The sequence below is a fragment of the Peromyscus eremicus genome, chromosome 10, assembly GCF_949786415.1.
Source record: "Peromyscus eremicus chromosome 10, PerEre_H2_v1, whole genome shotgun sequence".
Classification (NCBI taxonomy): domain Eukaryota; kingdom Metazoa; phylum Chordata; class Mammalia; order Rodentia; family Cricetidae; genus Peromyscus; species Peromyscus eremicus.
This window is the reverse complement of record NC_081426.1, coordinates 36442628-36514716: the sequence shown is the minus strand read 5'-3', so window position 1 is coordinate 36514716 and position 72089 is coordinate 36442628.

Genomic DNA, 72089 nt, shown 5'->3' with positions numbered 1-72089 from the left:
AGGAAAGCCACCATTGTTCTCCCACATGATCTTTTGCTTGCTTCAGTTCTAGGCCTGGGATGGACCTTCTGATGGGAGTGAAGGAGGTTTGGTTACAAAGAACATTAACAGCCCTGGTTGTGAACTCACTGAACCATTCCATGTTCATCATTGGAATGTTAGAGAAGATTTGGAGGTGATGGTTGGGTTAAGTAGTTGTAACTTTTATCAGTGATATGCTGAAGCCCCAGAAGCTAGTTCCACATGCTGTGGGATGGTCTGTATGTCAAATGTGTTGCTGATTGGTCAATAAATAAATCACTGATTGGCCATTGGCTAGGCAGGAAGTATAGGCGGGACAAGGAGAGAGGAGAATTGAGGAAGGAGGAAGGAAAGGGAGACGAGCTGGAGCCACCGCCAGGAGAAGAAAGATGTAAAGTACGGGTAAGCCACGAGCCACGTGGCAAAGTAAAGATTAATAGAAATGGGCTGAATATAAGAGTGAGAGCTAGACAATGATAGGCCTGAGCTAATGGCCAAGCAGTTTAAATAATGTAAGAGTCTGTGTGTTTATTTTATAAGTGGGCTCTGGGACTGGCGGGACTTGGCGGTGGGAGCTGGAGAAAAATTCTCCAGCTACACCACAGTAGCCCAGAAAATATCTCATGGTCCTAAAAGAGATGAAACCCAACAAGTAGTAGTAAAATAAACCAATGGGAAAAGGAACTTTAAATATAATGTTCTCCTTACAGGTGCTTTGAAAGCTACTGGATTCTAGAATGTGTTAACGCTGATTAGTAAAGCCTGTGCAGTTCAGTGATACTCATCATTAATCCAATTGATTTTTATTGAGAATCTGCTTTTAGCTGTCAGTGTTATAGTAAGTAGGAAAAAGCATCAATGAGAAAATCCAGTATTTTAAAAAACCTACCTCTGTGGAACGTATTGCCCATAGGCTCTGATAAAATATGAGCTTTACAAAGTTATGAACCAACCACAAGTCACTGATTGTACAGTAACCTGAGGGAAGAAGGATGTATTTTGTCTCACAGTTTCAGTGCCTTCTGTCATAGCCATATTGCTATGGGCTTTGTTTGAGCAGAATACCCTGGCAAGGAAGATGTGGACATGAAGAATATTTCTTATGGCAGCCAGGCCAGAGATTAAAAAAGGCAGGAAGGTTTTGGGACAAGAAATGCTATTTAAAGCCATTTCCTCAGTATCCTATTTTTGGCAACCTGGACCTAATAGCACATTAACTATGAGAGCCTCAATGGATTCACCCACTAACAAAGTTGGTGCCCTCATAACACAGTAACCTCCAATCCTTCAGCACATTAGCCTTCTGTGGAGACACTTCTTACCTAAACCACAACACATATCACCTGGAAGATCCTAAGCACCTATCCAAACCCACCTGAGACTTTTAATTTTGAAATTCAGCCATTAACACCAAAGTTCTAGAATTACTACATAAACTGAGAAACGGTAAAGTACTGAGAGCAATGCTGTCGTCTAGAAGTTTCTAACTACATGTGAGGTCTCTTTCCCCTTCTACCATTTAGTTCCTGAACTCCCTGTAACCTCAATTGCAGAAACAAGGAAAGAGAAGGCAACATCAGGTAGTAAATGAGTTAGAGGCAATAAATGCTTGTTGGGGAACAAGCAAAGAGTAAAATTTATGGCATCAGTTTCAACCAGCTTACCTACTGCTTCATCTTTTCCCCACTCAAACTTAAGCATGGTATGAAATAGAGGGAAATACCCCAGGCTTTATTGAGAAGACTAGACCTTAATTCTTGCTCCCCTAGTAATAGGTATATGTCTTTGGACAACTCACTTTCCTACTCCAAATTCCAGTTCCCTGAGCTGAAAATAAAAGGCTGAATTAGATCCATATTCTCCATTCTGGCTATACCATAGACTTCCCTAGGGAGCTCTGAGAACATATGAATGCCCCCAAAATTAAATTAGAATCCCTGGAGAGATTTGTAGGCACTCTTCTGATATAAAAACAATGTGCAAAACCTCTGAGCTCAGTTCTAAAATACTAGAACTGGGCTTGCAACTGCAATTCTCCTGAGACCCAGCAGATAGTATAAGTGCAGGTAATACTGCCTATTGCAAATGTACATCTTTCTTTAAAGGGTTGAAGGGGTCCTACAAAACTCTAAGTCTGGTTTGGGTCCTACATTGTCTACCATGCCTACCTTAGCCTTTAACACACATGTTTAAGGATCCGACTATGCAAGACAGGAAAGTGACAGTTTTTATTGAATATCCAAGTAATTAATGAAGACTCCTAACCTCTCTGCACCACCTCTTACCTTCTCACCAACCTCCCAGAGGCCTTTTAAATATGAACAATATCAAGCTGAGGAGAAACCAGAGGTCGGCGACATGTGATGTGTCTCCAGGTCCTCTTTCAGTTGTTAGAATACATAGTTGATGATAGTCAGCAACTATCATCCCATTGCAGCACGGCTTGCAAGGCATAGCATCACCTCACCCAAGGCCATACTCTGCTTTTGTTGCCTACTTCTTGTGACCAGTAAGGGAGAACAAATCCCTGGTCATTTCATCCCAACAATGGACACAACTTTTAAATGTCACTCTCATGGAAGTGTCTCTCTTTTTTTTTTTTCTGGTCAAAGTTGTTGCTGGGCCTGTGCTACGACTCAACTTCTCCCTCTACCCAGTGGCTTTCTTCTTCTCCTCCATAGATTCAGACTCCAAGGACACTCCTGCATAAATGTCCTATGCACATGGCTCAGCTTCTAGTCTGCTATCATATCCAAATCTCTGTTGTTTTTTTTTAATATATCCAGCTTTTTCCACTCTGTTCTGGGAATCTTGACAGACTTATAATAACTTCAAGTGCACTTCAGAGAGCTTGTGGTGATCATTGCTCAATACTACACACACACATACACACAATGTGTATATATATATATATATATATATATATATATATATATATATATATGAATGACATCATACTCTTCACTTGCCAGTGTCACCTCAAGTCATTCATGATTTCCACAGGTTTCTTACAGGACAAAAGAGTATGCTACCCTCCTGTGGCCAGTTCTACATTTAATTGGTCCATCCCAATGAGTTCTTGTGGGTAGGAACTCTAGCTAAGCCCACTGGCTGAGAGGTGGTAATGAGAGTATGAGATGAAGCCCTGGCTATATTAATACTTAGTATGTCTTGGCCAAACACCACTTTTGGCTGTGAAGTTTCTCTGACTTTAACTTTTAATTTCTAAGAAGGCACCCAGCATGTGAACATTTATTATTTTATTCCTACTGTGTCTGTCACAGATTTTTATATAAAAGCGGCATGGAAGTCCAAATAATAGGCTTAACTTAGTAAAGGGTCATGCAAATGGCTTATTGACACATCTCCCAGGAAGGCAGAGCTGGCAGCCAAGCTCCAGCAGAGCCTGAAAATGAATGTCCCAGGACTGTTTCCAGGGCTGCAAACTCGACTTCTCCCCTTGGCAACCAATCTGCTCTCTGGACCCACCGCATTCCTTCTATACCAGTCTCTCAAGTAGAATAAGGGGAGTCAGATCTCAACTCTATTCTCGTTCTGTAGATTGTAAATCAGGCTCTTGCCCTGGGTTTTATTACACATGCCAACATTTTTCACTTGCTGGAATTCAGTGCACATCACAGTGATTGGTACCTTAGTTTTGCTTTGTCCAAAGCCCTCAGAAAATGCCTCCATGTCTCAAAACTTTAACTTCCCTCTATATAGATAAATATTAACACTGTCTTTTGTGCTTTGTGTGGGTGGAGAGATTAAATTAATCAACTTAGGCTGAGTTAACTAGTTCCTATGAGTGGAGGTAATGATGCTGACATGAATAAAACACTAAACTTACGATGTCTGTGAATTTACCTCTCCTTAGGAAAGACAGAATACAAACACAAGTAATTTTATGACCCTAGAAAACTAAGACACCTAAGATGAGATCTACCCATGAACTTCCTTTTTGAATCTTGAGTTAGCCTTAAGCACCTGGTGCCTGTTCCTTTTTGCCTGGAAGGGCTTTTTAAAAGTTCCCAAGATAGAGCTGGAGAGGTGACTCAGTGATTAAGAGCATTGGCTGCTCTTCCACAGGACTTGGGTTTGATTCCCAGTACTCACATGACAGCTCACAATTGCCCGTCACACCAGTCCCTGGGGATCTGATACCCTCTTGTGGCCTCCTTGAGGCACTGGGGTTGCACAGTGTAAGCAGACATACATTTAAGCCAGATACTCATGCACATAAAAAATAAATCTTAAAGTAGTTTTAGTAAATTCACAAGAAGAGAGTACTTCAAAATCACAGCATGGATAGAGGAGGGGCTCATGAAGTCCCACATATCCTGAGAAGACACTGGCAAATGTTGAGAGAGAGTTTTCATCAGGGATGAAGTCCCTGAGAGCTACCCATGTTTCAGTAGATGGCGCTACACCATGCACATACTGGTAGCACTAAATGGACCCAGTAGATCTTAAAAAAAGCACACTTGGAATTGGTGGAGAGGAATTGGGGTGGGGGACAGGAGGGGAGGGAAGGGGAGGGGAGGGGAGGGGAGGGGAGGGGAAGGGAGGGGAAGGGGAAGGGAGGGGAAGGGAAGGAAGGTGGATTTGGTCAAAACACATTATATGCCTGCATCAAATTCTCAAACAATAAATGGATTCAACCAAAATACCAGCTACAAATACTATGAAGCCTTCCAATCTCTCCCCTCTCTCTCTCTCTCTCTCTCTCTCTCTCTCTCTCTCTCTCTCTCTCTCTCTCTCACACACACACACACACACACACACACACACACACACACACGCACACGCACACGCACACGCACACACATATACGCGCACGCATACTTGCGCAAATAATAAAACAAGTGCCCTACTTACTTCAGGCTCTAGAAAATTCTGTCCCTGCCTTGTGGTGGGGACAGAAGTTCTGGCTCTGACTCCTCTGAATACCACTGGCACATATTTGTCTTGAAACAGCACACAAACACCTCTAGAGCCTATGACTCTTAGTGCCAGCCATTCTGTCAGAGTCACACCATCCACATGAAAACCATGTGTGGTCAGAACAACTATTACTCTTACTCCAAATTCCATGTTGAAAAAATCAAGGGTCCGAGCCACAAGAAGCACTCCCTGAGTGGGTATCCAAAAGTTTGTTCCATAATTTCAAATCCAGTCTTCTTGCTGTGGTATCACATTCCTTCTCAATCTTGTTTCTCTCTAGTCTCACACTGCTTGAACAGGACTTGAGTGTGGGAAAAGAGCCCTTAGTGGCAATAGGGGCATTCTTTTTACATGATAAATAGAGAATTCAGTGTTAAAAATTCTGACAGTTACCTAAAAATAATTAGAGATTCTTAGAAATACTATGGGCACAATTTTTTTTCACAGAAAAAAAAAAGCTAGAAAGGTTAATGAAAAGTTGAACAAGGTCTATCCTGTGCCAAAATACAGCCTGACCTCTTCCAGGCCCCCGGGTTCCAGATCTTCTGCCAACACTTGATTTCCTACTTCATTGGTTTTATTGTACATCTATCTTTTCCTCCTTTTTTGAGCCTTAATTGACTTTAAATTGCATATTAGACACCCAGCTCTGAATGGTTAAAGTGAAAAAGGAATTCTATGGTTCACATGACTCAAAAGTTCAAGAACAGAGCTGTTCAGGCAGCCTCTTCCTCTCCAGATCTCAGGCCCACTTATCTTCAACCTCTAGTCCCAAATCTACCCTCGTTTCTAAATCCACATTTCCTAGTTTCATAATTCTAATGGGAAAAGAACTCTGCTCCCTTCTTCCACACATTAACTCTAGGAAAGCCCCCGGGGTTAATGTGCCAGGCTCTTATGCACCCACGCAGTCCAGAGCAGCAGGGCTAAACTCTGTCCAGTCCAAATTTCCTCTCTATCTTAGTAAGGAAAGAACAGTGTCCATATTCTACAGAGGTGATGTGGATTATAGAGGTATTCTCCAAAGGAATCAGAAAAAGGAGCATTCAAAAACATCCTGGATACACACAAATAAAATGAGATTATCACAGTCTGCTAAATAATAAAATAAAAGAGTGTTAAGATCTTCATACCCAAATTATGCCCCTAGCACTCTAAAAGGTGTTGCCACATCAGTGTTTTCTATGTAACACGAACATACCCAGATGGCATCCAGTGGCATTCTGACCCCTGTCCCTTCCAGTCTTCACTGTCGTCTGTGAATATTAGGAAGCATGAAGCTTACTGCCCTCCAAAGAAATAATAGTTAATAAAATTGCATAAGAAAGAACAATCTAGCCTATTGCTATGTATTTTGACAGCAACTTCCAACTCAAGCTTCCCTCATCCTCCAGATCTACCATGATGAAACAGGGTATCTAAGTGACAAAAAGGACAAGGAAAAGCAAGAACTTGATTGCATAGTTACAGTGATTCTTAACTTAGTTTTTCAGATTACACATTGGAAATCCCACTAAAAAGACACCGCCCCCCCTGCTCCCTTCTTTTCCTCCCTCCCTCTTTCCCTCCCCATTTCTAGCCCCAAATTCATCAAAGTAAACCAAGCAGTCCTCTGTGCTTATCTTGGCCTCATTTACCAGGATCTACATTCTGCATTCATATAGTCAGCCTTACATAAAGTACTTTTACACTCATTGTCTCAATCTAACTACAAATAGCAGGTAGTTGCTATGACCTGGCATTCATAAACGCAGAACTGTGATTCAGATTGGTGAAAATCAAACAAGGGCTGACTCACGGTTGGAACCTGGTCTGAGAGTCTCCCAACTCCATTGCCCTTTCCATGAAACTTGTGTTGTGAACCTTGGACCCTAGCCCTCCAGTTTCAAAGGAATGCTGTGTTGGACCATCACACTTGAGCAATACTAACGAGCTGACAGAGCAAAGACATTTGGAGATGTTTTAGCAACCTTAATGTATTGAGCAACCCTTCAAGTGTTGTAAATGCTCCATGCTTCAATTTACTTTAGTCTTCTGAACATTTATTGTACCTGGTCAAATAGCCTGAACTCTTTTTCTTTGAAACATAGATTTAATATTATTAATGTTGGAAGCTCAAAGGCATCTCCAAAATTAGTGCTGAAGGAAGGTCAAAAAACTGACTCTTTGGACCCTGTGCCAGTTGGATGCTCATTACCATACTAATATTGCCCGTATAAAAGCTTCAGTGACTTCCTCCAATGTATGCAAATATGCACTGGGAAAAAATGGAAATGTATGTAAATGACACAGAGGTTACACTGGCCTATTACCATCGCAAATCCCCATTTACAGCCCACTTTTAATTTAAGTGATCTTTCTATTAGGAGGCCACTTATGAAGTTAATCTGGAACAAAATCACAGCATGTCAATTAAAATGGTGTGACAGGAAGCCCACCATCAATTGGTAACTCTTAGCAGATGTCTTAATTAGGCTCCTCGGTGGCAGAATGACAGAAGACACTTGTGTGAAAGTCATTTTCAAGTTTGTATCGGAGGCCTCTCTCCAAACTTTTTCTCTTTCTTCTTCTTTCTACTTAGATCCTTGTTATTATGGGCTTCCTTTGTGCATTTTCTCCCCAAGGACATGCTTCTTTTTTTCTTTTCTTCTTTCTGTAAGAGTGTCCCAGAGATAATACTTCACCCTTAGAGGCTCTGCAAGTCTTGATTTATTTGAAGTCTTTTGTTTTATCTTTATCTTTAAAATTCCTTTGAAATTTGCATTCTCCTTCAGACAAACTGATCTTAACATAAAACACTAAAGTTGTACACCATCTAGTAAAACTGAGGCCATGTTGTCACATCTGTCTGTCCTTAGCCCATGATGAATGGAAGGTTTGAGGGAAGACACTTAGACACTTCATTCAAGAAGTCCAAGTTTGAAGAGACTTTGGAACCATGTAATTCTGAGTTCAGAACTTGACACTTGCTTACTGTGAATGACTTGGGTCAAATGAAATGACCCAAAGTCATCTCTTCAAAGAAAGGATTTTGCCATCCCTCCTTCCTTTCCATCCCATGAGGAAGGTACTCAGAAGCTGTACCCCATGTTGGTTTTATTTGATTTTTTAAAATGAAAGTGTTTTTTCCACTCCAAATGGACATAATAACCACACCACTGTATTTTAGGAACATATTTTAGATGTTTCCCTGGCCTTGAGAAAAGAAAAAAAAAGACTCTAGAGAAATAAATACAGGCTTTGTGAAAAGAAATGACTGATCAAATCCATGTTGCTGTCACATACATGCTTTACATGTGACATTATAGTTTCTCTGACAAGAGAGACTTAAAAGCTAGGTGTAGAACATGAATGAAAATGTAACATTGAAGTATCTCTTGTTGTCATCAGCCAGGTGTCAGCACATGCTGAAAAGGGTCAGAAGTAAATATTGATGGTTTGGCTGACAATTCTATCTTTGTTAATTTGACACTGTCCTTAATCAAAAAATAGGCATAAATAATGTTTCGTAATTTTTAACTTATACATGTATATACATATATGTATACATACACATACACACATACACATGCACACACACACACACACACACACACACACACACACACACACACACACACATATGCATGAATCTGCACAAGTGAGTGCTATGTCTGTGGACTCCAGAAGAGGGGGGCAGATCTCCTGGAGCTGCAGTTGCAGGTGATGGTAAGCCATCCACCATAGCTGATGAAAACTTATCTCAGGTCCTCTGCAGGGGCAGCACATGCACTCCTAAGCCATCTCTCCAGCCCAGAAACAGATGATGTTGTATGAACAGTAAATTTCAGTATTCCAATAAAACTTAAGTTAGATAAACAGTGAATGCACTGGACTTGATCCAGGGGCCTGCTAGGGCAAACTAGCATCCTCATAGAAACCAAATCAGATGTTATAAAATTGAAATTCTATTGGATATATTTCAACTTTTCAGTTTTCAAAGTAAGAGAGCAGATGAAATTATTTCAAGCTTGAAAATGTAAAACATAAAACACAATCTGTAATGCATAGTTGATGCTGCTGGATAATGGTGTAAGGAAAATGGCACTTTTCATGTACAGAACCTGTACATGAACACACATATAGAAACATACATACATACAGATAGATAGATTAGATAGATAGATAGATAGATAGATAGATAGATAGACAGATAGATAGACAGATAGATATAGGAATGTGTGTATGTATGAGCATATAAGTGAAAATGTGCATATATATGATACATGATATATGATATATCATATATATGTATATATTCAGCCTTCTCTCCTTAAAGAATTTGATCACTAAACAGTTTGAAGCACTGCAGAGCTATTTCTGCTCAGCTGTGAAAAGCTAGGGGATGTAGTATTGTCATAGTGTTTGCTCAACATGCATCAGGCCCTGGGTTCAAGCCTCAGCACCTCACACCAAAACAAAAGTGAAGGATCCTCCTAGGAACTGTTGTGTGTGCACAAGTTTTGGAAAAACATGGTCTTCATGGTGTGGATTGTACTCCAGTGTCCAGTGGTAAGGAGACACAGTTCTGGGAAGCCAAGGCTTGGCTCTCCAGGGACGTCTGTGAAGTCTACTAACAGAGGTAAACTTCTCCCAGGCCCTCATATAACAAGAGCAGAAATGTCTGGTGGAAAATTAATGTCCAGCATACACCCTAGGTTGCTGTTTGGCGGAGTAGAAATTACATAGATTTTAAAACAAAAAGTCAAACACATACCTTAGTTTTGCTCCTTAATTTGTGATGAAGGACAAAGTTCTTCAATCCCTCTGAGTATCAGCTTCTTCAGGCATGAAGCAGAGATGACAAAATCTGTCCTTAAAGAATGATTGGATGGCAGGCTTCAATGAGCTGGACCTGGGAGCTGAGGCATGATCGTAACCTCATCCAAGCTCCGTGTGCACTCTATAAATGTTCATGGCTCTGCTTTCCAGTCTCTTTTCCCCAATAGCACATAAAACAAGACCGTTTTGCTGTCTTCCAAGAGACCATCCATTTCTGCTGCTAATAAATGGGGGTTTTATTGCTCCTGCTCAGATGTGAAATTATACCATTGGTATCACACCGACTGTCTCTCCATCCTTTCTCTAATGCACCGTTTTACATAGGATTGTTACACGGTGTTCTCTACATGCTGCTCTCCTACTCCTGTCTCACCTTGCTGCAAAGTCATGAGTTAGTTCTTTTCTAGTATTTAACATTCTGATAACAAGTCCAGATAGGACTTGGTCTTTCAGCGAATTTTAACTTTCCTCCTTCATGTTTAGTCTCCCACAGGTACAAATCAATCGCCTTCATTCATCATAGTAGGGCTTCCAGTAATTGTCATGCCTACCTATGACCTGGCCCTGAGGTGGGGCCGAGTCGGGAGCCTGTAAGACCCAAGATCCGGATGTGCCAGCTCTCTTGGTTCCTGATGATCCTGGATGCTGGATGGTAGACCGAGTGGAGTTCTCCAGAGAACCCAGCTGGACTGCACCTCACCTCTCCCAGATCCTGTAACCAACCCCTTTACTAGCTGTAAGTCACCCCCCAAAATAAACCTCCTTTTTAACTACATGGAGTTGCCTTAATAAATCCCCAATATAGTACAGTGGTTGTCAGTCATCAAGCGCCTGGTTACAGCTGTTCTTTTTCTTTATCCAGTTGTAGGCATTCATCCAATTAAAAAAACTTAATGCTATATGTGTGTGTAAATATGTGGGTGTACATACTTGTGCACATATAAAATACATGTGTTTTTCTGAGCTTCTGAGACTTTAGTTTGATATGTAAGTATTCTTTGTAAATAAATGCATTACTAGCAAATATAATTTGAGATAAATACATTAATATATTTAAGAATTTGAAATGATTCAGGCATGATAAAAGCCACGCTTTGGTGACACAATTCAGCATCATCTTAGTATTTTAACTGCCAATTGCTTCTTGCCTAATCATTAAAGTTGACCAAATAGGACTTGGTCTCTTAGCAAGCTCTAACTTTCCCATTTCATTTGCAGTGGGCAAAAAAAGCTTAATACCTGAGTCCTTACCTTTAAGGTTGACATTTTATACAAGCCCATTACAGTTTGAATGCTTATTCTCTCCAAAACTCAAGGAGATATTTAATTGCCATTGAGATAGTGTTGGGAAATGAAGGTAATGTGGGCTCAGACCCTGTGGATAAACTGAGGTTGTTATTGCAGAATTAGGTTAGTTAGCTTTGGGGAAACTGGTTTGCCAGGAAAGCAAGGCCTGTAGCCCTCAATCTCTCTCTAACATGTTCTCTCTTGCCTTGAGAGAGATAATGTCATCTGCCATGGGAAGAGGCATCAGGAATGCCTTCAACAGATGCAGTACCTAATATGCTTGACTTTGCCTTGTAAGGTAAGAGTGATTCCTGATTCGGAATGTGTTCACCAGATGCAACACTATGACCTTGAACTTCCAGATCTCCACAACTATGAGAAAAAAATTATTTATTTTCTCTATAATTCTCAGTATGCAGTAGTCTAGCAGTAGAAAACTAGCTAAAACAAAGCATAAATTCGAACCTACTAGCCCAAAACTCTGACACAGAAGAACAAAATAGTAAATATTCAGATTACTTGACCAAGAATTGAACTTTGAAAGTTGAAGGATGCACATAGTTGCCCAGAAATATCAAGGGGTATATGTCAAGAGACCCACATCTAATCAAGAAACTATTAATAAATGATAACTGCTAGAAATGAGAAAATCAGTTTTTTTTCCAATAGAATGTTACTGGGTATATCAACTACACTTCAGGGCAAGCCCCCTGCCCTGGGGTAGTCAGTCAACACAAAACAGACTCCATATTTTGCTTTGTTTTGCTTTGGATTCTTGGGTTTGGGGGGGGGGGGTTGTTTTGCTGTTTTCTATCTTATTGATTTTTTGTTTGTTCTAGCTTTTGCTTTATGTTTTTTAAGCAGGAGGAAGAACATAAAGTTAAGTGGATAGGGAAATGTGGAGAATCTGGGAGGAGTTGAGAGAGAGGAGAAAATATGACCAAAATATATTCTATGTAAAAATGTTGATAAAGGTGTGAAAAGACTATTAAATTCTTGGAAATAATAATAAATAAATGAAACAGAAAGAGATGAGGTATGAGTAGTCAACAAGACAGCCTCATGTTTACCTCTAGTCCTCCTCTACAGATATCCTCTCTATAGCCACAATTAGTCTTAGAAGTTCCAAATCTTTTAGTTTTATAAGTTGCAAATCTGAGATTTTTCTTTCCTTGCAAAACACATTTCAATTGCTCCTTAAAATCAGGAGTGAAATAGGCAAATTCCTTAGGACAGTTTACAAAATGGCCAGTGAGTCAAAATTTCTCAGGATTATCTAATAGGTATTGTCTAGGGACTTAGCAAAAAAACAAGACTGAAGGATATCCAGAAAATAATGTTCTGTGTGTACACATCCATATGACATGTAGGTACACTGTATTTTGAAAAAATGCTCTTTTTATGTGAAGTTCAAATTAATCTAAGTGTTCTGCATTGAATTTGTAAATCCTACTTAAGCAGACATCACAACCTAGGAAAATCAAAGCACTTCTGGAGCTTATTGAACATGCTCCTCTGTCATACTACATAGATGCAAGAATAAGATTCAATCCTACCACCTGATTTGCATATTGTGAATATCAACACTTAATGAAAAGTGGTTCCTTTTCATTAATTGAAGAGAAGAAAGAGTGAAAGAAGTAAAGTGGAAGAACAAATCGCCATCAAACATAGTACAATTACCCTTGAAGTAAAAGCTAATGCCTGCTGTCTCATCACTTTGGTCAGCCACTAGACTACTCGATATCAAAGATCATATTTTGCTTATCACTTACTTTATTCCTGAGTACCTAGAACATTAGAAGCATATAATAACTGTTTAGTTAAATAAAAAGCTAAAGTAATGTCAAAATCCAGGAAAAAAAATTAAATAAAACCAAAACATTCTGCAGATTGTAAAAAGAACCGAGGATGACTGAGAAACCTTGCCTAAAACCTATCCTTCAAACTCAAAGCAGGGCTAAAGGTTTCTCAGTCTTATCTCATGGAAAGGCAGATGTTTTTGGATATTCATGCCAAGTTGCCTGGCAAAGCTGGTACTTCTCTTAGAGATTCTTACAAAGAAAGATTCATTCAAGGTCATCAGGAGCAGCTTTGAGGAATGTGTTTGCACCCTCAGCACCTAGGTATCTCCAGAGAAAGTGGCCTAGATGGTGAGAAAATTTCGGCTGGAAATACAGTTCTACTCTCCCCGTGAGGATCCCCTTCTGAGGCTTGTTCTCTCATGGTTACCTCTGCCACATAAAGACTATGGCCCACACAGAATCCCAAGTCTATGTCCTACAACTTGGTTAGGACCAAGGATGGGGGCGCTTTCTATATCTACTCCCTTGTAACAATGGTTCTGCCTCCCCTAAATGCACACCTCCCACGGTGATCCACCTGTTAGCCTATGTGTTCCAACATATCACATTTTGCTAAGCATTTGCCTGTGGATTTCTATCTCACCCAAAAGGAAAACCAGAGTCACTGAAACCAGGGTCAGATACTGTTCCACTTCTCCAACATCCTCTCCTCTATTCCAGCCACAGTAACCTCTGGCTATTTCAGAAAGCTTACCACACTCCTATCTCAAGACACATAAAAACTCAAACAGGCACACTCCACGCATATAAACAAAATAATATTTTTTTTTAATTAAAAGAAGGCACTTAGCCTCCTGGCTTAGGAAAATGCAAGTTACTCAGCCTTGGCCCCATGTTGGCCTTTGGCATGACCCTCTAACCCTGAGACTGAGCCTGCTAGTCTAGTCTCACTTGGATGCCCATCCTTCACCTTGCAGGGCTATTGTCTGACCCCACCAGTCCCTCTAATGTGGTTCCTGATACTTGTGGATTACTGAAATGAGGATTGGGTGAGGAATTCAGCGGCAAATGGTTAAGTACTGTTTTCCATGCTTTCTACCATAAATTTTAGATGGTACAGATAAAGTAAAAAAAGATATGATTTTCTCAGATATTAAAGACCCCCTCCATAGTCATTGTGATGCACAATTTCTTATAATTATTTCATTCTCCATGACCTCATCGACTCATTGTAGTCTCTGCATTTTAAAGATGAGGAAACCAAGTCTGAGGTCACATGCCGAGCCTGCAATGAAGCAGAATTCTAATCCAAATAGGCCTGACACTATGGACCATGCTTTCTAAACTCCACAGTGTTTCTCACCAGGGTATGCTTAATGGATTATTTCAGGCCAGCTCAGTCAGACCTGAAAGCCCATTGTGTGGCCTCTCTCTATCAATGGAAGTGATTCTTTCTCTTCTCACTGTTTAACATGGACAATTAAGGAAGGAATAGCTCATGACAATAGGAATCCTAGAACAATGCGCCATGCTTCATTTACCTGTTTAGCCGCAAAGCCATTCTCACAATAGGTGTCTACAAAATTATTGCTGAGTGAACCCTTAATATAGAGAGAATTTTAAACTATTTTCCATAATCTATAATAGAAAGGCTCTTGATAATCTGTGAAGAAAAGTTATTCCTTTCATTATCCAGACAATTACTGTTAATATTCACATATTAATATTCATGTCTGAATGGTGGATATGTTTTTAGTCACCATATCATTGTATGTTAAAATTAAACAGTTATTTTTAATACTGTCCACTTACATTTCATTAGAATAGAGCAATTTTCTTTGTGTAGAAATGAAAAAAATTTAAAATGCAAAGGATAAGATGAGCAACCTGATGTTTTAAAACCAGTGATGATCAAGTGTGTAACTAATGGTAACCAAAAATAGCCAGTTGTGTTTGCCCTACACTTTTTCTGTGTGTTTTAATGTGCTTGAAATAATGGCATAATACTGCTTTTAAGCATAAAGAACTCAGACATGTTCATAGTTCCTGTATGGAAAATAAAATAAAGAGTAGCTTAATGACAGATAATATCTGCCAGTGGGTGGTTTATTTCTTTTTTTAAAAAAATGCAGGCTCTTCCTAGGCCCAATATATGTGCTAAAGAAGCAGGAAGTCATTATTCCTGTTCCATGGCAGTGAGAATGGTCATATGTCACTCTCTACAGCTCGAATTTTATAGAGAAGAAATGGATTGTTTTGTTGTTTATTAATTTTCTCAGTGGTGTTTTAAGTGTTTTTGTATTTCAGCAATCATTTCCAAGTGCGTCAGTAAAATAATAAGAATTATTGTTCCAAATGGACATCAATCACAAAGATTCTACCTGAACTGCTGAAATTTAGGATTCTGGACACACATGTCTTGGAAAATGAGAGGAAAAGAAGAGCCAAGAAGGGCAGCTCATCAGAGCAACCAAGCAGGTGCCCCTGGGTGCACAGCTCTGCGCCTCAGCTGCCTCCTGAGTGTGGATCTAATCTGAGGAAAGGGAGGCTGCTGCACCCTCATCCTGCCCTTCTTATCCTTGGCCTCTTTGTTTGTGATTAGCTTCTGATAATGGGAAAAGACAAGTTCTTAATCCAGTCCCTTTAGTCACCTCATCAAGAATCAGAGAAGTTTACCAGAACGTGGTTTTTTGTTTTTTTTTTCATACAAAAGACTACTTGGAGGGAAATAATATCCTCTGTACACAATACTGGTTTTCCACTTGAAAATGCTGCAGATGTGAGTCTATTCACATTGTAACCTTCACTGCTTCCAAAGGAAAGCCTTGATTTCTGCTCCTTTGTAAGTAACCTACTTGGTAACTTCGTTTTATCTGCTTCATTTCATGTCTACCTGTATCATTGTAGAATTCCTTTGTTCATATCTTTAAGTAAAACTTAAATATCAGGATCAGGGTAATTCTATATTAGAGAGACTTTTCTGGATAGTTGAGCAAAGCCCATTTGTAAATAATGTGCAAAGGAAAGGATATCCACACATACTATTTGGAGTTGAAAAAGAAAGAAAAGTGCTTATTAGTAGTGGAATAGGTACAATGGGTGGAAAGAGTCTCCTCTTTGGCTTTGGATATTAAACATAGGAGTACCGTGTTCTGACAAGAGACCTCCACAATGCATTGCTCCATGAAAGGGGCAAAAGGCACAGCACAAAGGTATGTTCAGTGCAATGATCTTTTCCTTTTAAACCAACAAATATTTGCAGGTGCTGCAGATTCAGAGCAAAGGTGCTTAAGTCCACTGATCAGATCTTAGTACCCACATCCTCCTCAAAGGCATTATGCTATATTCTTCTAGGGTGTTTCAGTATTTTACAATTTGTAACTAAGACAAGGAGAAAATTGATGCAATTGTGTGTCTGAGCAATTTTTCATTTCTTTGTTGTTGTTGTTGCTAGTTTCACTGTCATTACTCGTAGTATAAAGAATCAAGTCTAAGAAATTTCTTTCTTTCTTTCTTTCTTGTTTTCTTCTTTCTTTCTTCTTTTGCTATTTTGATGGTTTCTACTTTACTTTAAGCTGAGAAGTTTTGAACATTTACCCAAAAGTCATTTTGAAACTCCTTGAACTGGACCACAAGAGTAGTAGCTCAGTGCTGGAACACTTACCCAGCAAGCAAAAGGCCCTGGGATCTATACCCATACCACACATAAACATACAAATGTATACACACATACATGTATACACAAATATGTAACACAAATTGTTAGAGGATCTTATTAATAAAATCAAACCTGGAGCCAGTTATTGGGGTGAATGCTGGAAGATCAGAGAAGCAGAACAAGCCACAGCCACCTCACCTTGCCAATTCCTCAGCTGACCCTGTTTTCTCAGACTGGAAGCCTCTGAGTCCTCATCCAGAATGAATCTCAGCAGAACTGTTGCTCAAAAGCCTAAAAGCTTAACCAGCCTAGTTCCTGGTTTTCATGTCTTATATACCTTTCTACTTTCCGCCATTACTTCCTGGGATTAAAGGCATGAGTCACCATGCCTGGCTATTTCCAGTGTGGCTTTGAACTCACAGAGATCCAAATGGATCTCTGCCTCCAGAAAGGCTAGGATTAAAGGTGTGAGTGCCACCATTTTCTGGCCTCTATGTCTGTCTAGTGGCTGTTCTGCTCTCTGATCCCAGATAAATTTATTAGGGTGGACGATACATTGGGAAACACAATATCACCACACAAATATACTAAATGATCTCATCAGTTCATTGTTTTTTGTTGGAGTAGTCTCCAATGGAGACCAAGTTACCAAGATTTTCTTCTCTGGCTCTGGGCTTGGTAGCCTGGCATGGTTAGTAAGATTTATGCTACACACAAACTGATCTTTTTTTACATTTTTAAAAAGTTTTAAAATTTTTCATACAATACATTTTGATCAAATTCTTTCCCTTCCCCAATCTTCTCCTAGATAGTCACCCTTCCCTACCCACCCATTTTCATGTATTTTTTTTCCTCTCAAGAAATGTATATAAAAAAAATGGGGTCATGTTTGTGTTAGGCAACTATTCATGAGCCTGAGGCATGCCACAGAACAAAGTTGATACGCCAAGTGTCACTCCATTGGAGAAAATGGATTTTTCCTCTTGCAGCTAGAATCAGTTGCATACAGCTTCTACAGGGATTTTTAAGCAGCAAATCTTCTTTAAATGTACCTTTTTTCTTTTCTCCTTCAAGTAGAAACAACCTATACTTAATTATTAGAGCACCTATTTAAGCCTTTTTCAGAAAACATCCCATCTCTTGACTTTTTTCATTTATTTGCCCCACTTTCTAGAAGATGCCTAACACGTATCCCATGATGTGATTCCCCTCAGCCCAATTATCTCCCTGACTGCATCTCAATGCTAATGTAATTTTGCTATTATGCTCTTAGTTTTCTCCCTCATCTTACCCGTTCCCTTTCCAGGCCATCTTCTTGTTCTTTCTTCTCACTTAATGACACCCTATTTCTTAGAGGCTTATTCCCTGTATTTCATTTTAAGACACTAAATACTTTCTAAACCAAATCAATTTCTTTCAGTAGATGATTATGGGAGGTTGAAGTTCATCTCCTTCATGTTTTACAGCTTTCCTATCCCCAAATAAAAAAGAATGTATTAAAGCCAAGAGTTTGCTGGGAGATCCTAAGGAGGAATCATTGTTTAGTTTCGTTTCTTCTCCAATGTATAACCAGCTTGTCTAGGCTTGGACAATTGCCTGTAAGAACTTTATTGAAAGGAACTGTCCTCCCCAAATACCAATACAAGAGTTTCTGTATTTCTTTCCCCCACCAAGTGTACAAGAACTTCATTTTTCTACCTCAGAACTCTGGCATTCCCATTAGGCCCTTGCCTACCTGTTTCTGCCCTCCAGACTCTGACCAAGGACCTTTGAAGAATGATAATATCTAACAGAGTAAATAACATAAGGAGAAAGAGGCCACAACTCTGTCTGTAAGCTTAGGTGGTTCTTGACATTCCTGGGCTTCTTTCTGCACCACTGCTGTCTCTGTGCTTGTATTCACATGGCCATCATTTTCTGCACATCTCAAATATTCTTTCTTGTCTCCTCTAGGGACATTCTCATTGGATGTAGGATCTGTCCCAATCCAGTACAGCCTTTCTTGATTAGCTTCAGAGAATTCGTTTCCAAGTGAGACCATCTATGAATTTCCACCAGGACCTCTAGTAAGGGATATAAATTCCAGGGGCAGCATGACCTAGTGGGAGCCCAAAGATAGAAGGTTAATGACCTTTCCTACTCACTACCTCACAGAGAGCCTTCTCATCTCACATAGAATGTACCCACCTCACCTAACCTACTCAAGCATTAATGCCTGAAAATATTTACCAAGATATAGTCATGGGTGGTTACTGGGCTGACTCTGTGGCTGTTTTCTGAGTTTACGTCTTCAGAGCCTTCATAGGTATTTTACTGTGCATTACAGGGAATCTATGCCAGGGGCTATAGCCAACTTTAACCAGCAGTGAGTGAGTTAACTTTTATCAGGTGTGACTTAAAAAACAAGTAAAGAAAGTAGAGATTTTAGTAAGTAAAGGCCTTGTTCCTTTTCAGTCTCCCTACTTTCATCAGCTCTTCCAACTCCATCAATCGCACGGGTGACTTTATAAAGATGGGGAAGGTAAGATGGAGATGCCATGTGACCACAGAACAAAAGGCTGGAAGAGAGTGAGTAGACTTTGTAATGTGATGCTGAGGTCTTTGGATTCTGTACTCAGGTGCTTCAGTGTATTAGTGTCGATTAGATAATGAAAACAATGCCAGATTATGAAAAAGCATACACAAGTACTATTGTCATTTATTTGTGCAGTTAGTAAAATAGCTGATTACTGATATTCGTTATTAAATTATGATTAACAGTCCATCCAGAATATGTCTTTAAGAAAAATAAAAATCCCCTCACACCTAAGAAACTGGAAGAAGAAATGTACAGAAGCAGAAACAAAAAATGTAAAACTTTCAACATTCAGCTTTGCAAACAGGTTTAGAGAGCCAGAACAATTCGCCTTGAGCCACACAGGTAATTGGCAATAAAATTGGACAAATAATCTGGGCACCCTGACTTTCAGATTGTTCTTTTCCATGGCAATAATGCAATAAATCATTTTAAGCAAGTTAAGAATGTATCATTTCTGTATTATTTAGCTCATTCATATATTACTTTATACTTTGCTTTGTCAACAGTTTTATGAAAGACATCACTTGATTGTCACTATCTTTGTCACCCTCTGACAAGAGAACAGGAAGTATTAGTAGTCCATTCCACTGTTAATACTACTCAGTTGTCTTGCCTTAGAACTTCAAAGGCAAAAATAGCTATAAACCAAAGGGCCATGCCATCTGGAGAAGGATCTGTAACTGTCAGGACAGTGTGGTAAGGGTCATAACAGAGCTGACACCATGGTGACTAGGATGCAGAGAATCAAGGAACCTGAAAGTACAAGTCACGGGATTCGAGACTGAGCTGAAACCAAACAGCAGATATTCGACTGGGTGGAAAAGAAAATGGTGTTTCAGCTTTAAGAAAAGAGTTATAGTGTATACAGGGCAGAGGATAGTATACAATACGGTACAAAATCCCAACATGGCTTCTGGGAAGAGTGTGGTTAGAAAGATCCATGGAGGGGACAATGAATTTACCTCAGTTGTGAAACAAGGAAGGAAGGAGGAAAGAAAGGGATGGAGGGAAGGAGGGAGCGAGGGAGGGAGGAATGAAGGAAGGAAGGAAGGAAGGAAGGAAGGAAGGAAGGAAGGAAGGAAGGAAGGAAAGAAAGAAACCATAGAGACAATGAGATAACATTATAGAGACCCTTTTAGTCCAAGGTGATAAAATTAAATTTCATCCTCCAGGCTAGAAGGCTAATAAAAAACTTTAAAAGTATGAAAGTATCATCTTAGTATCTTAGAAAAATTCAGTTCCTTCTTGGCTCAGGCACATAGGGAAAAAAAGGAAATAAAATGCTAGTAGGGAGATTACGATGGAATAAATAAAACCTGCCACTCTTGGCTTACCTTCTCATTGCTCTGTGTGAGCCAGAGTGGTCAGATCACTTGAATTTTCAAGAGAAACAGGAAATATACATTTTCATATGAAATTGTCTGATATTTTTAATTCAGAAAGTCCCAAAAAACCTCTCTCTAGGCTGTGTTTACCCAAAAGTACATTGTTTTTACACTTGACCTGTATATAAACACAAGCTACTGGAGGCGGAAATGTATTTCAAAGGTATAAACCTAAGGCAGAGCCAGTGACAAATAAAGAGATGCAACAGAGATCGGCTGGGAGGCAGGGCTTGCAGGTGTTTGGGGCTCTGTTATAGTCAGACGGTTCCTCCAGTCCTGCCTGGCCCCCCACAGTCCAGACAAATGTGGTCCTGCAGCCTCTCAGACCCAAGTAAACACACACAGGCTTATATTAATTACCAATTGCATGGCATATGGCAGGCTTCTTGCTAGCTAGCTCTTATAAATTTAAATTAACCCACTTCTATTCATCTATGTTTTGCCATGTGTTCCATGGCTTACCGGTCTGCTGGCATGCTGTTCCTTGGGTGGCAGGCTGGTGTCTCTCTGCCTCTCCTTTCTCTTCTTGTCTGTCTGCTTGGATTTCCACCTGCCTCTAAGCTACCTTACCATAGGTCAATGCAGCTTTATTTATCAACCAATCAGAGCAACACATACAGCATATATATTCACAGCATACAGAAAGAAACCCCATAGCACTCTGTCCTGTGTCACTGCTGTGACTGTGGAGGCAGGAGGCTTGATGTTTTGTTTTTCAGCATAGAGAGAGGTTTCAAAGAGTGGGTTCTGAAAAACGAGCTTTTAATGCCATCCAAACACCCCTTCCCCTGAGTCTCCAAGTCCAAAATGGTGCACTGTGTTGCTCCAGTTTGAATCCAAAGCTGAGTTCAGAAGGAAGTCTAGGGTTCTCTTCATCTCTCTGCTTCAGTCTGTGATGTACTCACATTACTTCAGTCTGCAATGTCCCCTGCCAGAAAGTGGGAGGTGGAGACCTCTTCTCCCTAACTGTGTTGTCTTTCGGATTTAAGCACTTTTCACCTGTGAATGTCCTTGGTGTCTTCTGAACCATGTTCTGTCCCATACAAGGCTCTAAATTAAAAGCCACTTTGGCTCCATGATTTGGAGAAGTGATTTTGGAAAATGCTACAAGATTGTTCCTCCCTTCACAGACCCAGTGAGATTCACCTCTAAGGTCATTTCCATTCTTTAGTCTTTCCTAAAATCTCACTCCTTTAAGGCTGAGTTCTGATGGCCTCTCTTCCATGAAGCCTCTGCTCACCATACCAATCCCCTCTACCCCCCCCCAGAAACCTCCAAAAGGGACCAGTGTGCTCTGACAATGTAAACTATCATTTGTTGTCACCTTACCCGTGTCTGCTACATGCCTGTTCCTCAGAGCAAACAAAAGTGGTATTCATGACAGGTCAGGCCTCATTGCTCTCTCCTCTACTTCTTGACTAGTTTCCTTTTGCAAACATGGTATGTTCTGAACTGCTTTAAATTACCTGCAAAACCCAACTATGGCTTCCTGTCCACAGCTGCTGCCATTCTTTCATGATTATATTCAAGCTGCCTTTGCCCTCTGAGTGACTCTCAGAAATCTCCATAGGATCTACCCCTTGCTCTCCTTCATGCTTTTCACACATTTGGGTTTTCCTTATTCTCTGGTCTTAGGTTTAATGGCACCTTCCCAGGAAACCATTCACCCTTATCATCTAAATGTCCATTCTCCTGTGTTACTTTCTCCCAGCAACTGGAAGTTGTGGCTGACTGTAAGAATGGGCTTGCAGACATTCCATTGCTGAAGTATAAGTGTCATGCTCTGTTATTGTTCTCTGTAATTCAACCACACACATAATCTAAAAGCCATACATCCCAAGGGTTACATGTGCCCAATGACTGGGTGAGAGGCAGGACAACAAGGGCTCCTTTGACTGACATGTTGGCTTGGGAACCTCAATGGACCTTGCTAACAATTTATAGCAGTTAAAGACTTTTCTGCCTTCTGTCCCTTCTCTTCTCTGTGGAGTTGTGCCAGTATTGACATTTGACGGCTAACCCAATCCCCTGCAACTCTCTTCTCATGCTCCTTCAATAGACTGTCTTACTCTACCCTCTACAGAACCCAACTAACATCACAGTATTTATATAAATCTTTTCCCATTTTTATCTACTTGATAAGTTTCCACAATAAAATAGCATCTTCTTTTAGGAAAGGCTCTTTTTAGACATACTCACTGCCACAATCAGAGTACCTAGCACCACTGTGGCACAAGGCAGATGAACCCCAGCATTTACCTCACTGAGTAACACTCTCCTGGACTTTACACATACTTATTGCCACACAGATGCATCACAGGGATGCTGTTTTTGTGTGTGTGTTTGCCTCTCATAGGATTTCTTGAAAATGTTCTTTATTGGAGTTTTATGCCCACATGTAACCTAAAACCTGGGTGTCACAGTGACTCAAATAGTGTTTATTGGATGAAGATGTAATTTCCTCCTTACTTGCTTATTTGTAAACTGTGAACTTCCCTCCCATCTTCAACAACACCAGTCACATCCTTGTCTTTGCCCATAAAGTCTTCTACTTTGCCCCAAGTACTTCCTTGTCCTGTGAATTGTATCTCTAAGCTTTCAATGCCGTCCAAACACTACCCTTTTCCCAGTTTTCATGAAACCCCATCACCCCTAGCTTTCTTTCTTTTTCCAGAATCCCAATCCATGCCAACAATCACCATTTCCTTTCTCCTTGTGCCTAAAATACTTGCTCTTAAACTTAATTCACTGTCCTGGTTCTCTATAGCTCCTATTTTTGCTCTGGTGTAAGTGTTAGCCAATAAAAAAAAGAAAGAAAAAGAACCACCTCATCACCAGTCTTCCTCCACATCAGGCTGACTTCCTTGCATTCCTGCACACCAACCAGATGGCTTTATTGAACAGCAAATCTGAAAAGGTTGTACCTGCCTAAAACCCATCATGTTTAAGTAGGCTGTTGAAGAGGGCCTTGCAGTGTCCTAGCACCCTGCTTGGTACCCCACTAACTGCACACACACACACCGTCTTCAGTCAAGTAGAAGTTAACTTGGCTGCAAACCTTTCTCTTTCCTTGAAGAGCTGTCTTCTCCTGACTCATTCCATCTCCTCCATGCTAATTCCTGTAGGAGTCACTTTTTCTGAGAAGTCCTCAGTAGCCAGGCTCAGGCTAGAAAGGGTAAGGTTTTTTTTCTCTGAATCCCTATAGCAACCCAAATCATTCTTGTGCCAATCACCTTTGTCACTGCTGAGACAAATTACCTGAAAGAACAGAGAAAGAAAGGTTTATTATGGCTCAAGGTTTGAGAGCATAAATCCTATCAAGGTAGGAAAGGCATGATGGCATCCATGGTGGCTGGAACATGTACAACAGCCTGCTCCCATCTCAGGAACTAGCAAGGAAATAGGAAATGAAGCAGCCTACCACCTTTAAGACCTACCCCTATGGCCCTAATTCTACTAGCTAAATCCTGTGTCCAAAGCTCGACATGTTCCCAAAAAAAAGTACCAGCATCCAAAACCTGATCCTGTGAGGGACATTCACTTTTCACTTTCAAACCAAAATAGGCTCAATTAATCACCTCCCCCTAACTGTGAACCTTATTTCCCAAAACATGTATTGGACCAAGGCACTCATTGCATCTGTCCTTTAAATATCCCCATTTCCTCCAGACATGGGAATATCCAGCCACCTTTTTATCCCCATTCCTCCATTCCAAGATCTGGACATTCCAGCTATAAATAGATCTTCATCGACATGGTTCACAGATATTTGCATATGTTGCTTCTTTTGTCTAAGCAATATTTCTTCTTCTGTCTGGTCAATTGGTCTTCATTTTCATTATTTATCTGTGTATTCTGTCTTCCATAAAGTCTTTCTAGGCCCTCTGTCTTCTAGGTGTCACATATTATGCCTTCTACTGAGGATATATTATCTATATGAATTTCAGTTCTTTCCCTCATAGCATTCTTGGTTTGTGATTCTGTCTTCCACTGTTGTACAAACTTTTCAAGGGTAGGGCAAGGTCTTATTCAGCTTTCTTTTTCTGGGATCTGCTACACACAGGGAAGGTGTTCAGTGCATATTCTTTGAAAGGACAATGAATAAACAACTTCATCCGTGTTTTTCAAGGCTCTATGCTTTTCATCTCTCTGGATATTATTCTTGCAGTGAACCAGAGTAAATCCAATTGCTTTATCTGGGCTCTGGACCTACACAATGTTGCAATCTTTCTTAATAGGTCTGAAGCACATGAGAGAGCAAGGACAAAACCTAACCATTTTCTAACTCTGTTTCTACCTCTGTGCTCTGCACACAGAAGGCCCTCACTATGTGTTTGTTGATTGATTGTTTTTGGTCAATCTATCATTCCCTTTTGATCCTGAAACTTACTGAAAAAAAGTTAAAAGAAAGCCTTCTCAGAAATCAAACAACTAAATCACAAAATGTTCTTTTCTAAAAATACCACATTCCCCAAACACTTGAGGCAGAGCTGTGTGTTTTCTCCTCACCCATTAATGAGAGCAAGATGCTGCTACCTCCCCTTTCATTTTGCCGGCATCATGTCTGTGTTGCCTAGAGATTTGTGGCTGTTGTTTCAAGAAGATCAAATGACAACAGGAGATGGATAGTCCCCTTGATTAAAAAGTGGCACTCAGATACATCAGCGTCTTCTGAATCCATGGAGGAGAGAGCTACTCTACAGCTGCTGCTTGCAACAGAAGCATGCATCTCTGTGATGTTCTAAGACTGGCCATCGCCACACCCTCAGTCCATACCTCCCCGTGCAGAACCTCTAGCACACAAGGTCCAATGGTAGCCTCCATAAAGGAGCTGAAGTTTGCATATGATGGATTCTAGGCCATATTTGGACGTGGAAAGCATTACCATAACATAACATAACATAACATAACATAACATAACATAACATAACATAACATAACATAACATGGATTCAAATTCCAGCTCAAACATCTACTAGCTATGTGACCCCAGAATTTTCCCTTAGCCTCTCTAGCTTCTGTGGCAGCATGTGGAGAATGGGATGATGAGGATGTACCTAGTGCTGAAGTGATAAGATGAAATAACACAGTACTAGTCATCTGTCACATAGGACTCATTAACAGCAGCCAATATCATTAGGTATCATTAGGTACCCAGACCCATGCCTGTTATTGCAGTCAACACATGACAAACAACTACACAGTGATATATATCAGGCTAGATGTTTTCATACCAATGTTCATACGAATCTCCTGATAGCTTGTTAGGTGAGTATGATGCTTGTATTTAGCTGGAGAAGCTGGAATTCTGGGAATTTACAGTCAGTGGCAAAACAGACTGATTTCTTTTGTATGTTCTTATGTCTCTGTTTTTCTAATAAAGCTGAGAGATGATTGGGACTAAGATCCCATCAAAACCCCACAACTCCTGGAAGAATCTGTGACAGAGAGGTAGGCTGGCCATGGGGATTCTCATTAATACTGTGGCTTTGTCTGAGCACTGAAACTGACCTCAGATCTTCCCACTCCAAGGAAGAAAGAACAAATCAAAAACCCTTCGCTGTCATTGTGCCAAACTAGGGAGAACTGACTTCAGCTGCCCCACTCATTCCTGTAGCCAACTGGCCTACAGATTTCTGCCTAACAAATAGGAAAGACACCACTCTCTGGCCCTTTAAAGGTGAACTGTTAACCACTCAGTTAACAAGACAACAATCCAAGCTTTCCCTTTTCTTTCCCATTAAATGTTCCCATATATCTTACATGCAGTTTTTTTCTGTATATGTCATTCAACCCTAAATCTCACAGATTGCCTCCCTCTTTGCAGAGTGGATGCAGAAGGTGGTAAAAGGCCTTGAGCTCCCTCCAGAGGCTGTAATAATGTTTTCAACACATAGCATCATTACCTAATTGCTGAACAGTTGAAGGTAAAGGCATCAGGGGTAATTTCTCATTAGTCATAAAAAGTCAAGACCCCTAAAGGAATACATTCAAGATGCCCTAGTACTCTTCTCTAGAAATAAACACAACCAACATGAAAACCCTGACAACTATCTCCAAATGAGAAGACAAACAGCTCCCTCCAATGAGAGCTTGATGGCATGATCCCTAGCCACTTTGAAGTCCTATCAGGCCTCATAAGACCAAAGTCAAACAAGACAGACAGAGTGAGAAGCACCAAGCAGGCAGCCTACCAATTGCAGAGCACTGCAGGATGACAGGAGTCAATGTAGATTGATTTTTCTTCGGGCCACCAGCTCACAAAATAAATAAATAAATAGATAGATGATAGATAGATAGATAGATAGATAGATAGATAGATAGATAGATAGATAAATAAATAAATAAATAAATAAATAAATAAATAAATAAATAAATAAATAACACGGAGATTTATTAATTATAAAATCTCACCCTATAGCTTAGTCTTGTCCCACTAGGTCTTATAATTTAAATTAACCCATTTCTATTCATCTATGTGTTGTCTTGTCCCATCTGGAGGCTGGAGCCTCCTCTTCAGTGAAGGAACAAGTCCCAAGACAGTAGCTTGCATTCCTCAAAGATCTACTTCAGACCAAGTCTTTCACCAACCATTCAAGTAGTGAGGTTCATGGAATGTTTCATTTCAAAAGTTTTTGTCATCACAACATTGCTAAGGTAGTATAAACAATGTGAGCTGAGAATTTACCTGACTGGTCCCTCAAAATTAGTGTCTTATAACGCCTAGGGTAAAGTGTCAGTGGTGGTTAAAGGAAGAGAGGGTCATGAACTGAGGAGATGGAGTAACAAAAAATATGTGGTAATAAAGGATCAGGGAAGCATTTTTTTGCAAATCAAACCATCCTGTTATGAAGAGTATACACACACACACACACACACACACACACACACACACACACACACACAAATAAAAGGAAGAGTCCCCAAGGGAGAATTAGAAACTGCATTCTCATGTCAGTATGGCATAGCCTGTACCATCAGCTGACTGTTCAGTCATTTCTGCCTACAACAGATTGTGAACGTGTGTGTGTGTGTGTGTGTGTGTGTGTGTGTGTGTGTGTGTACATATGGGGACCCACCTTAGGCTGGTGCATGCCTTCATTGGGAAAGTTTCTTTCCTCAGCATGTGCTCTGACATTCCCCAGTCCCTGCCACTCTGCAGAACACCCAGAAGGATATGAAGCGTGAAGATATCATTGTGACTCAGTGAGTAAGAGACACCCCTCGTGTAGCCATCCTGATATCCAACAAAATAGACTTCAAACTAAAATCAATCAAAAGAGATCAAGAAGGGCATTACATACTCATCACAGGAAAGATCCACCAAGATGAAGTCTCAATTCTGAACATTTATGCCCCAAACACAAGGGCACCCACATATGTAAAAGAAACATTATTAAAGCTTAAATCACATATAAAACCCCACACATTAATAGTGGGAGACCTCAACATCCCACTTTCACCACTGGACAGATCCCCCAAATCGAAACTTAACAGAGAAATAAAGGACTTAACTGATGTCATGACTCAAATGGACTTAATCGACATCTACAGAACATTCCATCCTAACAAAAAAGAATATACCTTCTTCTCAGCACCCCATGGAACCTTCTCTAAAATCGACCACATACTTGGTCACAAAACAAATCTAAACAGATACAAAACAATTGGAATAACCTCCTGTGTTCTATCAGACCACCATGGTCTAAAGTTGCATTTCAACAACAACAAAAACTACAGAAAACCTACAATCTCATGGAAACTGAACAATACCCAACTGAATCACCAATGGGTTAAGGAAGAAATAAAGAAAGAAATTAAAGACTTCCTAGAGATCAACGAAAATGAAGACACCACATATCCAAACCTATGGGACACTATGAAAGCAGTACTAAGAGGGAAATTCATAGCACTAAACGCCCACATAAATAAGCTGGAGAAATCTCACACTAGTGACTTAAAAGCACACCTGAAAGTTCTAGAACAGGAAGAAGCAAAGTCTCCCAGGAAAAATAGATGCCAGGAAATTATCAAAGTGAGAGCTGAAATCAATAAAATAGAAACAAAGAGAACAATACAAAAAATTAATGAAACAAAGAGTTGGTTCTTTGAGAAAATCAACAAGATAGACAAGCCCTTATCCAAACTAACCAAAAGACAGAGAGAGAGCATCCAAATCAACAAAATCAGAAATGAAAAGGGGGACATAACAACAGACATTGAGGAAATCCAGAGAATCATCAGGTCATACTTCAAAAACCTCTATTCCACAAAACTGGAAAACCTAAAAGAAATGGATAATTTTCTGGATAGTTACCACATACCTAAATTAAATCAAGACCAGATAAGCTATTTAAATAGTCCAATAACCCCTAACAAAATAGAAACAGTCATTAAAAGTCTCCCAACCAAAAAAAGCCCAGGACCAGATGGTTTCAGTGCAGAATTCTACCAGATCTTCAAAGAAGAGTTAATACCAATACTCTCTAAATTGTTCCATACAATAGAAACAGAAGGAACATTACCAAACTCCTTCTATGAGGCTACAATTACCCTGATTCCCAAACCAAACAAGGATACAACAAAGAAAGAGAACTACAGACCGATCTCCCTCATGAACATTGATGCAAAAATACTCAATAAAATACTGGCAAACAGACTCCAAGAACACATCAAAACAATTATCCACCATGATCAAGTAGGATTCATTCCAGGGATGCAAGGATGGTTCAACATACGAAAGTCTGTCAATGTGATACACCATATAAACAAACTCAAAGAAAAAAACCACATGATCATCTCACTAGATGCTGAAAAGGCATTTGACAAAATCCAACACCCCTTCATGATAAAGGTCTTGGAGTGATCAGGAATACAGGGAACATACCTAAACATAATAAAGGCAATTTACAGCAAGCCAACAGCCAACATCAAATTAAATGGAGAGAAACTCAAAGCAATTCCACTAAAATCAGGAACGAGGCAAGGCTGTCCGCTCTCCCCATACTTATTCAATATAGTACTTGAAGTTCTAGCCAGAGCAATAAGACAACATAAGGAGATTAAGGGGATACAAATCGGAAAAGAAGAAGTCAAGCTTTCCCTATTTGCAGATGACATGATAGTATACTTGAGCAACCCCAAAGATTCCACCAAGGAACTGATACAACTTATAAACACTTTCAGCAACATAGCAGGATACAAGATCAACTCAAAAAAATCAGTAGCCCTCCTATATACAATGGACAAAAAAGCGGAGAAGGAAATCAGAGATACATCACCATTTACTATAGCCACAAATGACATAAAATACCTTGGGGTAACACTAACCAAGCAAGTGAAGGACCTATTTGACAAGAACTTTAAGTCCCTGAAAAAAGAAATTGAAGAAGATGTCAGAAAATGGAAAGATCTCCCATGCTCATGGATAGGCAGAACTAACATAGTAAAAATGGCAATCTTACCAAAAGCAATCTACAGATTCAATGCAATCCCCATCAAAATACCAACACAATTCTTCTCAGACCTGGAAAGAATAATACTCAACTTCATATGGAAAAACAAAAAACCCAGGATAGCCAAAAGAATCCTGTACAATAAAACAACCTCTGGAGGCATCACGATCCCTGACTTCAAGCTGTACTATAGAGCTACAGTAATAAAAACAGCTTGGTACTGGCATAAAAACCGACATGTGGACCAATGGAATCGAATTGAAGACCCTGACATTAATCCGCACACCTATGAACAAATAATTTTTGACAAAGAAGCCAAAAGTGCACAATGGAAAAAAGAAAGCATCTTCAACAAATGGTGCTGGCAAAACTGGATATCAACATGTAGAAGGCTACAAATAGATCCATATCTATCACCGTGCACAAAACTTAAGTCCAAGTGGATCAAGGACCTCAACATAAATCCAGCTACTCTGAACCTGCTAGAAGAGAAAGTAGAAAGTAGTCTTGAACGCATTGGCATAGGAGACCACTTTCTAAATAGAACACCAGTAGCACAGACACTGAGAGAAACAATCAATCAATGGGACCTCTTGAAACTGAGAAGCTTTTGTAGGGCAAAGGATACGGTCAACAAAGCAAAGCGACAGCCTACAGAATGGGAAAAGATATTCACCAATCCCACATCTGACAGAGGACTGATATCCAGAATATATAAAGAACTCAAGAAATTAGACACCAAAATGCCCAACAGTCCAATTAAGAAATGGGCTATAAAACTAAACAGAGAATTCTCAACAGAGGAAACTCAAATGGCTGAAATACATTTAAGGAATTGCTCAACATCCCTAATCATCAGGGAAATGCAAATCAAAACAACTCTGAGATACCACCTTATGCCTGTCAGAATGGCTAAGATCAAAAACACTGAAGATACCTTATGCTGGAGAGGATGTGGAGCTAGGGGAACTCTCCTCCACTGCTGGTGGGAATGCAAGCTTGTACAACCACTTTGGAAATCAATATGGCGATTTCTTAGAAAATTGGGAATCCATCTCCCCCAAGATCCAGCTATACCACTCTTGGGCATATACCCAAGGAATGCTCAACCACACCACAAGAGCACTTGTTCAGCTATGTTCATATCAGCATTGTTTGTAATAGCCAGAACATGGAAACAACCTAGATGCCCTTCAACTGAAGAATGGATAAACAAAATGTGGTACATATACACAATGGAATACTACTCAGCAGAGAAAAACAATGACATCATGAGGTTTGCAGACAAATGGATGGATCTAGAAAAAATCATCCTGAGTGAGGTATCCCAGACTCAGAAAGACAAACATGGTATGTATTTACTCATAACAGGAGACTAGATGTGGAACAAGGATGACTGGACTGCTACTCACATCACCAGGCAGGCTGCCTGGAAAACAGGACCCCAAGAAAGACACAGGGATCGCCCAATGACAGAGAAATGGATTGAGATCTACATGAACAGCCTGGACATGAGTGGGGGTAATGAAGGGCGAGGGTCGAGGGAAAGAGAGCTTGGGTGAGTAGGAGATCCCAGCTGGATCAACAACAGAGAGGGAGAACAAAGAATAGGAGACTATGGTAAATGAAGACCACATGAGAATAGGAAGAAACAAAGTGCTAGAGAGGCTCACAGAAATCCACAAAGATACCCCCACAACAGACTGCTGGCAATGGTCGAGAGACAGTCCGAACTGACCTACTCTGGTGATGGGATGGCCAAACACCCTAATTGTCGTGCTAGAAACCTCATCCAACTACTGAGGGATCTGGATGCAGAGACCCATGACTAGGCCCCAGGTGGATCTCTGGGAGTCCAATTAGCGAGAATGAGGAGGGTTTATATGAGCGAGAATTGTTGTGACCAAGGTCGGATTAAGCACAGAGACAAATAGCCGAACGAACGGAAACACATGAAATATGAACCAATGGCTGAGGGGTCACCAACTGGATCAGGCCCTCTGAGTGGGTGAGACAGTTGATTGGCCTGATCTGTTTGGGAGGCATCCAGGCAGTGGCACCGGGTCCGGTGCTCATTGCATGAGTTGGCTGTTTGAAACCTGGGGCCTATGCAGGGTCCCTTGGCTCGGCCTGGGAGGAGGGGACTGGACCTGCCTGGACTGAGTCCACCAGGTTGATCTCAGTCTGTGGGGATGGCTTTGCCCTGGAGGAGATTGGAATCGGGGGCGGGCTGGGGGGGAGGGTGAGGGGGGCGGGAGGGGGGAGAACAAGGGAATCTGTGGCTGATATGTGGAACTGAATTGTATTGCAAAATAAAAATTAAAAAAAAAAAAAAGAGACACCCCTCCTACACTCTACTTCTGTGTGCTGGGCAACCTTGGGAAAGTCATTTCCCCACTCTAGAGAACATATGTACCAAACTGTAGTGAGAATTTGATAAAAGATTTTGTATGAGTTCTTTAATACAGTGCCTTGGCCTAAAAGGGGACTGAGATGATGGCATTTCAGCAACAAATAGTATTCATTTTGCTATTATCATTACTGGTGTATATCTCACAGCACCTCACTTTCTCATATCAACACAAATTCTCCAGGTTTCAGTTATGTATTTATTATCTGGACCTGTCTACTAAACGGTAAATTTAGTGAAGACAGAGCCTGTCTCATTCTTCGCTTTTCAGTCCCCTGCTGAGCGCTCATATTCACATTAAAACCCAGGGGAAGCACTAAGAAGATGGTATTGAGAGATGGGGGTCTTTGGAGAATAATTAGAATTAGACCAGACCATCAGAGTAGCATCTCATGATTGAGTAATTGACTCTTGTTGGCTCTATAAGAGAAGGAGGAGAGACCAGGGCACACTCCATGCCCTTAACATGTGACATCCTGGGCCACCTAAGGATGCTGCTATTTAGAAGCAATCGTCAAGTACCCTAAGCTGTGAACACAAACCATGATCCAAAACAGAACTCTTTTCTTTGTAACTGAACAGTCTGTGGTACCTTGTTATCAAGAGTGGACAATGAACTAAGGAACCTCGGTAATAAAAATCTTGGTGTCCAGAACCATCTACAGACACCTGCAGTGGATCTGGATCCAAGTTCTGGCATTTACACTTTCTTAAGGCTCTGAAAGACTTGAGTGGGCAGCAGGACAAGAGGCCCACTTGAAAAGCTTCAAAGATCAGCCTTGCTAGTGATTTACAAATTTGTTTTTGCATTGAAATCACCGGGGTGGGAGGTTCTATTTGTTTTTGTTTGGTTTTGCTTTGTTTTTAATATATAACAAAACCTTAGGTTCAAACCTACTGCATGAAAATGAACTAGACCACAGATCCATGGTAAAAGAAAGGGGGGGGGAGGATGCAGGCCCTCAGGCTCTCCCTATGCCAGCTTGTCCCTGAGGTGGTTCACAACAGCCCTGGAGAGACCCATGCTGGGATAAAAGTAGTAGTCCTCTCCTGAGTACTCTGCAGAGTCCACTTACTGCATCACACTGCCTGCCCTGTTGAATCCCCATGGAAAACAGCCATCCTTCCCCTGACAGTGAGTCCACAATTATCTGCAGCTTTTATTTTAGAGCCAAACCCAGGCATCCCTAGCTCTCAATGAAAATCATTCTCAGGCTTTCAGAATAGGGAAGAGAAAATAGGGACTAAAATATATAAATAATTCAAGGTTGAGGTTATTCGCGATGCTGTTTTCTGCAGGCAGTGGTTTGTATGATCTCTCTTACGCTGCCAGTTGGGCGGCCTCTGTAGCATTTATTACTGCAGACAACCATTAGAAGCTGTTTTGATTTATGCATCTATATTCTATTATAGAGGCACATTTATAGCACACCGCAGTTTCTCCTGCGACATTGTATGAAGAAGGAGAAAAAAAAATGAGTGCATAAGAGAATAGGACAAGTCGTTCCTACCAGCCAAGAACAGAGCAGAAGAAATGGGGAGACCTATTCCTGTCAAATAGTAAGTTTGTATTCTGGAACAAAGACACAAATAACATACATACACACAGGAAAGTGCACACACACTCATATGTGACAATGCATATGTCTTGTGCCATATGTCAGCCTAAGACAACAAGTACTTGCTAAGATATAGCTTTCTGTTCTAGGTCATGAAAATGCTTTGCTAAATAACATAGAAAATATCTCCTCTCTCATAGCACAATCTCGTCTCTATGCACATTTTCCTGCTGAAAAAAAAATACCATCTCCTCTTTGTACAACAATGCTTAGTACACAATAGAATAGTACATGGTATACAGCCAGTACATGTTGGGTGAGTGAGTGAATGTAAGGTGGGGAATAACATAAAATTCTATTTCCAAGGTCACTTTTCATTTATCTTTCTACACAGCAATGGGACATAAGAAAAACCACAGCAAACCTCATGTGCCATACACATTTGTTATTCTTGTGTTTAAGCTGTCACTGTGGATGACTCTGTTCCCCCTTCACTTGCCTGACTCATACAGCCTGAAGAGAGCTCAGTGTCCCAGACTTCAAGTGGAGTGACTCAGTCCTAGCCTATGTGTCTCTCATACTCAGCATAGTAACAACTGTGCATGTCCTTCTAAGTATGGCAGAAGAGTGGAGAAATAGAAGCACACAGCCCTCTTAATGTCTAGACTTGAAATGGGAAACCAGTCACAAAGCCAGCCCAGATTCAAGATGCGGATAAAAGATTCCATCTTTTGTCAGAGAATTTACAAAGTCACATAGCAAAGGGCAAAGCTAAATGGAAAAGGAACTGAAGCCACTATTCCAATATACCCTAAGAATTGAGCATATGAGTGAAGAGCTTGACTTAATACAACCTCTCAAGGGGGGTCTACTGCCTCTTCCAGCTTCTGAGCATAGCTTCTATGCAGAGCCCATACAGGGCTTCCTGGTAATCTCAAAGAGGATAGACTGAAAACAGTTCAGTGTCCTGGATATTCTCTCACCTTGGACCTTGAGCCTCTACCCAGACTGTATCTACCTACAGTTGGTATCCATCTCTGATCCCTTGCTTTGCATTCACTGATTCTTTGTGCTCCATTTTTAAACCACCACAGTGAAAATGGAATGTTCTTATAATAAAATAATGAGGCAGAATTTTAGCTACCATGTGTTTAATGCTTACAATATGTCCAGACCTGTGCTGAACAACTTTGAGTACGTTATCTGTTTAAAAGGTCAATAGTTCCCAACAATTCCATAGGTTATGGTAAGTGTCTCTCATTTTACCACTGAAATTATGATAATGGTAATAGAAGCAATAATAAGAAAGGTTGAGTCACTTGTCCAAGTTTTCAGTGATAGTAAACAAGTCAGTTTTCAGACCTAAATCATGGGGATGCAGATCTCAAATTCCTAACCTCTTCCCTACTTTTCCTCTTCTTTGAACCTGGATTTCTGCATCTCTAACCATGATACCCCACATTGGTAAGGAAGTATCACTTTCTTAAAGAAAAAACATCACAATCTTTCATTATACTTCCAAAAGGATTCTAGATGGATCCAAATTTCCAGAAGACCTTGGTTTGCTTTCCTTTGGTGACTGCTAGTAAGAATACGATGGCCAGGTTTTTATATAACCTTTACCAGCTCCCACCAAACCATTTCAAGCTTTACTCATCAGAGAATATTTGAAGTAGAGCACAGATTCCACTCTTCATTGGGCACATTGGATTCAGCACAGCACATGGTGTGATTCATTTACTCACACAGGCACCAATAAGTCTTCATATAATTCTTGTTGTTGCTCAGGAAATAATCTCACGCCAGAGCACAGAGAAAGTGTGGCATCTCATAGACACTACTGCAAAAGAACCAAGTCCCTACAGTGGTACTTTGGCATGGATCAATGGGAGAATGTGAGCAGAATAGGGACAGCTCAGTCCAAAGTCAAGGGGGAAGACAGAGAGTTTCTGTAGAAAATGTTCTGTCTAATCCCAAATCTCTATTAGGTACTGCACAGGTTCTCTCACCTTCACATTACGCTTACATTGAAGGAAACTTACCATTTAGTCCATAGGTTTTCAGACTAGAGCTGTGATGCCGGCCCAAGTCAAAGCTGTTTTAAAGTGAATCTCTTAGGTTTGAAATTCTGAGAAAAACAAATTCAAATGTACTAGAGAAGAAATAGCTCAAAGCAAGCCTACATAAGACTCTGTCTCACAAAGTCAACCAAGCTAACAAAAGCAAACATATATGCACACGCGCGCGCACACACACACACACACACACACACACACACACATTAATTGAGCAACAAGACTCTTTGTGTGTCTAATCAGACAATTACTCAAATGAGAATAACCAGCCTGCCTCACTTTATTGTCAATAGAAGTAAGCTGTAGCTCACTGTGCACTGGGTTCCCTTGAGGAAGGATAAGGTCCTCAAGGAAGAATGGTAAAAACACTGGAAAAAGAAACAAAAGAGAAAGCACTATGTTGAAGCACAAGAAGGGTACAGATTAGAACTTACCTTTCAGACACAGTGATCTCACCCACTAATAAACATATCTCAGATGGGCATTCAACTGAGACCATCAAACTAGTCATTCCTCTTTTTGACCCTGAGGGGTGGAGAGGGGATGAGGAGACTACTCTCTGTCCTTAATATTCAACATATGGGAAAAATGGCAGAAGTTGAGTAGACTCTGAAAAGAAAATTTAATATGAAGACATCAATGTGTCGTCTCTGTAGGGAGCCAAGAAGGGAGCTGATAACTTTGAGGATGAGACAAAGTACCAGTAGGGAATGTGAGAAAGCAGACAAGAAGAAACTCTGCAGATTGAAGAGTAGCCCATTCATTTTTGTCCTTAGCCCCCTGAGGAGCCAATCTGTCATTTAAGCATAACCTTGATGTGTGGGGCTACATTTGGGCTCAAGAGAGAATACAGAGGCAAAGCCAGAGAAACAGATGCTGACTAGGTCTCAGAACAAAAAAGCCATGATACAAGCCAAATGGGAAGCAGGGACCAGAACAAGGAAGGATGAGACCACCAGAGAGGACAAAGGGAAGATCTGGGGACACGATGAGAGACATCCTCCCTTGCAGGTGGATTCATGCCTCCTCCAGAGGGCTCAGGCAAGGATAAGATGGACAGTGTCCAAGGGAGGCTAACGACCTGCTCATCTGGGTTTCTTTGTTCTCTGAAGGCATGTACAACCGCATTAGTATGCTCAGCAGAAGGCCTCCCTTTGTTGTGGCAGGTGCTGCAGGAATGCAGAACAGCTGAGACTTCATAAAGCCATGAGCCTGCAGAGAGCCCCAGGAGGTCAGAAAACCCAAGACCCTGCCCCTCACATCTGGCCCATCAGTGGAATGTGCCACAGCTCAGATGTATTTTGAAAATCATGTTTATTGTACTTCATCTTTTTATTTTTAAGAGGAGTGTGCTTGCTTTGGAGGAAAGGAAAGCAATGTAGCAGAAGAAATTTTTCTAATTTTATTACCTAATGGCAGCCATTATAAACATTTCAATAAGGAAATTTCTTTCTTCCTCTTGCATTCCCCCCTCTCGTGAGATATGAATGTGGGGAAGAGTGTTTGGGCCAGGTCTGAGTAAGTGGATATGTATGATTTATTATAATCATATAGAAACTGGGGCTTAATAGTCCAGAATTAACAAAACTTTGAATAAGGAGCTATTAAGTATGATACAACCAATACCTTCCTCAAATCTTGCTAACGAGTGTATGATCCAGCAACCTTCCTTCTGAGCATTTATTAAAGGAGATGAGATCAGTATCTTAAGAAGGTTTCTTTACTCCCATGTACATTGCAGTATTATTCATTGGACAGGATACAGAAAGAGTCTCAGCATTCACCAATTGATAAATGGGTAAAAAATAATAATAATTTAGAACTCAGCATTCTTCAGCCTATGACAATGTGAATGAAACTGTAGGATACCATGCAAAGTATATCATTAAACTAAGCACAGAAAGACAAGTTCTGTAAAACCTCACTTTTATGTGGAATCTGAACTAGTGAAACATGCAAGACAGGGTTGGTTGGCCATTGCCAGGGCTCTAAGAAAGAGGAAATGGAGAGATGCTGGGTCAAATGGCATGAGGATTTAGTTATGAAAGCAAAATAAGATTTGAAGTTCTGACATATGGTTTAATACAGCCAGCACTGGAGTATTAATTACTTAAAATTTACTGAAAGGACAGCTCTTATTTAAAGAGTTTTAATACAATAAATAATAAAATAATAATAATAATATAACAATTTTCACAGTAAATGAAATGATGGAAAATGATGGGCATGTCTATGCCCTTGTCCTGGTTAGATTTAACTGTCAATTTAGCAGTTTAAAGTCATGTAAGAAGTTAGTCTCAATTGAGTGATTGCTTGGAACATATTGGCCTGTAAGCATGTTTGTGGGGGGACTGTCTTAATTGTTCATTGACATGGAAGGGCCTAACTCACTGTAGGTGGCACCATTTCCTGTGAAAGTCCTAGATACACAGGAAAGCTATCTGCGCATGAACTTGTTGGTAAGCCAGCAAGCATTATTCCTCCCTGGTTTATGCATCCAGATCTTGATTGAGTTCCTGCCCTGTCTTCACTCAATGAAGGATTGTTAACCTGTAAGTTTAAATAAACCCTTTCCTCCCCTAAGCTGCTTTTGTTCATAATATTTTATCACAGTAACAGAAATCAAGCTAGGACAGATAGAAAAACTGATAGTGGTCTCATGGATATATAATTATTTTAAAACTCATGAAGTTATTTTCATTAAATATGTATCTGTTTGTACATGTCAATCATACCTCAATCAAATATGGAATTTTAAGAATAAATAAATAAGTAAAAAAGGTAACTGGGTTTTACTGCTACCCTTAGCCATTATCCATCTATACTACCTCATATTATTTTCCTTTGTCAAAACAGATCAAAGAGAGGAGAAAACAGATGCCTATGGTTGCTGGCTAGCAATACTGATATAAGGCACATCCAAGAGCCAAATGGGTGTCTGTGACATATGAGATATGAATATCCCATACCTGTGAAATGTGTCCAAAAAATAACACATAAAAAAATAGGAAAAATTCTCAAGAATGGATGCCAGCTCCTTGTTCCCTGGCTGTGCAACTGATTAGACAGTAGCCTTGTTTATTTGCTCTGTTCCTGCCTTAGTAGCAGTTAATGTTGTAGTAGGGGATACTCCTGGGGGGGCTTCTCCTAATTGTCTTGGAAGAAATGCAGCAACCTTCTGGAGGTCCAGGTGACACTGGAAAAGATAGTCTTGACACCATTCAAGACATTATTGGCCAAAGAAGGTGATGACCTGAGTAGTAGGAGGCTGCTAACGAACCACTAAAGAGCATCTAAGAGAAGCTTGGGACTTATCAGCTGGAGAGAGAGATCCTATAGTTAGAAGACATCTTAAGAAAAGCCTTCGAAAAGTCAGTGCACCTGTGATAGGTAGTAATCACTGACACCTTGACAGACTGGACAGTCACCTGGGAGATGGGCCTCTGGACACACCTGTTAGAGGTCATCTTGATTGCATTAGTTGAGGTAGGAAGGTTTGCTGTCCTTGGGAGGTGCTATTCCATGGATGGGCTCTTGAACTCTGTAGTGGAGAAAGGGAGCTAAGCATCAGCAAGCATCATGTTCTGCCTCTTGATTGTGGCTGCAATGAGACCTGCCTCTTCAAGCTCGTGCTGCTCTGAATTCCCACCATGATGGAATGTGCCATTAACTTTGAGCCAGAATAAGCCCTTTCTCCATTTAATTGCTTTTCAGGGAGTGTGTTGTTATAACAACATGAAGGAAAACTAAGACAGCACTACAGTAAGGAAGCCCCAGAGATGACAATCGGCTGCAGAGAGATATTTGAGGTCCCATCAGTGGAACCCATAGAAGCAGTAACAGCCAACAGAGCACACTGCTGTGATGGCTACTTTAATAAGTGATTCTTGTGCCTGCCTACCCTCCTTCCTTCCCCTCCCAACATGATGCAGCATCTGACATTCATAGGAACAGGGAGAAGAAAAAGGCGGAGGGAAGAAGGGCAGAAGCTTGCGAGTTCCTTCCCCTCACAGCCCCCAAGCCCTGATAGCATTGGAGAGAGAGAAAAAGGTGAATTCCATCTCTTGAACTGGAAGAAGTTGTTTTAAGCAAAAAAAGCAATATGAAAATATGGAGCATGCTGCACCACAGGCAAAAGAAACTTAATGCAGCATTATTGAGAACAGTGGGTGGGGTGAAAATTCTTTGATGTTTGTAACCCCCGGCAACCTGATATGCTTCAATAAACCTAAACACAGAGAGGGGTGTATAATTATACACATGCAAGTATGTAATATGAACAAAATAAAAATAGGACCAAAAACATCTTTTTTGCACCTTTTCTGTTTCTGTTCCTCCCTACTCTTATGAGCCTCTCTCATCAGCATCTTTAGAAAGTCATTTCTCTACATACTTTCATTGTGGATAGCAAAGTCCAGAGTAGCCTCATCCAGTCTCTTGGCCATCTGAAGCCCCTTCTGCCTTGATAACAGAGTTTTTTTTTCACTGTGACTTGCTTCCTGTCCCTTGCTTTTCAGTGAAACTCTAACAAATATAGAATATAGAATGGCTTCGGAGTGCATCAGTTTAGATAATCAGGAACTTATCTTCCAGAGTCTCCTCTCTGTGAGACTGCAGGCTAGAGAGACTATAAAAGAACGTGTTTGAGTAGAAAAGACCAAATGAAACAGGCCACTGCCTGAGTCTACAGGTTTGGTGTAGGTGTCAAACTGTGTTGCAGTCCCTGCACATAGCTGCTGATCTTCCAGCTTGCTTCCTTGTTGGTGGGGAACAGCAACCCGGCATTCAGCTGCTCGGACCCTCTCTTTACGTTTTTTTTTTTTTTCTTTATTCCTGTCTTCATCCTTGGTCAGATGAAGATGCAGCTCTGTGATGAAGGGTACCAGTTTCCCCTGCAAGCTATCACATCATTAAGGTAGGAGGTGTCAGAGATGCTAGCAGACTGACAAAGTTCTGGGGATCTAACACATCTTCCCTCAAAAAGTTGCAGGTTCCAATTTGTCCTTGTTCTTCCCTTTTCTTGTTCCTCTCACCTCCCCACATTAACTACAGTGACCTCGGGATCACACCAGCTTTGCATGAATGTTTCTTCACTAGAAGTGATCCAAAAATCTAGCCCTTTTTCTACATCACTCTACATCATGGTGCTTCTGTTTCTTAATTCTACCTGAGTGGATACATTGGGGAAAACTATTCAGTTTCTCGTGCTTTAGTGTTCCCAGCAGATGGCCATACAATGTTTTAATATTTTCTTCTGCTTGCAACTTTCTTTACATTCACCCTCATCTTTCTAGTCAGTTTTCTTCTCTGAAAATGTTGACAAGTGACGAGGTGTTCCATGGCTTGTTCCCTTCCACTAGACCCAATTTAGCCAACCAGAGACACAAATAGATTGCAGAGCCAAATTTTGTAACTATGGTTTCTTCCTAACATATTCCTCTATAAATTTTTTGAATTCTGTGTCAGGTATTCATCTTTATGTTATCCAAATATCAAGACAAATGTGAAGTTTTGGTGATAATTTTCTTTGTAAAATTGCTATTTGAAAAATAAATTCTTTGGAAAGGTAGAACTTACTTATTTCCTCACTTCAGGTGCTAGTGGGCTTGGACATATGATTTGTTTCAGCCAATTAATTCTGAGAAGCAACATTGTACCCATTGATCAAGATCTTAAGAGACATACAATGTTGAGCCTAATTTTTGTGCCAGTATCATCACTATAAAACCATATTTTTGGTTGTCACTGGTTCCAGAATGACAAGTTTCATGGGATAAGCTTGGACTCAATCTGTAATTAGAAACAATTCTGATCAAAACAAAGCCTGAAGGGCACCTAAACAATCCCAATTTAGAGCTTTTTAACTGTAGTCAACCTGAATATCTATGAAAATAAATGTCTATTGTCATCACCTAATGAGATCATGGAATTATTTGTTGCACAGCACTAATTGTAAAAGCTCACTGACACAAATTGCTTTCACAAGGAAGGAGTATTTCGTTCCAACAATTTTCTTCAAAATACTTTTCTAAGTACCCAAACTCTGAATAATTCTTAGCATTCTTTGTGTAGAGGTGGGCAATAAGTTAAAAATGGAAGAATAAGTCGGTTATTGTTTCCTGTGCATTTAGCTGATAGTTTACCATATAATTTTAGAAAATGAAAACATCTGAATACTTATTATTCAGCGTAAGTACTGGAGTCAAATCTGAGAGGATAATCATGGTTTCTGCCTTACCTTGTATGTAGGTACACAAAAATGTAGGAGTGCTGACTATGTAGACTGTTGAGCTGTTCCTGTCACAGGGAGGTTTTAACATTTTCCACATCATTCAATTTTCATCACTTTCCATGCAATCACTTTGAAAACAACATCGGAGAGAAAAATTAAAGAATGGAGTAGGAGAAGAGGCAGAATATACACTTGGGGCTCTTCACACCTGCATCTGTTTGGTTTGCCAGCTCCTCTGAATGCTCACAGTAACATGTAGAGCCTCCTCACTACCCAATGGAGCCATGAAATCAGCAAACACTGGAGTTGTTCCTTTCATGTCCCCATTATGACTAAGATTAGAATATTTGGGCTGGTATGCATACTCCATGCATAGAGAATGAATTGAATTGGGCTACATCAAATTTCAGTGAAATAAAATATATTTAATTGAACTGTAAAGAAGATAAGGAAGATATTTTTATGAGCTTATGGGGACTCTAGCATGAAGGCCCACCCCACCCCTTCCCGAATCTACATGTGGCTAGCAATGTTTTTATACCAGACTCTTTTTTTTCTCAAAATAAAGCACAATAAGCAGTAAAGAAAATCCTCCTCCAAATCTTCAGATGTTTGTTTTTATTTTTCCTCCTATTCTAAGCCAAGCTTTCAGATCTTCAAAGGAAAAACGGGAACAAAACAATTTATGTGACATGATTTATTTTGGTAAAAGAATAAAGTGTATTTAGATTTCCAAAGAGTATTATGAATGTATCTGCAATGTTTCTATTTTCCCAAAATGCTGACTCCCTTTCCAATTCCATCACTACCTCCTAAGGAAAACACCTTAAATCTTCCCCACAAAATGGCCTGTCTCCCAAACTTTGTCCTTGGAGTTTTCTCAACATCACAGACCTCATTGTATTCAGAGCATCTACATGAAAATGCATGCCGATTCTCAAAGGATTCTTTCTAATCTTGCATATAATTGGCCATACCACAGCCCAGAAATATTTGTATTGAATGCTAACAAGCATAGTATGGGTAGAATTGACAAGCTTTCATGCTTACCTTCTTTAAAAACTGTGATGAGGATTGCACAAAGCCCTTTTCAAATTCTTCTACACAATCATGGTGACACTAATAATAACAGCATGCCTGTTGATCAATTATGTAAGCTAGAAATGGTCCTATCACATGATTCTTAAAATTAAAAACTTTCTGGAGAGATACTCTAAATCACCATGCCTCATGGATGAAAGATTAATTGACCTGCCTTAACATCCCAAGATGGTAAGGGAAGGCAAAACTAATTCTGTTCATTCTCTCACTCCAGGATTCAAAATCTGTAACTGCACCATTTTGTGGCCTAAAGTCTCCCTGGCTCACTCTGCCACTATGCACTAAACCCTTTCAATTAAGCCTTCCCTTGTGTGTTTCTTATAAACATAGTCATTATGAACCTATTTAACATTAGCACCCAAGAAATGCCACATCATTTTGTTTGTCTAAGTCAAGTGAAGTTTACAATCCTCCAATGGACAGTGTGGCAGGAAACCCCACTGATCATCAATGGTTGTGGGTGATCTCTGTCTCTTCTCCCTTGAGATGGGCAGATGGCTAGTGCCCATCTATAAACTTAATGTTTAGAATTTATCCTTTAGGGGTGAATAGTTTAAAAAGTGACATTTCAAGCTGGGAAGATGTCTCAGTGAGAAGAGTGTTGAATCACAGAAGTACAAGGACCTGATTTCAGATCCTTAAAACACACATAAAGCTATATGCAATACCTCACACATGTAATCTCAATGTCCATATGGTGAGACATCAAGTTCAGATAGGCAGCCTGGTGATTGCAATGGCTATCAATAAAAATTCCTATTCCCCCACAAGGTGGAAGGCCAGGCCTGAAATCCAACCTTGTCCTCTGACTTCCACATGCACACACACACACACACACACACACACACACACACACACGTGCACAAACATAAAGATTAAAGAAAAATAAAAAGTTATGCCTTCCACCATGAAGATCTGGGAGCACAATTAGGAGGTTGAACACATCATGGTGTCTCAGTGCACTCCAGAGAAAGAAAAGAACACATGTTAAAGCCAGCATTCCGTGCTGGTATGTTGCCACATCCTGCTCTGCTCCCTTTAAAAAGCTGCAAAGTTAAAATTTTTGAAATTGGTTTTAAAATGAATAAACAACAGAATAGAAAGAGGGTTTTTTTATTATTATCTTTAAGTCTCCAAACTGTGTATGTATTTCACTCTTTGGAAATAGCCTGAAGAAAACCTGCAGCTAATCTTAATAATAATTACCATGCCTTCATCTCTCTGTCTGTACCAACTGTGTACAAAGTACTTTATAGCCACTCGTTTCCATAACAACCTCTAACTTTTGTCATTGTTTCTACCTAAGAGATGAAAACCAGTGGGGCTCAGAGATGTTAAAGCCCTTGGCCCAAGGCTACGCATCTGGGAAATGGTGGCACCCGGATGAGGATGTCCAAATTAAAATGCAAAGTCTGATTCTTAACCACCACACAGCACAACCTCTCCTCAAGCATGGAAAAATGGGCTTGCAGCCTCGAGGAAAGGGAAGTGGAAAAGAGCAAGAGTGCCCATGGGCATCATCGCTGGTGCTCTCATGGCCTTCTCACCAAGACTTTAGAGGAGTGAGTCACAGAACAAAAGGGCAGAGGCCTTGCTTGCTTTGTTTTGCAAACTATACACTGTGGAATGAGAATAATTATTAGTCATCAGCGAGCTTCCTGATGCTCCAGCTTAGTCATCCCATAAGTATTATAGATCACGACTTTCTAAGCCTCTGGGTAGAACTTTGAGCCACCTACAGAATCCTTAAGTGACTTTTCAGGTGTCATGGAGCTAGATGTGGCAGCAGACACATTCCAGAAGCTTCACATTCTGTTTTCTAAGCGACAGACACCTTGCAGCCAGTAGCATTTGAAGGAGTTGTTCAGTACAATAAACATGAATTCTTTCCCCACTTGCTCTTCAGTTTGCCTCTCAAACAAAGCAGGATGCTCCAAGTTGGCTAAGTCTCCCTGGAGGCAAAGGAGCTTCATCTCAACTATATTGGATTCTGAAAGATGTTCTCCATGAGAAAGACAGAGAAGAACATACAAAAGGCATGCAAATACCTGCAGATACAAATTCTGTTAAAAATAACATAAATGTGCATCACTTCAGTGCCTTTATGGAAAATGGACGTTCCAATGAGCCACTGAGCCATGTGTTCAGTCTGTTTTGCATTTTGAGTTCTAAGCGTGCAGCTACGAAGATAAAAAATAGACACCAATGGCATGTATAGCTTGATGGGAAGACAGAAACATTATTCATGCAATAAAATCAAAGTGGCTATTATGAGAACTCAAGAGAGACTGCTAATTCAAATAAAGCAGAAGTGTGGGCAGAAGTCAGGATGACCTCCTTAGGGAGATGGTAGCAAAGCTAAGTTTTGTGATTTCATAAATGTGTCCAGATCGGTCATTCCACATCAGAGGCTTTCATTCATATATAAGATATCAGAAAGTCATCTGTCTATAGACATTCAGAAAAAAAATAGTGATTGCTATTATTTTGTTAACTTCTCGTCTGGATTGATTCATCCTAACAGTACAGGCAATGCAAAGCCTCACACATGGGGAAAATTGCCCCTGGTGATGGCAACAGACCTTGCAGTCCACTGCATGATTGGAGCTTTCAACACTGGAAAAACCAGTATCAGTTCATTGAAACAATGAACAAAGTTTATCTCCCATAGCAAGAAGTGCAGAAAGGCCTCAGAATTAAGTTACCAATTTAGAGACACAATCGAAGACCCATCATTCTACACCAAAATCCCTGGCAAGTTTTCATACTTTCTTTCTCAGTCGTGATGGCTGCTGTAGTTTCAAGCAATGCATGCAGACACAATAATATCCAGAAAAGAAGGCATGTCTTTCTGAGTCATTCTTTTTATGATCAGAGAAAGCATCCACAACCCTCCTCCAGCCAGTTTCCTTTTAAATCTCATTGGGCAAAATTGGAGCAATCTAATTAAATTGGTAAGACCTGAAGAGAAGAGACAGGCCCCTCCCAATAGAAGGCCTGGAATGGTGAAGCACGTGAATTGCATATGTAACTCATTTGTCTTCCAATTGAGAGTGGGAGGGATGAGAAGGAAATGAATTAAACCTTATGCAAACCATATTCTTGTTGGAGATCTTACTACAGCCTTCTGTGGATTTAGTGCCTTTGACTTTTGGGAACATGCCATTTTTCTATGGTCAGGCTGGATCATGATGTTAAGAAGACCAGCTTAAGGCAGATAGAAGTAGAGAACCCGTCTTGATAATATACAATATCTATGCTAAAAAGTGGCCAACAGGTGAGGAGTTTAGAGTTCTGGACATTGCTTTGCCAGGTGTTTTCCTAAGGGGCCTCCCAGTATTGACAGTTGTGTTTCCTTACTCATTAGTCTTAAATCATAGATAGGCAGGCACACAGACACACACACACACACACACACACACACACACACACACACAAATACAAGTTCATAATGTTTCCAGCCACTAATATTTCATAATATTTCGTAATTTTTTTAACAATCCAAGAAGAACATGGGTTCCTGAGTCAGCCCAGGATATCTTCATAAACTATATTTTTTTCAATTGGCATTTCTTTTATATTAGAATCACTGGAAAGAATGCATGTCCTTTCAACTCAGTAACTCAGAAAACATCTCTGGCAAAGCAGTCCAGCCAGAAGTTCATTCCACACAAATGTCACATGAGAGAGCTGGCTAGATGGCCCAGTGTGTTAAATGCTTGCCATGAAGCCAGATGACCTGAGTTTGACCCCTGGAGCCCACTTAAAGGTGAAAGGAGAGAAATGATTCTACAAAGCTGTCTTCTGACTGCCAAATATGTGTTGTGTCATACACACACACACACACACACACACACACAAAATCTTAAATTTAGAAAAAGAAGTCACTTTGACTTTCAAGAAAAATCTTTAAAAAAGATTCTCATGAAAACCTTACTTATCAAAATGAAAAATATCAAACATGTAGATAGCTGACTCTATGATCCTGTTCATATAAAATTTGACATATTCATTTAAGAGGCTATAAGAATTTCCACAAACATTTTTGGCTAGGGTTTTAATTCAGGGCCTTGTACATGCTAGACAGGTACTATAACCCTGTGTTACACACCAACTTAGTGTACATGTTTTTAAGGGCTTTGTAATATCTACAAAGGTTACATCACACTGCCATGAGTGAATATGAAGTCAAATTTTATATACAACATAATCATCATCCCATAAACAACCAGTGGAAAGAAGAGATACACCAATGTGGAGTGGTTGCATTGGGAAGTGACTCAAGGATCAATGTTTTTACCTTCTACTTTTTGGCACTTTCCAAAATGTTTCTAATGAGTATATATTGCCTTTATAATGTAGAAACACAATAAACTCACTGATGGATTGTTTGATTGATTATCCTTATTACCTCAGTCCTACCTATAATTAATCCATATTACAGTTGGTGACAGCAATAAACCAGGTGTTTAGAAAGAAAGCCCAATGACATAACTTTCTTCCAAGCCATCTTTATCTTCTCAAGCTTGCATGCCCATCCAACCCCTCTCAGGAGAGCCCAGAAGACAATGACGCAGAACTCTTTTTTTTTTTTTTTTTTTTTTGGTCTTTCGAGACAGGGTTTCTCTGTGTAACTTTGTGCCTTTCCTGGAACTCACTTGGTAGCCCAGGCTGGCCTCGAACTCACAGAGATCCGCCTGGCTCTGCCTCCCGAGTGCTGGGATTAAAGGCGTGCGCCACCACCGCCCGGCCGACGCAGAACTCTTTACAGAACCTGATGGGTCCTCTGTCCCCTGCCTCTCTTAAACCAATTGTTCTTCCTCAGATGTCTTTGCTTGTCAATCCCATGCATTTGGGTGTAACATGATTTTAGGCAAATTATTTCCTTTGCGCAGTTTGAGTTTCCATATTTCCAAAAATTATTATACCATGCTTTTTCCTCACAAATAGTGCACAAAAGAAGTGTGTGTGTGTGTGTGTGTGTGTGTGTGTGTGTGTGTGTGTGTAAGTGCCAGGCACAGAGCAGGCATACACAAAAAATGAATAATAGCTATTACTTTTATTAATTTTTTTTCTGAATCCCTTTCTCCTCAAAATGCAGTCAGCTCAGAGCCTGGCAGATAGGAATCATTTCATTCATGGTTAATGGACAGATAATTGCCACCAGTGCTGTTAGCAGACCCTGGCAGATAAGGAGCCCTGGCTGTGTGCTTTTTAGATGACTTATCTCCACAAGAAGGCACAAAGTATGAAGCTGGTTGTGAGAGAACTTCCTACACAGAGAGCTTTATTGATTCTGATCAAAACGAGGCTTTGGAGAACTGCCTGCAGGCATCTCTGTGAATGTTCACACACAAAGCAACGGATATCAGAAAGAAGATGGAAACTTCTCTTATCCCTCCCTCCCCACTCCCACACCAGGCCCCTATCTCCGAAGAAGGATTTGCTTCTGTTTTTAAATGGATCTCTGCACTTTTTCAAAACAACGGCCAGATATCAATGCATCCCCACAGCTGAATAAGCACAATTAAGATGAGAGATATATCCTGGGGGCAGAATAAGCTATGATCCAAGTGCCCCTCCAGCTTGTGGAACTTCTCTTGTTGGCTGAGGACAGGGGTGGGTAGGCAGGGTCCCTAGTCTGTACAGTAGAGGGATAACAGTGGAGTTGTGATGCTTGGCAGCCTGACTTAATTCTGCCTTGTCCACTCAGCTGCCACAGTGCTGGAGGAGGCTTTACTGTCAGCCAACCATCTCCATAGACCAGCAAAACAGTCTTTATTTGGCCCATAAACGCTTGAAGACGTCCCATAGCACAAGAGTCCCTATTGAATGGAAATAAAGTCTTTTATCATCTGGGTTATTTGGGGTGGGTGGTTTTAAGAGAGGAGTGTGACAGAGGGCAGGGAACTGAGAGTTGAGAAGAGCCTGAGATTTACACATGTAGATCAACTGTAAGCAGAAAGAAGTGTACTTGACCAATTTTCTCCGAATTCCTTCAATTATTCATCTGTGCATTCAACAAACACTCAACAATGAACTACTTCTCATTTGCCTTTTCATTTATTCATTCAATAAACATTTGCTGAGCACAGGATAGATTACACGGACTGGGGCCCATAATGTGAGGAGTAGAAATAGCAAGTAAATGATCCCAGTATACCATGGACTGTCTAAGATCACACAGCTGCCTGGTACAACAGCAGGAGTTGTATGCCAGAGCCTGAATCACACTTTTGACCTCATGCTGTATTGTCCTTCAGGGATGAAAGACGCTGTAATAGAAGGAGGCAAATGCTGGCTGGCCTGGGGGAGTTTTGCCTGTAGGACAGCTGATGCATGTTAAATGTCTTATGAAGGTCTCAGGAACCTGTATTATTCAAAAGTCTCGGGAAAACTGGGAAACTCACTAGCTGCCCTACACTCAGCTACCAACTGATGAAGCTGGAACCCAAACAGATGCATCATCCCCACTCTGCCTGTAAGCTACCCAGGAGACACTTCCACTAGAAAATCTCTCAAGATGCTTTTCTGTTAATTACGATGGGGAACAGCAGGAAGCAATGACAGGGAAACGAATCAACATTAGGGACTCTGCCAGACTTGACTATCTTTGGGAAGATACTCTCTAGACCAATGCCAAATGTCCCTTACAAAATCTGGAATGATCAAGCAATTCCCCTGCAGTGGCTCTCTGAAGTCAACATGACTTTTGGAGATAAGTAGAAGCCTTTCCACAAGCATTCGTGGAAACATTGACCCAGCTCCGGCCCATCTCCCCTCCTCAACTTCCACCCAGTTTACTTCACATCCTCTCTTACAGCTCCATGAAACCATCTACTATACACACCAAATGGAGGACCACATCTTAGGGCTCTACACACACCGTTTTCTCCACTTGAATTTATTAGTTGAACTTCCTATAAGCTAATACTCTTAAATTTCTTTCAGTGTTTATCATCGATAGAGAGAAGATACTTTGCCAGTCACTAGAGGGTCAAGAGCATATAATCTTCTGTAGGTTGGTAGATAATGGTTTATGACCTTACATGCTCTTCATGTTCTTTAAAACCAAAAGTCCTGGACTGGAGGGAGGGATCCATTGGAAAAAGAAAGAAAGAAAGAAAGAGAGAGAGACAGAGACAGAGACAGAGAGACAGAGAGGAAGGGAGGGAGGGAGGGAGGGAGGAAGGGAGGAAAAGAAAGAGAGAGAGGAAGGAAGAAAGGAAAGAAGGAAAGAAGAAAAGAAAGAAAGAGAAAAAACTTGCCTGGATAGACAAAACCCTGAGTTCAATCAGCAGAATCCATGTTAAAATGCTGGGCATGGCACATACATGTAATCCTGTGCTTGGGAAGGGAAACAGGGCATTACCTGGAGCTCACTGGCTAACCAATCTAGCCTAATTGATGAACTCCAGGCCAATGAAAGACCTGGTCTCAAAAGAAATGGGCAGTGTTCCTGAATATGACATCCAAGTTTATCATCTACCACCATAACACATGCAAGCATACATGTGTATGTGAGCATACACACACATAATTTTTAAATTAGAAGGCCTAGGCCAGGCAGAATGGTGCATACCTGTAATTGTAGCACTGAGCAAGCTGAGGCACGAGGATTTATAATTCCAGATGAGCATAGACAATGTAGTAAAATCTTGTCTCAAAAAAGGAAAGGAGGATAAGGGGAGAGGAGGTATATCTGGGAAAATATAGAATCTAGTCCACAATTCAGCATTTCATTGAGAAGGTGAGGAGAGGAATTTCTATTACATAATAGAGTATGTCTAGGAAATAACTCCATGCTCTGAGACCTTTTGGATACTTTCTCTCAGCCAAAGCAATTCTGGCCCTTCTCCAGCTCTTCTGTTCTCAGTCCCAAGGCCGCAGCCCCTGGTTTTCTCCCCGTTCCTGATACACAGCAATAAACTCAGCCCTCTTTCTACCCCAAATGTGCTTCCCCACACTTCTTAATGCTGTTTGCAAGGGTCAAAAACTTCTGCGTTGAGGATGAAAATGTATTAATTACTATCAAAGAGTACTTTTTCCAAATACAAAGCAAGGACTTTATTGCATATGTTAAGACAAAGACCAATTTGCATGCCTTCAAGCACAAGTGGAGACAGAAGTAGGGATGTGGGTCAACTGTCACCTCATACCTATTTCCCTGGAGATACTTTATGTGCTTCGTAGAGCAGAGCAGCTATCCCGCATCTTGTCTAGTCCTGCACAAGGCAAACTACTGCTCACATCACTCAAGCAATTGACAAGGCAGCATCCTCTGGGAAGCCTGTTCCGACTCCACCCTATTCCTGACTACCAGCCTGTCTCCCTTCCAAGTTCACTAACTGTCCTGCAGACTACCACAATGTGGGTATTTGCAGCACCTGCCCGTATCGAGGCACTTATCAATTCATCTGTTTTCCCATAAACTGGGAGTTCCAAAGGACATAAATGCTGTGTGCATCTCTTGTTGAGTAGTCATGGGATGGAGACTGTGATTGTTGTAAAAGATTGAACATGTAAGTCTTCCCCAACTACTGTTTAGATGCATTCATGCAGATACGTACATACATGCATGCATAATAATACATGCGTGAGCACTCATATATGTACTATATACTTATATATATTTTCTTACACTTTCTCAAGATCTCCATTCTAAGTCACATGGACAGCAACACTGATTTTTGAAAGCAGAGTGAGTGTAGCCTTTATTCCTCACTTTAACCTGAGAAAAGGAGCCGGTTTTAACCCAGCGCTGCAGACTGAATTTTCTGTAGATGGGAGAAGCATAGAGGCAAGAAGCCAGAGAATGATTTGTAAGGGAAAATGAAGCACACAGCAAGTTAGAATCCCCAAGGTCCCTAAACTGGTAGTTAATTGAATCCAGTGTTCCAAGACTTTAATTTCAAACAAGGTCTTTGGGAGAAACAGTCAATTGCTCTCCCTCAGGCAAAATGCAAGCCCCTTTCCTTAACTCTGACACCTAACAAAGCTCACACTTCTGTTCTAATCCTGGGGCGCTGTGGGATAGGGGATTGGTAGAGCAGCCTCTGAGGCTCACCTTCTCCAGCCAGTCCTGCCCTGGTATATCTGCAAACCTCCTGAATGCATCCTTTAATTCAAATATCTTTGCATAAAGCACCAGATTTGCCTGTTTTGAGCCCTGGTCCTGACCAACCTAAGCATTGTGAGGTTGTTTTGGAGTCTAGCCTGATGAATTTCCCCACCTCTCATGGTGTTTGTTTTTCCCTAATTACCATTTCCACATTCCTTCCTGCATTAGGGTAACTCTGTTCATTCATCCATTCATAAGGGAGTATTTACTGAATATTCACTGAATAATTGTAATGGTAGCTGAATTAAACAGTGAATTAATGAAAATCAGACAAACTGAAAACAATCTGGATCATCCTGTACCTAATTGAGCCCTCACAAAAATCCTATAGTGTGCAATCATAGAGGAAGAAACCAGGGAAAGAGCAAATGCCTTTCTGAATGAGTTAGGATAATTTTATGTGCAAATGAAAGGAAAAACAAACCAGTGTAACTTAAACAGAAGGTCAGATATATTACCTAACTGGTGAGAACAGGACTCCTAAGCTTAGTGACTGTATAGCCACCAGCCTGTCTCCATAGTCTTCACACTGGATCCTCATGGCTGCAACAAGGACAGAAAGATTTCACAAGACTCATACAGATATAACAGTCCAGAGGAAGAGACCAAGACTATATCTTTTCTTTGTGTTGCTATTATACATGTCAGGAGACAACAGCTGGCAAAGTGCCATAATTCAAGTGACATAATTCACAGCTTGGGAAGCTAGAAACCTGTGATCAGGACCATGGATCTAGAAAACAACACTTCTTTGGCTCTCCTAAGTGTCTGGTGATTGCCAGCTATCCATACTTATCACTTCAATTGCTTTCTCTGTGTGTGTGTGTGTGTGTGTGTGTGTGTGTGTGTGTGTGTATGTGTGTCCGTGTCTGTGGTTTTGTGTCTTAGTTAGGGTTTCTATTGCTGTGGTGAAACATCATAACCAAAAAGCAAGTTGAGGAGGAAAGGATTTATTTGGCTTACACTTCCATATCACTACTCATCATCAAAGGAAGTCGGGATAGGAACTCAAATAGGTCAGGATCCTATAGGCAGGAGCTAATACAGAGACCATGGAGTGGTGCTGCTAATTGGCTTGCTCAGCCTGCTTTCTTATCCTACCCAGGACCAGCAGCCCAGGATGGCACCACCCACCATGGAGTGGGTCCTCCCACATTTATCGCTAATTGAAAAAATGCCTTACAACTGGCTTTTATGAAGGCGTCTTCTCAATTGAGCTTCCCTCCTTTCAGATAACTTTAGTTTGTATGTCAAGCTGACGTAAGACTAGCCAGGACATTTAGTCAACCAGTGAGTTTATAGGGGTTACTTATGGGAGTATGAGTGAGGCATTACTTATAAGGACATGGATGACTCAAAGGTGGATACATCACCAAAAAGCCCACCCTAGAAGGAAGGGCTCTCAACCAGAAGTCCCAGGAGTTCCCTGCAGTACTTGCATGCAGCCCAACTTGGGAGGGTCTCTACCCAGCAATCATTACTGTTTGTGTGACCTTGAAGAACTCTTATAAATCTTTCAACCCTCATCCTTCTGAGATTTGAAAGTTTTGTTTACTTCTGAGACTTATGAATCTCCATTCTCCTTTCAGGAGAAAAGAAATTTCAATTTGAAGGTAATCATTGCACCACAGAGTCTGTCTCTTTTCCTCTCAGTCATACTGGGTTTAGGAACCATCTTACTCTGTAATCATTTCATCTTAGTGCAATTACATCTGCAAACTTTGTTTCAAATAAAGTCAGCATCATAGGTCCTGCGGTGAGAACTAAACCTAAATGTGGGATTTGACTCCAAAGCCTGAATTCTGGGAGCTCCCCGGCTCTGAGCACCTACTTATTGCCCTCCTGGTACTGAGTTGTGAGCTTTCTACATACATACCTTCTCACAGTACAGTCTGAGGAGGTGTGACCATTCATTGCAGCCGTTTAAGAAATGATGGGCGCTGAGCCATCTGTCAAAGGTTGTGACGTTCTTGGAGACTGATATATAGAATGCAACAAGACAGTATACAAGGATATGAGCTACTCAAGGACAAAGATTACAGCACATTTGTGTACTCGGTAGCATATAAAAATTTTTATAATATCCTCATCTTTCCCTCCAAGAAAATCATAGTGTTGGTTTTCAGTGGGATATTTGAATACTAGTTTCTATGAAACATTTGCTCACCAAAATGGAATTTGGTTTTCTTGATCAATAGAAGCTAATGTACAAAATAAGTTTCTCTGCTTTTCTTACCTTCGTGTAGCTTCAAAGAACATTCATCTGTCTTTGCAGAGGTGAACACTCAGTTCTTGTTTCTTTGAATTTGAATTAACACTTTACTAATACATTAGAATATAAGCATTACAGATATTATCCATGTGTGGTGGTGCACACCTTTAATCCTAGGCAGAGGCAAGCAGGTCTCTGAGAGTTCAAGGCAAGCCTGTTCTACATAGCAAGCTCCAAGACAGCCAGGGTGATGTAGAGAGAACCTGTCTTTAAAAAATTGGACATATTTATAGAGCATCATATGATGTTCCAATGCATGTAGATTATATAATCTTTAAATCGGGTTAGATATATCTATATCTTCATTTATCATTTCTTTCTCATAAAGACATTCAAAATACTTATTTCTAGGTTTTGAAATACAAAACATATTTTATCCATAGTCACATTATTCTGCAAGAGCACACCACACCTTGTTACCTATCACTAATAAGTCTTGTAACAAATAATTAAACTTCCATCCTCCCCTTTTCCCCTTCTCCCCCCTTCCTCTCCTCCTCCCCCTCCTCTTCCTCCTTCTCCTCCTCCTCTTCTATCCCTGACCTCTGGAAACCACCATTCCATTCTTAACTTTTTAGATTTCACGTATGAGTGAGATCATTTGTCTTTCTGTGCCTGGCTTATTTAACTTAACATAATCATCTCTAGTTCCTGCATATCATTGCAAGTGACAAGATTTCATTCTTTCAGGGGGAGTTAATTCTCTTCTATTACAAAAGTATGTCATATTTCCTTTATTCAGCCATCAACATTTAGGTAGCTTTCATTTCTTCACTATGTAAATAGTCTTACAGTAACCATGAGAATACAAATGTCTCTGTAAATGATTGATTTGCCTTTTTGATTAATTAAATTGGCGCTTTAAAAGCTATTTGCAACTGACACCTCCTGGGAAAAACAAAATCACCTTTCCACAAAGGGGTGTTACTGAGTATCTCAACCTCACTTCAGGGAAGGCCCTATGTCCAGGGGTAGTTGGTCAACACAAAATGGACTCCATGATTTTTTTTTTAGTGTGTCCTTTTTGTTTTGTTTTAGTATTTGGGAGGTTTTTGTTTGTTTTGACTTTCATTTTTAGTTTGCTGTTTTGTTTTATGTTGCTTTGTTGAAAGAAAGAAGAAACATGGAGTTGGGTGAGTAGCAGGGTGGGGAGTGTCTGAAAGAGTATGATAAATATATAATCTATAGAAAAAAACAAACTAAAATATATTTTCAAAAGAAAATAAAAAGTTTTAAATGTAAATAAAAGAAAAGTCTTCTAACAGAAATTTGCTCTTTGACAATTTCGCACATCTATATAGTATATTCTGATTATTCCCACTCTTGCCTTGTCATCCCCTCCCATACTGTTTGTAGACGTACCCAGTAGTGGGACGGTTGGATGGTAGGGAACTTCTATTTAAATGTTTTAGGAAACTTCATAGCAATTTCAACAATGGCTGAGCCATTTTACATGCTCACTCCTATTTCTCCCTTGTGTCCTAACCCTTGCCAGCACCTTTTGGGTAATAATTATTCTTATCAAAATGAAGCAATGTTGTTATGGTTCCAATTTGTATTTCTCTGGTGATTAGTCATACTGAGCATATTTTTTTTGTCTCTGGAGTTATATCCACTTAGTTATTTTGTCCATTTTAAATCAGGTTGTTCATTTGCTTGGCATCGAGTTTTTATATTCCTTGTATATTCAACTCCCTTTAGATGTATAGTTTATAAGTCTTTTCCCAACCTGCAGAGTTTCTTCACTCTGATGACTATGTCCTACTGAACAGAAACCTTTTTAGTTTGACATCGTCTCAACTCATCTGATTTTGTTCTTTTTTACTTTGTTTTTAGAAGTTGTCAAAAAAAATCATTACCTACCCCAATATACTGAGTCATTTTTATTTTCTCCAGCGAGTTTCCTAGCTCACCATCCTGCATTTTAAGTCCTCAATACATTTCAATTTTATTTTTGTGACTTAGGAGAGACAGGGATCTAGATTAACTGTTTTGCAGACACATCCCCAATGTTCTTAGTACCAGCTGTTGAAAAGGCTATTTGTATGTTTTCAGCACCTGTGTCAATAAACAGTATAGATGTATAGATTTATTTCTAAGTTTTTGTTCAGTTCTCAGGGTCTATGTACCTTTTTCATGTCAATACCCTAGGGAGGGAATGCTGCTGTAATTTAGATGTGTTTCCCAGCAGTGATTAGCAAGATTAATGTATGGAAGCAGGCTAGTTACTGAGGAAGTGGGCTTGTTATAAAAGCCAGTTACCAGCCTCCCTCCTGCTACCCTGCTTTCTCAGGAAGTCTGGCCCTCAGGCCACTTGTACAGGACAACACAGAAAAAAGGCTCTGACCAAATGCAGTATTGTTTGACTTCCTGGTCTCCAGAACTATGAGTAAAACAATGTTCTTTCCCTATAAAGGATTCAGCCTGTGGTACTCTGTTACCAGTACAAAATGGAGTAAGGCAAATGTCCACCATGTAGCCATCCCCAGTTCTTTACAAGGAAAGCCACAACTTGTAAACCAGTACCTCAGCATAAGAGGAGAAGCAAGAAACCATGGGAAGTGGCAGAGCCCGTGGGGAAGCTCCAAGTGTCTCTTGTTGAGTTACGAGAAAGACACTGGCATTAAGAATTAGACTAGGACCTTTCTAACTCTAGCAACTAAATAACCTGGTTCATAAGGTGGAGTTTCTGCCTCAATTTTCTGACCAGTGAAATTAAGGAGTTAAACTAAATATGCTCTATTCTTTTTAACCAAGACATTCAAAGCTTGAAAATGAAGAGTGAGGTTCAGTGTGAGGATGCCAAATCTGCTTCTCTCTGCCTCTCTTTCTGCATACAATTAATAATTTGGAGATTTGGATAGTGATAGAAAAAGTAGGAGATGATGAGTTTGAAATCACATATCCACTGAGCAGTGTGATTAACAACCCCTTTCATGTTTATCGTCTTGATGCTTTTATATGGCTATGCTTTGGGGATATGAATTTTCCTACTATTAAGCATAAAGCAATTGAGAGAGGGAGCTCACCCAAAATTACTAAGCTAAGTGGGAAACCCAAACCTGAAGTCAGGTGTTCAGCTGGTACTCTAGAGTCTGACTGCACAGCATCCAGGACTCCTTGGAGTCATCAAACCTTTCCAATAGTTATCCGAGTGAGAGTGCAGGTGAAGCTATTAACTTAAATGACAAATGCCTTTATCATTTTATAATTAAGCGAGAGCTCACCCATGAGGAATCAAATATAGAGAAGTACAATCGAAAAGTAAAGTTCAAAATACATTGAGTGGCTTTGGGAGGCAGTGATCTACTCACCGTGACAACATTCAAGCACCTAAGAAATGAGCTCCTGATGAGACTGTAGGAATCAATCTTTGCATAAGTATTATCCTTTAATCTCTAGAGAGATTTTATTTGCACTAAGGCAATTTGAGCTTGCATGGGAGATTTTTCTTTTGAGATACAAAAATAAATAAATCTATATGCTGGCAATGAGCAGTTGGAAACTGAAATTTAAGACAGAATGCCATCGTCATTATCATCATCCAAAATTTCTTAGGTATAAATCTAACAAAGGATGTATAAGATCTACACAGGAGGAAATACATAATTCAAACAAAAGAAATCAAGGCAAATTAAAGTAAATGGAGAAACAGTCCACATTCCTGGGGTCAGATGATTCAGCAATGTGAAGAGATCAGTTCTTCCCAACTATGTCAACAGATTCAACACTACCCTATTCAAAATATCAGCAAATTATTCTTTGGCAGGCTGTTGCTGGAGAATTTCTCTCCAGCTCCCGCCACCAAGTCCCGCCAGTCCCAGAGCCCACTTATAAAATAAACACACAGACTCTTACATTATTTAAACTGCTTGGCCATTAGCTCAGGCCTGTTATTGTCTAGCTCTTACTCTTATATTTAGCCCATTTCTATTAATCTTTACTTTGCCACATGGCTAATGGCTTACTGGTACCTTACATCTTCCTTGTCCTGATGGCGGCTGGCAGTGTCTCTCTCTCTGCCTTCCACTTCCCAGAATTCTTTTCCTTGTCCTGCCTATACTTCCTGCCTAGCCAATGGCCAATCAGTGATTTATTTACTGACCAATCAGCAACACACTTGACATACAGACCATCCCACAGCACTTCCCCTTTTCTTTTCTTAAAAAGGAAGGTTTTAACTTTAACATAGTAAAATTACATATAACAAAACAATTATCAAGCAAGAATTACAGTTACAATATTAAAGAAGAGATCCTATCTATCTTTTATTTGTAAGTTTAAGGTTTTATATCTAATTTATCTTTTATTATAACTAAGGAAAATTGTAAGTATCTAGTCTTTAACCACATCAAAGACCTCAGAAGGATATATTACTACCTGAGAAATGGAGAAGGATATAAGCAACTTTTAGGAGTCTTGTAGGGTAGACAGAGACAGCTGGCAGCCTGGACAGTCATTCAAAGTTCTCTCGTAAAGTTGGGGCATCTGTCTTCAGCCCATAGGCCTAGAGTCTCTTATTTATTTTTTTCTGTGTCCTGTAGAATGTCTGGCAGTTTTCTCTGCAAAGCAGGAACCTGAAGGACCATTTTGTCAAGCAAAGTTCAGTGGTCACCTTTGTATGGGTCCTGCATGTCCAGTTGATCAGACAGTCCAGGCAAGAACAGTTTCTTGCCCAAATGGCTATTTGTGTCAAGGTGAAGATAAACTCCGTATGGAGTGTCTTCGATGCCCATCCTCCTCTCTGAAGTAAATCGGTGCTGTCAGGAGCAGACATGTCTCACTGTCCAGAAAGTCTAAATTTTTAAAACATTTTAAATGCCATATTCTGTAGGTCTTTGAAGTGTTTGAAGACTACCTATCTATCTGAAATATAACTATGTATACCTAAAAGACTTAACTAACATGGCTACAAATATGATTATCATAGATGATTAATTATTAATCTATTTTTTAATTATCCATTATAATTTTAAATGAGTTACATAAACATAATATCTCAAACAAGAATAGAAATATATATACAGTATAACAAAATTAAGTTTAAATTTGTATCAATAAACTAAATCTATAGCAATGTAAAACATTTTAAACAAGTTGTTACTCTTTAAAAGTAGGTTCATTAATCTACCCTTTCATCCTATCATATCTAAACTATCCCCCTTTTTGTTTTAGAAAGAGATTGTATTTATAATCAACCTGATTTAAATAAAAATATTGTTTTTTCTCTGTCCCACACCAGAGGGCTCTTCTGATTTGGGACACAAGAATCTCTTAACCATTTTTTTTTTTTTTTTGAGCAATATGTCTGGGTTTAGAGGGGGAGTGAGCCAATTCCATCTCTAAAGCCAGCTTGGTATATTTGGGAATTTGGGCGTAGCTTCTCTTACTACTTCCTGCTGGAGGGGGGTGCTGTATCTTCTGGAGACAGAAAGAAAATTTTAGGATCATGGAGTAGTCCGTGAGGCTGTATATCTGAGCCAGTTGACTTGAAACCATTCTGGATGTTGAATCATCTGGGCCATGGTGTCATTGGAGACCTTTCAGGGGGTCTTGGCTGGTCAAACCTGATGTATCTTAATCTGGAACAAATCCATAGTCTCTGGCTTTCTGTGGAAACAAAAGCAGAGACTCTTTTCCAAAGCAACATATCCTTATATCCAAATTTTGAAGTCAAGGTACCTTTAAAATATACATTTTGGCATAACTCAACAGCTTTTACAATCAAATGTTTTTCTGCAGTTACGAATATCAAAGAGAACATAATCCAGATTCTTTGTGTGGTAGCCATCTTTACGTGGCTTATTTTTTTATATTAGCATGAGCCTATTGCTTTAAACTGCAGCCTTCTAAGCCTGAAATGGGGCAGTGGCTGCTGGCTCCGCCCACTTCAGCTTCCCAACATGGCGGCAGTCCGCTTTCCGCCAGCTCTGGGAGCCATGACTCTCAGAAATAGTGGGTCTACACTTTTACCAAAGTAGCGTGTAGCCCAGAAACCTCTTTTTTTGTTTTGTACTAGCAAAGGCTAAATCCACCACACAGTTTAGTGTGCTACTTGCAGAGGCCTGATTCCCGCCATACTGCAGGTCGAGAGCGCACGCTAGGAACCCGCCAGTAGCTCAAACCGGCAGCTGCCGCTTATTTGAGAGAGACAATTAGGAAGCTGTTTTAGGTCCGTTTTAGAATTTTTTTTCTAAGTTTTTAGGTGGAAACTCTTGCCACCACGTTGGACGCCATTTGTTGCTGGAGAATTTCTCTCCAGCTCCCGCCACCAAGTCCCGCCAGTCCCAGAGCCCACTTATAAAATAAACACACAGACTCTTACATTATTTAAACTGCTTGGCCATTAGCTCAGGCCTGTTATTGTCTAGCTCTTACTCTTATATTTAGCCCATTTCTATTAATCTTTACTTTGCCACATGGCTAATGGCTTACTGGTACCTTACATCTTCCTTGTCCTGATGGCGGCTAGCAGTGTCTCTCTCTCTGCCTTCCACTTCCCAGAATTCTTTTCCTTGTCCTGCCTATACTTCCTGCCTAGCCAATGGCCAATCAGTGATTTATTTACTGACCAATCAGCAACACACTTGACATACAGACCATCCCACAGCAGCAGGCAGCTATCCTCACCAATATACCACCAACACAAGTTACTCTCTGGACATTGATGAACGTGTTCTAAACGTTGTACAGAAAAGTGAAAGATTCAGAATAGACCATACTGCACCGAAGGCAAAGAACAGGGTAAGAAGAAATATATTGCCAAAGCTCTAGAAGTTCTATAATGTTTATTTTAGAATTACTGCAAAGACTGTAGTTTTGGCAATAGATTCCAATCCCATGATATCCTGGGAAAGATAAAACTATATGAGCAGTAAAACATGTCAGGTGTATAGGGTATGAAAGAGAGAGCTTTTAGGGCAAGGAAACTACTCTGGTACTACAATGGTACATATATAAGATGCATTTTATTTGTCCAAACCCCATGAGCTGTACAACAGAGTCAGCTGATGTAAATAACAGATTTCAATTAACAGTTGTATCAGAATAGGTTCATCAGTTTTGTGCAGCACAACATGCTAATGTATGTCTTCATGTCTGTGCAGGGATAGGAGAGGCAGAAGATGGTTGACATGCTCTGTGCTGATCCTGCAGCACCTCATGCATTTGTGTTTGGAAATCTTGACAGGTAGAAGCATGCCCCTGACATTTGAAAGCTGCCAGCAATTCTCTTTCTTCTGAGAGAAAGGCTCAAATTCCTTTATGATGGAAGACATGGTTTAGAGGGAAATACTTACAGGGAATTTTAATTAGAAAGAGTAAAGATCCTCTTCCAAAGCACAGAGACAGAAAACACGGAGAAATCAGTTGCTTGCATGCAAGATATGTTTCAAATGTCTAAACATAGCCCAGGGTTTCAAGGGAACCACAGTAATTCACTTTCAAGACCATCAGAGGTCAAAGACCTGGGCATTAGTTAAGAGGCACCTACATACTCAGGCCATTCTCTCTAAGAGCAGTAAAATATTTGGGCATCATACCTGGGAGACAAGTGAAGGCTCCACTACAAAGAGACTTGGGCTGAGGTATCCAGAACTGACCATATCCTATCCATCCATGTTCATCTACGCCATAATCCTTCTCATTACAGAAGCCAATAATGCTTCTAATCCATCATGGTGGAGAGTGATCCTGTCTGCAGTTCTATAGTAGTGAGAGCTTGTGGCTTATTTGGAACTTGGAAAATCATAAAAAAGAAAGCTCAGGCCAGCAGCAAGGCTGAGCTATAATGCCCAAAGGCTCACCCCTGGTGATGTACCTCCACCAACTATATATAGCTCCTGTCACAAAGACTCCTCAGCCTTTTAAGACAGAGCCACCAGCAAGGGTCAGCGTGAGCCTGTGTGGGGGCAGAACATATATCTAAACTATAACAAATGCTGACACCCAAGACTATAGTATGAGGAGGTAGAGCCATTAGGGTGTGATTAGGACATGAGAGTGAAGCTGTCCCAGATGGGACTAGTGTCCTCGTAAAAAGGACTCCAGTCAGCTATATTATCCTCTTACTGTTGGGCTATGGCACAATAAAGAGGCAGTGGTCTGCATCTGAAGAGGGTTATTGCCAGCCCCTACACATGCTGGCACTGGTCCAGAACCATTAGAAATACTTTTCCATGGCTATAAGCTTCCCAGCATGTAGTATTTTGTTAAAGATGTCCAGACAGACTAAAAGAGCATGAGTTTGATCATCTAGCACCAATAATAAGGGCTACTGAGTATCTGTAAAGAACGAGACCAGTACAGGGCTCAGGGAGCAAAGCCCTATTAATCTGTAGGACTATAATGCAGGGGTGGGCAGAGGTTTTCTTCCCAAATTTTGGGGATCCACAAATGCGTCTTTTCCATAAAATGTAAGTTCCATCTTTACAATTAATCTGATATATTTGTAGTTATTTTTCTAGAAATTAATGTCTTCTGTAAATTTTCAAACAAGTTTTTATTGTGGTGATGAATACTCTCTCTCTCTCTCTCTCATACACACACATACACACACACACACACACACACACACACACACACACACACACACACTGCTTTCGCCTCACTGTGTTGCTATTCCAAAGCATGTCTGGCTCCCTCTGAAGTTTTTTCCTTTCCAGGCTTGATCACAGAATCGTGTTTTTATATTTCTTTCTACTCAAGTCCTGTGGATCTGCTTAATAAGATTCAGGCTTTCATTTTTCCATCTCAGGAACTGAAGAAAAAGGAGTCTCCAGGGGTCAGCCCTGCTTGAATTCTCAGCAGATTTGACAATGGAAAGTTCAAACATTATGGCCTCCAGTCATTTTTTAAAACAAACAAAACCAGAACAGCCTGGTGGGCACTTTCATGACTTACATGACTAAAATCATTCTCAGTTTTTTTTTCCTCATTCTTTTTCCTTTTCCTTCATCCTCCACATACTCTTCTAAAGTATGTGAGTCATGTTGTACTTGGGACCTAACTGACAGTACTCACTTATCAGTTTGAAAATGTCAATAGTAAATTAAGTGGAAATTCTGGCTGAGTAGTTAAGTCCATGCCAAGACTGGCAGAAGCAGCCTTTTAAGGCTAGTTCCAAGGGCATGGAGAACACAGGGGAAATGGAAACAAAAGATAAGGACAAAGCGTGAGACCTAGGCCAGAGAATGAATGACAGGATATTGGGGACATGACAAAATAAATGCATTCAGGTCTCTTCTGTTAGATGCTGAGGTGTAGGGGTAGATGGGGGGTGTAGTTCATGAAATGGGGTAGGCAGTGTTCTGGAGTTTCATCTAGCCAGAATACTAAGCTGTCATTTTTGCAACAGCATTAGCCAGAGACATGCCTTCTTCTGCAGTTGCCTCACCCTGTCTTCTCCCCACCTGGTGGGCGAGAACCACACAGGTGAGCAGCACATAAGATCTCAATCTGGTCAGAAAGATACATCAAAGTGTCTCTGCTAGCAGAAAGGCAGGAGCCACAGTATTGAGGAGATAGACGCTATCTGGGCTCCAATGTGACCCATCAGTGACTGGGGGTAAAGCCATAGATAGAGGAGAATACCATTAGCCATTCAGTTCCTCCCAAGTCCCGCTGCTGGGTAGATGAATTTTTCAAGTGAGCAAGAACCTGATTATCAATGCAGGAGAACCATCCATAAATTATAGATCTTACTCATTTTCTTGAGTCTGTGTCTAACATGGGTGGCTTATGCACATGCTGCGTAAATGCTTTACAAACAGAACTCAACCATCAGGAACACGACGCCATGGTAAAAAAAAAAAAAAAAAAAAGAGGAGAGGAAGGGTTAAAACACTCCTAGACCAGCTGGGTACCTACACAGTATCACCTCTACAGCCCGCTTACCTCTGTGGTTGGCCTCCACAGTTGGTCCACATTCAGTATTCAGTGGCCAGGCCTGGCTTGAGACTCCAGGTGGGAGATGAGAAACACAGGAGTGAGTAGACCTTGGACGGCCAAGGATAGCCATAGTCGTCTCAACTCAGAAGTTTGTGGTATCAAGAGGAGCATTTAGCAGAATTACTTCCATTTTCTGCCTGGAAAACTTTTCTACATCTTTTGTGGGTTCGCTGAGAGCTGATTGGTTCATTTGCCACCATGTTCTTTAGGAAGGAGTGTGAACCTGGGTCCTAGGAAATTCTCCAGACCTATCAAAATCTACAAGCCTGATCATGGATTTTTATCAGTCTTAAAATCCTAACAGAATGTAAGGATGTACTGGTAAACCAGAGTTTCCCTATTTCTAACTGAAATTAGAACCAATTCAGGGTAGCGAGGTATGAACACTATTCATGTGGATCAGAAATCAAGCTTACATTGATTGGATTAAAATTGTAAAATGGATTAAATACTATTATCAAGTGTAGTTTATTTAGTAAAATGTTTACAAGTATGCCATACTTTACAAGGAATTAAATTTAAAAAGATATTTTTGGTATAGAAATGTTAGCTTTAGTTATCATTGTCAAGAATCAAGAAAAGACTTATGTCCTTTATCAGGTCATTGTGTACAGGCATCCCTTCCCCTGATGAGGACAGGCTGAGAAGGTGTATTAATTCAGGAACCACTTGACTTTAGGCATAAGGAACTGGTGAGAGTAATTGAAGAGTTAATGATGGGGTACTGTATTGAAAATTAAGTTACACTTCTTGTTTATAGGTCCTCTACATTATTTAGCAAGAGGACATAAACATTACTTATTATCAAACCTGGGTTTAGAACCCAGCTCACCCACTTATTAGGCATATGACTTTGGACAAATGCATCAATGAAGACACCTCAATAAATAATGCGTTAAAAATCAAAGGGGTTTTGACATTGTATAATAAGAAGTCAGGCACAGTGATCTCAAGACAGAGTCATTAGTTAAGGGTATCATCAAGGAACTGTTTCCCACAGTTTTCCATTCCACCATCTGAGCATGTACATAGTGTTCATCCTCTTTGTGACACTGTCACATTATCCCTCCTGCCATTGCATCTTTATTGCAGGTAGGAAGAAAAAGAAAATGGCAGGAAGTCTGTTATCCTTTTAGGAGGAAAACATGTTTCCTTGGAAGTCTCATTCGATCAGTTTTTACCTAAGTATATGTATCCACTGATATATGACAGGGTCAGTCTGAATTTTAAAACAAGCAGATGACAAAAAAAAGTCAAAGAAAGTGTTAATCACATCTATTCAGCATGTTTTCCCCTAATATCAACATACCATTTAACATTAAGAAGTAACAAGCCGGCCGGGCGGTGGTGGCGCACGCCTTTAATCCCAGCACTCGGGAGGCAGAGCCAGGCGGATCTCTGTGAGTTCGAGGCCAGCCTGGGCTACCAAGTGAGTTCCAGGAAAGGCGCAAAGCTACACAGAGAAACCCTGTCTCGGAAAAAAAAAAAAAAAAAAAAAAAAAAAAAAAAAAAAAAAAAGAAGTAACAAGCCCTCTGAAACCCAACAAATAGGACCTGGTTATTTCATGAGTAAATGAAAAGGAAGGGAGAAATAGGAAGGAAGACAAGGAGCAACGGGGGGGGGGGGGGGGGGGGGAACGACACGGGGACGGGACTCCTATCACCACTTTCAAAATTCTGAAAACTAGTAAATGGAAGTAAAACTGGCCAAGCACTTATTCTGCCTTTGCTATACAAAATGCTTTTGAGGTTGCTCAAAAAGGCTAATGAGACAGTGAGTATTTACAGAAATAATTCACTCTAAAAAAAAAAATGAAAAGTAATAAATTTAGAAATTTGTATTTGTGAGTCTTGATGTAATAATGGGTCTAGACATGGCCACAAAGATTTTAATAGGATAGAAAGAGTTCTTTAGACATGATGGAAAAATCTTGAAAATTGTGAAATTTTTTTCCCCAAACTCCAACCTGGATCTATCAAGTTGCAAACTCTAACCGCCAAGTTACAAGAAACAGGGATGGCAGAGTGTGTTACATGATGCCACTGGGCTTCAGTCTGCAAACTCGGAATGTGGGACCGGTTACAGGCCAAATCAGCCATTTTACTCCACAAATAAGTTGGAAGTTGGTGGGAGTGTGGCTACGGGAAGTTTGGGCAAGGTAAGAAGCACAGTTCACTGACAGGTATAACAATCTATTTGAAAATATAATTAGAAAAATCCCAACACAGGCTCAATGTCTTATTATCACAAGAAATTATTTTAAATTACTCAGATATAAAAAAATAGCAACGTTAGCCGGGCGGTGGTGGCGCACGCCTTTAATCCCAGCACTAGGGAGGCAGAGCCAGGCGGATCTCTGTGAGTTCAAGGCCAGCCTGGGCTACCAAGTGAGTTCCAGGAGAGGCACAAAGCTACACAGAGAAACCTTGTCTCGAAAAACCAAAAAAAAAAAAAAAAAAAATAGCATCGTGGTTATATTTCTTTAAGGGTACTTATTAAACACATAGCAAAATCCATATGGATTAAATTATATGGTGTCTGGGATTCGCTCCAAAATAATCTAGGCAAAGGGAGCAGTAGACAGAGCAACAGATGACAAAATATGAGCCCTGGGTTGATAATTGTTATAATTGGATCATGAGTCCATGGGAGTTTATTATAATACTGTTTTGAGAGGTTCCATAAATTTTAGAAATACTAACTAACCTTAGGATTAGTTAGTGAATAGGATTAGACAAAGTGTTAAATGAGCCGATTACTTTCTTCTTGAGAATGGCTAAGATTTCTTCCCAGCATTTTAGTGAGGAGGTTGAGTTGGATTTGGAACTAGAATATGCCTCTGCTGAAGGACAGAGTAAAACAAAAGCTCTTGTATCACATCCCAAAAATCTGATGTCTAAAAACTACTTCAAATACTATTGCAAATACCTAACCTATGTGATTCTATATTGCCATGGTTGCTAAAACTGATCAAAGGCAAGTAAATCTCCCTCTGTTATGGTATTATCATGTAGCACAACTTTCTCTTTTCTCTCTCTATAAAGCCAGTTACACACTCCTATGTATTTTCATAGAATTATGAGGTATCATAGGAAAGTAGCTATGGAAAATTGAGATAATTTTCAAGACATTCCAGGTTCTCTTAGTTTATAAAAGGCTGAATACCTGCATACTGCCAGTTATCATCTAGGGTCATAGAGAGACAGTGCTGAGGAGAAGCAGAAGATGCAGCTTGTACCTGATGCAGCTCACAGCAGGGGTGGTGAGAGAAACAGAGTACATCCCAAAGACACCCAAGAATGACTAATTACAATGGAAACTCACAGCAGCATTGACTGCATCGGCCAGATGGTGGAAGCAACCCAAGTGTGCATCAACAGATGAACAGATAGAGAAAATGTACTATACACGAGTGGACAATGGGGGTGGGGGTGGGGGGGGGCAAACAGCTTGACCACACAACTGCCATGACAGGTTTAGAGGCCCAGACACAGCTTCTGTGACAGGCTTACTGGCAGGCAACACCCAGATCCAGGAGAAGCCATGAGCTGACCCCACCCAGGGAGGGCCTGCATCTAAGGGGAAATACCTGACATTCCAAACATTCCCTGTACCCCAGACAAATGTCAGCCAATCAGGGTCCTGAACTCTGGAAATCCCCTCACCCCAACCTCTGCTATGATAAAAACCCCACCCTGCCTGGGCTCTGGGCTCTTTGCTCACATTGCTTCATTGTCAGACGCACAGAGAGACCACGCTCGGAGTTTGAAATAAAGGCTCTTTACTTTCACATAAGGGATTCGGTCTCCATGGTGGTCTTTTGGGGGTCCCTGCAATCTGGGCATAACAGACAAATTTGTCCAGACAAAAAAAAAAAGGAAGGAATCTCTGATGTGTGCTTGATGGATGAACAGATTATCTTTGAGGACATTATGTTAAGTGACGTAAGCCAGTTACAGAAAGACAAGCAGTGCATGATTTCACTCATATGAAGTATTTAGAGTCGAGAAGCTCAGAAATACAGAAAGTAACATAGCAGTAACCAGAGGCTGGGAAAGAGAGGGTATTAATATTCTGACCTTCCCCTTGGCGCAGCCCCTTCCTTTTCTCTCTTTCTTCTGTTTTTCTCCCCAAAAGGTGTGTGCCCCTTGACCCCTCTCTCACTTCCTCTCTCTTCTCTTCATCTCTCTATTATAATAAACCATATCTGTGAGGATGCCGAGTCTGGGTTGTGAATGACTGCCCACCACCACCTGACTCATAAAATTGGGAGTTATTACTGCTTACTAAACATTTGTTCCAGCACACAATCTACAAAGTGGTCTGTGCTCTGCAGTCTTTGTGGCATACTATACCTTCTCTCATGTTTCATACGCTCCTCTACGTGTGACCTTGCTCTAATGCTAGTATGATACAGTATTCCTGCTACTACCCTGAATCGGGCATACATTTTCTTAATCATCCCCAGGAAAGCCACATCATGTAAATGATGCATTGACTGCAGACTGTCACATTGGGAGGTCCACATGCAGTGACCCTGCTTACTGGCACTCAATTGAGATCATTGACAAATCAATGCCAACTCATCAACTAAGTGATATTACCACACTGGAAATGTATCCTCCAACTCCAGGATGAATCTGTTCTCATCCAATATGCTCAACACTGAATCTGTTGCCATGAGAACCAGAGCAAGTCATCTATATTGATATCTGCCCAAGAAGAGAAAAAAAAAATGTTGTAAGCAAAATAACTGATTCTTGTTTCTCCTTTCTTGGCACTAAGCTTTCAGAGTGATTGGCTACACCCCCCTGTCATTAGGATTACAGAACTACAGGGCACTGAAAGCAGAATTTTAGCAAAATCTGTCTGGCAGGAACCCGTACTGTTTTATAAATCTCATTGCTACTATCTATTTGGTCACACACACATCCCAAATTCAATTGCTATTTCTATTCAAAATCTTTCACCTTGTCACAAAATACATTTTCAAACTCCAAACTTAAACAAATGCATTTGAAAGTAATCTATTCAGCTTAAAAACAGCAAACCCCCTCACCAGTAGGGGAGAAAATGTAGATAATTGCAAGTGCTTGAGAGATTTTTTTTTTCTGTCTTCCATCTCTTTGCCCAAGCTGTAGGGAATTGATATGAAATTAAAACAGACAACTTTCGTTTTCTTTCAAGAGAGATTTATGGCCACTGTCTACAGAATTTCTAGCTGGGAAGTGAACTGTAAAACAAAATGTTTTAAAATAATATGTTTAAAGCAAGGCGGCGTTATGTACAATTAATGTAAAAATGATCAGATGTGATAGTTGCTGAGCAAAAGTAAAGACAATGAAATATGAGCTATAGGGGCAATGCCATGTTATGAAGCTCTAATCTGTCTGCAAGAAACACAAATCAAGGGGATAATCAGGCAGAGTAATGACTTCAGAGGGAAATTCACTAATCAGACATCTTAAAGTGAAATTTTATCCTTTGTCCCAGCCTCAGCCTAGTACTTTGAGAGTCTCCCGCATGACCTGTGGCCACCCTGAGTTGTTCCCCCTTCTACTATTCATCCCACATAGGATTATTTCACCAACATCCCAAAAAACAGTCCACTGCCTCCCTTTTACTGCCTAGCATCCCCACTACCCACCTCTGGCTAGGATAAAGCATGTTGGTGTGGACTACAGTTGCAGATCAGCTACTTCTCCTTGAGAATTTTCAAACCAGAGGTGGAGCATTTCTCCTCCAAGTTCTGATAGAACTGCAATTTTAACTCAGAGGCAGCACTTCCTTTGACTTAACAGCACATAAGAAGCTAGAAAGACAGTAAACAAAAACACACATAATGCCTGCTTTCAGAAACAAGCCTGTTATCAACACTCCACAGCAGAGTAGGACTTTCCCCTCAAGGGACACTCAGCAATGTCTAGAAACTTATTGTCATGATGGGCAAAGTGCTACTGGCATCTAGTAGGTAGAGGCCAGGGATCCTATTACACTTTCTACAATTCCCAGAACAGCCTCACACAAAGTTCTCTGGAGCTAGATGTCAACCCTGTCAACAATGAGAAAGTCTACCACAAATAAGCAAAAAATAAATACAAGCATTTCAGAGACTGAGAGCCATGATGAAACCAAATAGTAGAATGTAGCAGAGGGCTGGAGCAAAAGAGGAAAACCCTTCAAGAAAGACAGAAAAGGGTACAGAAAAGCTGAGGCTCTACCCAACTAGGCTGCTCTAGAGCGTGACATACCCATGGCCTCATGTGATATCATACACAATAATATCTGATGCTGTTTGTGGTGGTGAACGCCTTTAATCCCAACACTCGGGAGGCAGAGCCAGGCAGATCTCTGTGAGTTCAAGGCCAGCCTGGTCTACTGAGCGAGATCCAGGATAGGCACCAAAACTACACAGAGAAACCCTGTCTCGAAAAACCAAAAACAAACAAACAAACAAACAAAAATCTGATGCTGAAGACTTACCCAGACATGTATTCTAGCCACCCTCTCAGGCACTCCTTTGTGCATTTCTTGTTAGCCAATATTGGAATTCACTTTAGAATACAACTCAGATTTGGAGTCCTCATAAAGCAGCTGGCACAGCAGCATGCACATATGAATGATGAGAATGAGCAAACCTTGCAGACTGTGGATGAGAATACAAGAACTCCACCATGCCATATGGTGATTTGCAATGGCGTGCTAGCCTCCAGGTGCTACTAGGGAAACAAATGGAGTTGATATCTCATAGTTCTGGAGGACAGAAGTCCAAAAGCAAGGTGTCAGTAAGGCCATGCTTCTTTGAAGACTCAAGACAGAACCCTTCACGGTCTCCTGCAGCTTTCAGTTGCAGCTGGACATCTGTAGTGACCATAGGCTTACAGCTACCTTCCCTTCAGTCTCTGTCTCTGTTGCCATGAGCCCTTATTTCTGAAAAACCTCTGTTGCTTCTTGTGAGAACACCAGTCATATTGTACTAGGGTCAGCCTATGAACTTACCTCAGTGCCCCTGACTATATCTGCAAAGACTATTAACAAACAAAAGTCACAGTCACAAGTGCTAGGGACTAGAATGCCAACATGTCTTCTTGGAGGTAGTCTGCAGTAGGTAGAAGGGATGGGTTCAGAGACTAATTATTTCTAGTCCTAAAACAGTTCAACTGCAAATGAGCGCCATGCCAACCAAGCCCGACTCAACAAAAGTAGCTAGGAAGCATTTGGTTTAATTAGAGCCAGGTGTAGTGACGCCTCCACATGCAATCAGCTTGTCCAGGCCGTGAGCACAGTCCCATTATCATTTTTTTCCCTTTACCTTGGTTTGTTACCTCAAAAATAAAATAATGGCCACAAACCCTGACATTTTTAAGGGCCTTATAGCAACTGTGCACCTTCTTATTATCCGCCACCAATGTAAAC